We start from the raw sequence: 72089 nt of genomic DNA, 5'->3' as shown, positions 1-72089 counted from the left end.
CTCCCCGGGCCAGATGGAGCTTGTTAGCCCTTAAAGGCAACCCATCTACATCCTGAGGACCTCACTGCCACTGTCCAAGCTCTCTTGGCCCCGGCAGATGAACCTTAGGATTAAAGGGTGGGCTCAGTTCCGCGCACACTGTGTCTCACCTAAAAAATCCAATGCGCAGGCTGGAAGGTGTAAAGACCTTCCCGGGATCTTCGCTCGCGAAGACTGGCCATTATAAAGGAAAAAAATACAAAGTTGGCCTCATTTCTTAATTTGAGGTATCATGAAGCAATAAAACATAGTGTTAGATTTGATCGTGAGTAATTACAATAGGAAGAAAAATATTTTTCAAGTTAAAGTTTTGGAGAAGATATACTTTGACAGTTTTATAGCTTAGACACTTAAAAGGTCCTCTGTGAAAATCAGTGTGAAGGACTTCTGAGTGTGACTCACCGAGGTGTAAATGATCTATATTATATTTTCATGATCATGTGTTTATGTTGAATGAGGTACTTGAATACTTCTCCAAATCATAAGGAAAATAAAGACTGTAAAGATTCGTTAGTTTTTGTTTTATAATACATGATCTCATACAATTTCAAGATCAACCATGAAATTAAAAAGCCTGTTAGCTTGCAGTGATTTTGCTTTGCTAGAGAGAATACTTCAATAGCCTCTTTTTTTTTTTTTTTTAGAAATATGTATTAATCATATGAAATCTAATTTAAACAGGAGAATAATTAATTACTTGAAAACCAACAACTGTAAAAAATTAGTTATAAAAGTTATGGTAAAACCCATAGTAATTTCTTTAAAGGAGACTGCCAAAAAGTCATGAACACATATGAATGGTTAAACAATGATAATGCCAAATGAAAACTTAAAACAAAAATTGTTTAGATACCCAAAGCGTGATTTAGAGCCTACATTGAGAACTCTAATTCACTAAAACCAATTAAAATATGATTAAGAGTCCAGGAAACTCAGATATCTGTCCCAAAACCTATTGTTTCTCACATAATGAATTCTGCAACAGGAATTCTGAGCATCTCTGTCTTTAAAGAACTGAATATAAAAATATACATCCTGGTTAAGGCTACTTGGGATCCAGACACTTAAATTTGTCTAGATTATTTAGTAGAGGTCACATCAACTGGAAGCATAAAGGATGAACTAAAAATTTAAAAGCTTCTTTTGAAAAAGTGAGTTTCAGGTTCACTTATGAAAAATTGAAACTACCTTTCCCAGAAAAAAAATATCTAAATGCCAGGGAACATGTGTTCTTTCTTTATTTTGAATTGGATCAATATATAACATATTCCTAGGCAAGGTAAAGCCCAGTTGTCACCTAATTAGAAAGGTAGTAATTCCCTTAAGAGTTGTGATCCATGACTATAACCCCAGTTTGCCTTGTTTCTTATTTCCCATTTCTGTTTTTATCCAGTATAACATGAAATTCAGAAAAAGTCCTGGAAGAAAAAAATGAAGAGTAGATTACCTAGTGCTTACAAAAATACTAATCTATAGGCTCAGCTTTCCCATGTGCACTTTATCCCTATCCCTGCTCGTTGCTGCTGCTCCAGTGTAGGGCTACCAGTGGTGACCAGCTGTAGAGGGTTGACCCTGACCAGATGCCAGGTAGCCACCAAAACCACTCTCTCACTCTCCTTCTGCAACTGGACAAAAAAGAGAAAAAAACCAGGTAAGGATTCATGAGTTAAGAGCTAGGAGAGGTCAGTTACTGATTACCTTCACAGGCAAAACAGACTCAAAGTGGGGATATTACCTAAATTTATTACTAACAGAATCAGAACAAAAGAGTGAGAAACAAAATAATCTTAAAAACACCTTCCTTCCATGTTCTTCCTCCTTCCCTTCAGTGGTGGAGGGGAACGAGGAAGGGGGGTTGTGGTCACTTGTTGTTTCTACTGCTGCTCAAGCAGAGAGGTCCTTCCCCGGCTCCCGTGGGGTCCCTCCCATGGGAGGCAGTCTTTGATGGACCTCTCCAGCGTGAGTCCATCCCTCGGGCAGCAGTTCTTCACAAACTGCTGTCCCGTGGGTCACTCCTCCATGGGGTGCAGTCCTTCATGAATGAGCTGTACCGACCTGGATCCCCCACAGGGCCACGAGTACTACCCCAGAAAAACCTGCTCCAGCATTGAGTTCTCTCTCAATGGGCTGCAGGACTCTGCTCCATCTTGGACCTCCCATGGGGTCACAGCCTCTTTTGGATATCCACCTGCTTCAGCATGGGCTTCTCCATGGTCTGCAGGTGAGTCTCTGCACCCCAGTGGTCCTCCATGGGCTGCAGGGGCACAGCTGCCCCACCATGGTCTGCACCACGGGCTGCAGGGCCTCAGCTCCAGCACCTGGAGCACCTCCTGCCCCTCCTTCTGCACTGACCTTGGTGTCTACACTGTTGTTCACATGTTCTCACTCTGCTCTTCCCTGGCTGGAATTCTTTCTGTGCCACAACCTTCTGTTCTTAAATACGTTATCACAGAGGCATTACTATTACTGCTGGTTGGCTTGGCCTTGGCCAGCAGCAGGAAGTCCATCCTGGAGCAGGTTATCATTGGCTCCGTGGGAGAGGGGAAGCTTCTAGCAGCTTCTAACAGAAGCCACCCCTGTAGTTCCCCCCTATGCCCACCCCACTAACAAAACTCAGCCACAGAAACCCACTACACCAGCCCTGTCACCAGTGCAAGACCTCAGGATGGAGGAGGCAACGACTGTCTAATGCTGCATGTCACATACTTAGCAACGTGCTGGCAGATGAGAACTCAAAGTCATGCAAAATACTATATTTTGGGTGGATTGAATGTACTATGTGATCCCCAACCTAGATACCTTTAAGATATAGGATATGTCAATGCTTTACTCAGTACTGGGGATTCAATTTATGGAGATGGTTACCTGACTTCAGTTTTCTGTAAAGTTAAATGTTCAGAAGTCAACCAGATTAATTTTGAAAGATATTGAATGTATAATGCACAGAGTTCTAAGAAAAGAAACAGCAGAAATTTGAAACTCATTAGTGCTTTCTTACATATAGTAATGGACATAGCTGCAAAAATGCTATGGTAATTTCCTGGGTGACCAGCAACATTAAGTCTAGACTATTCAATCCCAAACTGATTTCATAATTTACTTACATAACAGTAGGCAAATATATAAGATAATCTTGAAATGACAACATGGGTAAAAGACATTTTGAAGTGCTTCTGATCTGTCTATATGTCTTTTTTCATTAAAAAAAGTGATTGTGAGAGTTTTAACACAAATATACATGATAGGTCTGAAATTCTTCTGGAGTGTTTTTTTGTTTACATTTGTTCCATCTCTAGTTTTTATTTTATATTACCTTAAATAAAAGGTATTTTCTCTCTTCTTATTTGCTATTTTACCAACTAATCTGTACCTTTCCATAGGAATAAGAGCAGTTAATCAAGCAAACAAAACTATTGAAATGATTGAGTTCTGAACAATCAAGGTTAAATTAACTTCAAAGGAAAGTAATTAGCTATAATACTGAAGTGAAAAACACAGAAAACAAATAAAACCACTGCAAACCTTAATTTCAGGGATTAATCCAGAAATAACACAAAGTGCACTTCAGAGTTAAGTGTCAAGAATATAAATTATGAAGTTTGATTAAAAACTATTAGAAACTGTCTGGTTATAAACCAATATCCCATAAATAGTTTCCTGTCCCAGGAAAATTAAAAGAAAATTAAATGACTGATATATTTGGTATCTCATTTTTTGTTTGTTGTTCATTCAGTTTTGCGTTTCATTTATTTAGTACAAAACATTGAGAGAAAAGTATAGACAGAAGAAAAAAAAAGTCCTTCTCCTTGGTGAACAGTTCAACAAATGAGATGAAAATTGATGATGAAGTAATGGCATAGGTGGAAATACACAGTTGAAATTGTTTTATCAAAAGAAAACAGAATTTGTAACGTGAGTAGCAATTTCAAATGGTTCTCAGCCCTTGTGTGTTAACAGTTGAAATGCATAGATGTTTGTTTACTTTTTTAACCTTCATAATTTAGTCTTAAATATAAATTTCACTTGGCCAAAGAGTGGAGGCTGTAGTAGGTATGTGTATAAGCAGGAGTAGGCTACGGTGGTGATATGTGTGGGAAAGACCACATGCTGCAGTGTTATGACCTTACATTAAATATAGAAATATCTTAAAAGATTATTTGGAGATAAAAGTACAGAAATATACCCTTGTCATGGTTTAACTGGTTCTTGGAAACCAGGTAAAGAATTTTTTCGCTTCCCCCCTGCCCACTGCTGCAGAACTATCAGGTAAGCACTTAAGAGACACAAAAAGAACTAGCTCCCTCATTAATTGCCAGAACTTAGTCTCCTAGGAAAAGGGGCAGATGAAGGGCTACTGTTTATTTTTTCTCTCGTCTCCTGGAAAACGGGGGAGGAGGAGTTTGTAGGCTGGTGTGTGGCTGGAACACAGGTCGGAGTGGGAGCTGGGTGGCTCTTTCTGTTGTTCTGGACCTGTTTTGACAGCTGCAGGTCCTACCTGGATTCTTCATCGGAGAGGAGCTGTTTGGTTTTTTTCCTGGAGGGCTTTTTTTTTCCTTTCCCCGTTCCCATTTGTTTTGTTTTGTTTTTTTTTTTTCCTGGTGGTGGTCCTTGTGCACATCAGGGGAGAGAGAGGACAGTGTTGAGCAGTTTGACCACCCAGAGTAAGTGAGGATTGTCTTTTTGTTGTTGTTGTTGTTTCCCTTCCCTGCCTCCCTATCCCCTCTCCTAGTTTGTAGGAAGGGAAGAGGGACCCAGTTTTTTTCTGGTTTCTCCGACACACCCCGGAAGGTGTTCTTACCTCCCCACCTCCCCCTCTGCCCCTGGCTGCGACCAGTGATCCCACAGTGCCACCTGGTGACTGGCACAGGACATTACAAGTTCTGTGTCTCCAGTGACCCAACAGCACCCCCTATTGATGGTGGTTGGAATTGCACCAAAGGGGGCAAACTGAACTGTTTACTTTTTCCCTTTGCCTGTGTATTGGTTTGTTTCTGAAGGGGATTATTTTTGGGTATAGTATTGTTTGGTTGTTTTACTTGTTTCTTTTCATTGTTTCTGCTAATACACACATACCTATTAATAAAGGGCTGTTATTTTTTCCCTTTCCATAATTTGTTTTCTCTCAATCAAAGCCTCTTAATGTCAGATTTATAATTGCCTAGAGAGAGGAGTTTGGGTCTTTTCTCATTACTCATCCTCAGCAAAAGACCCATGTCTCATTTAAACTGGGATAACCCTTTATGTCTTTGTTTAAGGTAAACATTTAAATATATGAATAATAATAAGCTAGTATTAACAAACAGGTAAGAAATCTTTGATGTAGAATTTGTGCTTATACACTTGGTTACTAAAGTAATGGTCCTAGAGAGGGAACAGTTTTTGAGTACTCTTTCCAAAAAAACTACTTCACAAAACGAACAATATTATTTAAAATTTTTCTGTAATATAAATCACTAAAAAGGTTTTTACATTTAGTATGCTGCTTTATAAGCAGAGCCACTCATAAATTGTCAGTTCATTCATTAACCAAAACAATGAATTGATCATTAACAAGACATTACAAGACTTAACTCATTATGTAAAAGGCTTTTATAATATTCAATGATATACTATGTGTTATTTATAGATCATGTAACTTTATACATATTTAAATAGAGTTGCCATGTTTTAAGCTCAGCTGGTAACTAAGCACCATGCAGTTGCTTGCTCATTTTCTTCTGGTGGGATGAGGGAGTGAACCAGAGGAGTAAAAGTGTGAAAACTCATGGGTTAGGGTAAACACAGTTTAACAGGTAAAACAAAAGCCACAGATTCAAGCAAAGCAAAACAAGGCATTGCTTCACTACTTCCCATGAGCTGGCAGGTGTTCAACCATCTCCAGGAAAGCAGGGCTCCATCACATGTCAGGGTGACTTGGGAAGACAAACACTATCACTCCAAACATACACCCCTTTTTCCTTCTTACCCCAGCTTTTATTACTGAGCATGGTGCTCTATGGTATGGAATATACCTTTGATCAACTGGGATCAGCTTTCCTGGCTGTGTCCCCTCCCAACTTTTTTTACATCCTCAGCTTACTCACTGGTGGGGTGGGGTGAGAAGTAGACAAGGCCTTGACTCTGTGTATTAAACCAATTTTATTATACTATTTTTGTTGTGAGTTTTATTTGGTATAATTAGAGCCTTCAGTATGACTTCAGAACAAAGAATATTGGACATATTTTAATTATATAACATGGTGGATTTCTTGTGTTCTTTTGTGTATGAACAGCTTGACTTTATCTTCTTTTGAGTTGCACTTGATAGTATTGTTTGACAACAACAACTACAAAGTAACCTAAAGTACAGGTACAGCAGGAGGAGGCTATCTTTACTGTTCTTCCTGCAGGGTGAAATATTCTTTCTGCTGGTAGGCCTTGTTTTTAACTGATGGTAGAGTGGAGGAGAAGAATCCTGCAAGAGTATACTGATGTCAAGAACAAAATCCATTTTTATACAACATATTCCAGGAGTTGTTTTTGTTTTGCTGTGTAGTTCTTTTGTCAATGAAACTGCTAATATGTGTTTTAACCAAAGTTAAAGACAGGCAGTAACCTCTTTCAGCTAAGATCCTCCCCACATGCTGTTAAGAATGGAATGTTATTGAAGAGACAAGTTTGTTAACCACATTCATGAAAATCCAAAGCAGCTCTTAGTGAATTTTAAACAAAATTAGAAGGAATAGGGTCTGACCATTCATGGCTTTGGCTTTAGCGGTACTCTCTTGATTTCTGTATTTATCCTGTTTCTTTTATGAACTGAGTTTGCAGCTGACACTTAGGAACAAAGAACAGAAAAGAGTAATTTCAAGCTTCCTAATATATTCTTCTACTGAGTAGATGCTCTTTAAGCTAAAAGTGCATTAACAAATTTCAACATGATACAGGAGATGTACAAATGAGATGGCAGATGAGCCCAGAGATGAACATCTGCCTTTTCAAATCTTCTCACATTTTCAGGATTTATACAAGTTGCCACCTTTCCTTGATTAGTAAGGCAAGAATTATTTAGTGATTCTTAAAAAATCTTTACTAAAAATACATATTTTTTATTTTACAGGATTATTAGTGTACTGCCTCACACAGTTTTGTAAAAGGTTTTTAATCATAACATTAAATGCAAAGCAGGCAATAACTACCTAAATGCCTTAAAAATCTAGTTTTATAAGATGCTGCTGTTATATTAGAAAACAAAGATATGTTTATAAATACCTATGTATGGCAAGCTTCTCCTTGATGGAAGTGGTGACACTGAGTTACATTGTACTGTGTCAGTGCTGTATAGCCTAAAGTGATTTTAGCCGCTTTTCAGACTGTCACTAATCTAGTCATTTATTCGTATAAAACTTCTTTCCTTTTATTTTGAAAGTGTATGTATTGAAACTTCATATTCTGTCTAATGTTAAGGACAGCTTTCCTTTCTCTCAGAAAAGGAGCTGTCCATTTATTTAACCTGCACAGTGCTTTGTGTCTACATCCTGATTTTCATCCTTGGCATGTAAGGCTCTGCCTTTTGTCATGTCTGAACATGTAACAGTTAAGAGTAGATAGATGTTTGGAAATATATGTACATAATGGTAGATAAATGTATTTAATGATATTTGTGGATGCCAACTCCTGAACAGCAAAGAGAAACCAAAGAAAGCTCAAACTTTTCACCCTCCTTTTCTGAAAAAAAAAAATTCTTTCCTAAATATAAAATTCAATATTGCCTTCTACACACAATAGATCATCAAGAATCAGATCACTGATACAGATAATTAACTTTCTATATATAGGAAAGATATAAATTATCATACCTACTGTAGTAACTACTATGACTCTGACTATGTTAGGATTTCCCAGACAAGATTTAAAACATTTATTTCAGGCACAGGTAACAATATTGGATAATTCAGCAAAATATAAACATTATAATTGTGACTCCTAGGCAAGACATAAGTTCTGTGTGCAAGATTCATGGAAGTAGGGATTATGCATGCTACATTCAAATAAAAATGTGGTTTTTTGTGTCTAACAATGAAGACAACTCTGAATAAGACTCTCTAACATATTTCAGTATTTTATAGTTTATATTAAATTTAAATAAAACAGGAAATATTTCCTCCTCTGCCCTTCACTTGATAGCTTTCTCTAAATTTGAGATCCAGCAGGCCATGATTTTTTATGGATAGAAAATTAGGTCACAAAAATCATAACAGCTTTCCTTTATCCTCTTTTTCTACTTAGCTTCCCTACTGATGAAGGTATTTTCACAGAAAACACCTTATCTGTGTGTAATTATTACAGGAAAATATCACCAATGTCAGAGATTAAATATGGTTTACTACCTAACTGGTAATGCATTTCAATTGAAGGCTTGTAGATATTAATTGTGAGATTAGCACTATTCAGCTTTTTAATTGTTTGTTTACCTGACTGATAGAAATTGCACTTAGGAAAACTGTGTATGACACCAAACCTCTTTAAAATTACCACTTAAAAAGATGATGTCAGAAGTTCATCAAAATTTTGGACAACTACCCCCAGATCAATAGGATTGCATTCAATAAAGTATTTGAGAGGAGAAATCCAATATATAGGTATGAAATGAGGAAAAAATGGGTAAGCACAGTGTTGCAGAGAAAAATGTAAAGGTTATAATGGACTAAAAAGTAGTTTTGAAGAGAATGATAAATCTTATTCTGAGACAGACTAATAAGATTGTTCTATGTCAGTCAAAAATAGTAATAGTAAATTGCAATACTGAAAGAAAAATAGTTTTCTAGTATCTGATGTTGGTGAAACTGCAACTGTAATAAACTGTGTTTTATAAGACTGTAAAAAGAAGATTCTTAAGTTAGTAAAGAAGTCCTTTCCTCTCCTTTCCTTCTAGATTTCCCTAATCATGAATTTCCCTAATGTTCAGGGGGAAAGATACCTTATTATGTTGAATTTCATGTACCAACTCTTCAGGAAGGTATTATAGGTCTGGAGGAAAGGAACAAAATTAATTGGGTAGAAGCTGAAGAAAACAGATTTCCCAATTAAGAGAAGATCTAGAAAGAGAAACAAGACAAATTATGTTACAGTGAGACTGGTGAAATGATTATTTTTTTCAACAACTTGGGTAATTAAGACATTATGGGGCAAGGGGAAAAAAAACAAGTATTTTTTAAATACAAGGATCATGAAGTACTGTAGGTTTTTGAGGTCTCCCTCTCTGGAGATTTTTAAGAGTGGGTTAAACAAACAAAACCCAAATGTTCTTATACTTCCTCAACAAATGACGGAATAGAGGTTTCCTGAAAGTACTTTCAAGACTCATATATTTTTAGCTATATGATTATGATGGATCATATAATAGAGCAATTTGCATATGGTTTGTATATTAGATATAAAAATACATTTGAATACTATTAAACTGCTTTATGTGTAACTTCCTTGTGACTTGTAAGAAGTGAAAAGATGCAGTTAAATCTCATCTGATTTCAGAAGGGCTAGGGCCCTTTCACTGTTGTTTGGGTAACTTTATTTTTCATTTACAGGTAAAGAAATAATAAACTCTCTTAACAGATACCAAATTTGTCTATAGATTGATATTGACCTAGGATATGTTAGTTGTAGGACTGAGTTTCTGAAAATCACCTACAGGTTTTAGCATTGCAAGTTCCAGCGAAAATTAATATTCACTCAAGTTATCCAAGACAAGATTTGCGTAAAATAATCGTATGCCTTTACTACATCTACCAAGAGCTCTTTCACTAAAGGTATGGTTTTAGGCTCTTAGGGATACAGAACAGGCAAGGAGAAGGGGTAGTGCTTCAAGTAAAGGAGGAATTGGACTATAGAGTGCTTGCAGTTAGAGGCGATATGATTGAGAGCCTCTGGGTTTAGATTAGGGGAAAAGCTAATAAAGTAGATGTAGTTGTAGTATTCTACTGTAGATCACCTATCCAGTATGATGACATCAATGTTTTACTATATAAGGCATTAAGGGAAGTCTCTGGATCTTGGCCTTATGGATGACTTCAACTTCGTAGAAATTAACAGGGACTCACACAGGAGGCACAAACAGGTCCAGGGAATTTCTGAAGCATGTTGAAAATAACTTTTTGATGCAGGTACTAAGACAGACAAATAGGAAGGGGGTAACACCTGTTTGGCATCCAGTCACTAGTGATGTTCTTCAGAGCTCAATTTTAGGGCCAGTTCTCTTCAATGTTTTTATCAGTCACCTGGACAAAGGAGTTGAGTGCACACAAAATAAGTTTGCTGACAATACTAAACTAGGAGGAGCTGTTGATTCACTGAAAGGTAGAAAGGCCTTACAGAGAGATTGTGATAGATCAGAGTGTTGGGCAATTACCAATCATATGAAATTTAGCGAGAATAAATACTGGATTTTGCACCTCAGAATGTAGTACTGGATGAAGGCATAGATAGGGGACAAGAGACTGCAATGCAGACCTGTAGAAAGGGATGTGGGGGGTTTAGCTGATGGCAAGTTTAATGCAAGCCAACAGTATGCCCTGGTGACCAAAAGGGCCAACTGTATCCTGGGGGTCATTAGGCACAGTGGAACTAACTAGCTGGAAAGGATTGTCCAGATCGACTTGACACTGGTGCATCCTCACTTCAAGTACTGCATGCAGTTTTGTCTTTCTGAATGTAAAAAGGATATAAAAATATTAGAATATGTCCAAAGGATGAAGGATGACAACAAGGACAGAGAAAGGACTAGAGGGCATGACTTAACAGAGAGTGACTGGGCATACGAAGTTAGTTGAGTTTAGAGGAGGTTGAAGGGTGATCTCATTGCTGTCTACAACTTCCTCATGAGAGAGAGCAGAGAAGGAGGTGATAACCTCCTCACTCTGGTGTTCAGGGCACAAGGGAATGGCTTACAGCTGCATCACTAACAATTGCATATTGTAACAGATTAGATATTAGGGAAGAGCTCATTGAGAGGGTGATGAAGCGCTGGAAAAAGCTTCCCAGGAAAGAAGTCATGGCTACAAGCCTGTCACTGCTTAAGAAGCATCTGGGGAACGCTCTTAGATATATGATTTGGCTTTCATCTTGCCCTGTATGGAGTCAAGAGTTGAATGTGGTGATCCTTGTTGGTGCCTTCCAGCCCAGGATATTTTATAATTCTCTGAGTCTAAATAAGATATCTCAGAACAATTTTATAGAAAAAGAGGATGAGCTCTTCGAGGGCTTGACTTGCCTCATTCTAAATGAGATTTGAACATATGGTGATCCAAATTGTTTCTTAAAATGACCTGCACTTCCCCATTCACTATTATAGTATTTTAGAATTCCAGACAGCTCCTTTACAGATGTCTCAAGTTATGCTATTTGAATTGTATCCTTAGTCACTTTAGTATGTCAGTATTGCTAAAAAACCTTCCATGAGGAAATGCAATACATCTGAAGTTGTAATCTCCATTATTAAAGTCAAGGAGTCTTGGGAATAGGATTTGAAAATACTCTATGTTATGACAATATTTTTTTCTTATAAAGAGGAAACTCAATCATCCATTCATTGCACTTAAAAGTTGTTAGAAGGTTTTTTCATAAATTATAATTGTTTACATGGAAAAGCTCATTTTGTTATTAGTTCACAATAAATGAGACAAAGGTAATATTCTAAATTTAGGCTGTAATTAGTGCAATGACTTTCATAAACATGTTTTCCAGAAATCGTTTAATAAACAGAGTAGACTAGAAATAAGCTAAAACAAACAAAACACCCTCCAACCTCTATCTTTTTTTTTCCTTTGCATGCAAATAAATAAACACAGATGCTTTGAGCATATCCTTCGTTTCTTTTCCCTGTGTAAAGAAATCCTCCTAATTGTCTTTATCATCAGCTATGTATACTTTTATAATTTGAAATGTACATCAAATATTTGTGAGCAAAATCACATTTCATGAAAATAAACAGATCTAATGTGAAATGAAGATTCTGAATGAAATATAATGAAGCAGAAAAAAAACCAAGAATGTTTCCTTTATCTCTCAGCTCTGAAAACATTCCTTTGTCCTTTAAAAGGGAACAGTTTCCATCAATTGTACCAAAAAAAGGCAGCATATTCTTACTATTAATATAAGTAAAAGAAGAAAAATAGAGCCCAGTGAGGGCCCTCCACTGAATGGAGGAGAGGGTCTAGTGACAAAAACACATGGAAAAGACGAAAGTATATAGCGCTTCATGCTTTCCTCTTCTTGATCTTTATTGTTAAGACTGGCTTTCAGGAGTCTCAGACCTCTGGAACATGAGGGAAATTGTGAAACAAAGATTTGCACTCAGTAGAAGATGACTAAGGTAGGGAACATTTAAACTAATTGGATACATTTAAACAAATTGGATGCACCCACAAATGCTTAGCAAGTTGCTCAACATCCCTGTGAGAACATTCTTTATTGTCTTTGAAAGGTCATGGCAACTGGGAGGGTTTCCTAAGGGACGGAAGAAAGTAAATTTCACTTCTTTCTTCCAGAAAGGAAGAAAGGTATGAAAGAAGATCCAGGGAATGACAGGAAAGTCAGTGTTGGAAAGGTAATAGAGTTAATCGTCCTTAAAACCATTTTTGATCCATGAAGCACAAAAGGGTGATGGAGACCTGTCCGTACAGATTTATGGAGGGTGAGTCATGCTTAACCAGCCTGATGGCTCCTATCATGAGGTGACTGGCTTAGTCTGTGAGCAGAGTGGAATGGATCTTCTTAATTTCAACTTCAACAAGACTTTCAACAGTATCCATGCAACATCTTCATTTGTAAACCGATGAAGCACAGGACAGATAAATTAACAATGAAATAGACTGAAAATTGTCTGAATTACAGGCTCAGTAGGTGATCAGCAGCACCAAATCCAGGCCTTTAGCTAAGTGGCATATCCTAGAGGTTGATAATCCAACAAATGGTGTTCAACACCTTCATTAATGGAGCTGGATGATAGGACAGATGGTACCCTCAGCAACTTAACAGGCATCACAAAACTGGGAAGAGTGGTTGATACTATAAGTGTGCTGCCTTTACAGGTTGGAGAAATCAACCACCAGAAATCTCATTAAATTCAACCAACAAAAATCTCATGAAACTTCATTACAAATGAAAGAGTTCAAATGCAGAGTTCTGCCCCTGGAGAAGAACAACCCTATACACCCTAACAGGTTGAAGGCCTACATGCTGGAAAGTAGCCTAGCAGGGGAGGGCCTAGCAGTTCTGGTGCACAGCAAGTTCAGTGTAAGCCAGCCAGTCAGTAAAGGCGGCACAGGGCCCAGTCAGACAAACAAACTGACCTGGTCCTTTTTACATTTGACCAACCCCTTTTGTATTCCCATCTGTCTATTCCCACTGCCTGTTTCTCTCTGTTTACCTTTCCCCTGCGCATTGCCTTGTCAGCTGGCACAGTCCCACCACTCTCCTTCCAACATCCTGGACCCTGAGGTTTGCTTCCTTATCAATTACAAAGTCTGGTTTGCTGCAATTTCTTGGTAGCCCTTCAGTTAGTTTGAATGTTGATGTTTGTCTCTTGTCACCTTTGTGTCTCTTTATGTTTTGTTTATAGCTTACCCCTTTTTCTTAGTATGCCACTTGACAAAGCCTTCCATCAGGTAATCTTATTGAAATAAACATTCCCACATTCCACATACCTTATCAATTAATGTGACTGACCAGGTTTTGTTCTCCTTTTATTACCTCCCGTTACTGTCTGTAGATCAACTTTGTGTTCTTCTGTGTTGATGCTTATGGCATCCTCCTTTACTTTTTATCATCTTCTGCACTGAAAAGGACCAGATTAAGGGAACATGTGCTCTCTCCTTCCATTATACCCTTATGGGATTTTTTAAGGTCCATTTAAGTACAAGCCATATTATGAAAACATTTTCTGTTTGTGCCTTAATTCCCATAGGAAAGAAGATATTGAAAGGGACTGAAGTGTTCATGAGCCAGGTCCCTACTCTTGGTGACTGACAAAGGTTAAACACACCCTCCCAGCCTATCCCTAGGCTATAGGACCTTCATACCAATGGAATGTTTCCAGTAGCCTTCACTAGTCTGTGCAAATGCCAGAAGGGATATTGAAAAAGTCTCTTCAGATTTATTATCTACAGAATCATTGATTTCTGGAACAGACTGAGACCAGAAGCAGATCTTGAATGTACAAAACATGGTTAAGAATATAAATAATATAATGCCACTTTTTTACACAATATCATTGTGTTATTAGATTAAACATATTTGTGAAAGATAGAAAGATGAAGAAAATAAAAAGTGTCACTATTATTTACTAATTTTTGGTAAGGTTTTTTTGGCTAACTTTTTTTGTTTATAATTTGAAATAATCACAGTTCAAAAATTTTCATTTCAATGTAAAATTGGAGTACATGGTCATTTATTCATGCCATATTAGACCAGATTAATTGATGCTCATGGCAGCAAAGATTTTGATTTAGAGGCATGCAGTTATGATAACCTTTAAGTAAGCTATTGATGTTCTGCATTTTAAAAATTCTTTTGTGCATGAATAAAAGAGCTTTGAAGGCCACAGGACACCTGAACACTGCACTGTAACAACTGGAGAACTATACAATTGTATTAAAGGGAAAAATAAAAAAAAAAACCTTTTAAAACCAGTCAGAATTCTAATAAAATCACTCTTCTGAGATTCCCAAAATGCTCCTAAACATTAAATCAGCTGAAAGAGGTTGAGACCATTTTTGAAGACCCCATCCTGTTTACAATCAGTGCAGCCCTTCAGTTAGGTTTTGAGATGTAAAATATTCAATGAAACAAGAAGTGGAAGATGGATCTCTTGCTGTGTAAGTGCTGCCAACTTCACCCAGAATTCTTCTGACATTTCTTTTTGCTCAGTTAAGATTTAATTAATGCAAAGATGAAGAGCTTTTAACAAATAAATAAAAAGGAGAAGACTATCTTACACTTACATGACTAATGAAGAATCTATATTCTTGAAAATTCCCTCTTTTGCAATATTCATGGAATTGTAGAATGGTTTGGATTGGAAGGGACTTTAATAATCATCTAGATCCAATCACCTGCCATTGGCAGGGACACCTTCCACTAGACCAGGCTGATGAAAGCCCAAGTCAACACTTCTAGTGGTAGGACATCCACAGCTTCTCTGGGCAACCTGTTCTAGTGTTTCAGCACACTCACAGTAAAGAATTTATTCCTCATATCTAATATAAACCTTCCATCTTTTAGTTTAAAGCCATTACCCTTGTCCTGTCACTACAAGCCCTTGCAAAAAGTCCCTCTCCAGCTTTCTTGCAGGCCCCCTTGTCATAGTTCAGCTTTTAGCAAGGAATTTTTTCTTTCCCTTCCCCCCTGGTCCTGTGTATAGGCCATCAGGTAGCTATCAGGTGAACAAAACAATCGGTTCCTCCACTAATTGCCCAGAGATTAGTCTCCTAGGAAATGGGGCAGATGAAGGAGCTAATGTTCACCTTTTTTTTCCTCTTGTCTCCTGAGCAACAGGGGAGGAGGAGTTTTTTGGGGGCTGTGGCTGGAACTCAGGTCAGGAGGAGAGGCTAGTGTGCCTGTGGGCTGGGGCTGGGGACGTGATACACGTCATCAGAGGGGAAGCTTGCTGCTCTCTCTCTCTGCCCTGAGCCATTGCTAGCTGCAGCTTTTTGCCTGAAGCAATTTCTGACCAGCTGAAGATCGTAAGTTTTTCTTCCATTGGGAGAACTTTCTGTTTTTGTTGCTGTTTTCCCTTTCCCCCCCCAACCCCTACACCTCCACGTGGCGGCAACCAGGAATCTCACAGCGCCACCCGGTGGATGGTACAGGACATTACAAGTTCTGCATCTCCAGTGATCCAACATTACCACCTGGTGGCTGCTATAGGACATTACAAGCTCTGCATCTCCAAAGACCCAACGGCGCCCCCTATTGACTGAGGTTGGAATTGCACCAAAAGGTGCAAAATTGAACTGTTTACTTTTCTTTTTGCCGGTTTATTGGTTTGTTTTTGAAGGGGATTATTTGTGCGTATAGGAGTATTGTTTAGTTGTTTTAATTGTGTTTTTTTTTGTGTTTCTGTTAATACACACATACCTTTTAATAAAGGGCTGTTATTTTTCCTTTTCCATAATTTGTTCTTTTCCTTCAATTGGAGCCTTTTAATTTCGGATTTATAATTGCTTAGAGAGAGAAGTTTGGGTCTTTTCTCCCAACTCATCCTCAGCAAAAGACCCTTTGTTTCATTTAAACTGGGACACTCCTTTAGGTACTAAAAGGCCACAATAAAGTCTCCCCGGAGCCTTCTGCTCTTCAAGCTGATCAACCCCAACTTTCTCTGCCTCTCCTCTTGGGGGTTCTTTGGCCCCCTGAGCATCTTGGTGGCCCTGCTCTGGGTTATCTCCAATAATTCTGTGCCCTTTGTATGTTAAGGACCCCAGAGCTGGATACAGTCTTCCAAGTGGGGTCTCTCAAGAGTAGAGTAGAGGGAGAGAGTCTCCTTGCTCAACCTTCTGGTTTCACTGCTTTTGATGCAGTTTAAGTCTATTCTGGCACCTGCTTGCAAAATCAGGACTTGGGCATTTGTTTTTCTAGTAGCATACTGGTTAAAAGATGACACTATCCTGTTGTTTTCTTTTGCAACACAGTTAGTTTACTTATATAAACTGAAGATCAGAGCTCTTGTTTTGGAATTCAAATAAAATCCTAGACACACTAAAAGTTATAGTGGTGGTTTCCTAAAGCCACAGCCATTCCCAGGTATTTTTATGTAGTAGCTTAAGTTTCTCCTCTCATTTAATACATTGTGGATTTGTCTTGTGGTCTGGGTTTTGATAGTATGGTATTTTGGCTGTTGTTTGTTTTGTTTTGAAGAAACTACTTACAGTTGTTAAATCCTCTCTTGTACTGCATAAATGCCCTGAATTCCTGACTTGAAATTCTTCAGTCCCTGAGTCAGCAAGGTGTATACCACCCAAATCTGAACAAGAGACATAAGCTTTACAAAAGGTATAATTATGGATGAATTACACCCCCCAGTTTATATGTCACACATGCACGATTGGTAGATAAATTGTCATTGATTGAAGGAGGAATAAGTACACATGGAATTTCTCAAAATCTAATATATTAGGACATCTACACTGAGCCAATCAAAATAATGAAGACATGGGTAAATGCAGAATTCTTCTTTTCACCCATGTTTGATGCTTTATCTCAGGGGCAACATTTTTTTACCTTTAAAAGTAAAGGTATCTAGGTCAAAAGAACTTTACCATGGCTCTATTAGAAGACTCCTTAACTTGACAGACATAATCCTTCTCCAGTATGTAGTTCAATCCTCTTGGAATAGTGTGAGACTAGATACCAATATACTACTATTCTATGTTGTTATTCTAGACTACTATTTCCTACTAGTTGCAGGGCATACTCTTACCTTGAACTGCCAATAGTGTTGACACAGTGGCTGTAGCTTTCCAAAATATCACCTACCTCTCATGTCCAAAATGCTCAGACAGACTTTGTGAAACTTCTTTTTCTCACTTTTATTAACTCAAGTATTTTTGTTGTATGACAGCAATTTTTGGAAAGCTTCTTTTCAGTCTTAGTCTTTCTCTCAGTAGTCCTCAAAGGTCTCTGAAGTGCTCACATGTCTTTTTGAAGTGGATTTAATCTTTGAAATTTCATAATAGATACATAAAGAGCTGCTTTAGGACACAAAGTTAGTTGGGATTAGAACACACAGAAAGTATGTCCACTCAGAATCTATATAGTCCTCTGTCAAACCCAGAGCTAACAACATTTTTACCCTAAGAGTTTCTCATTCAAAGATGTCTTGTAGGTTCCTTCTAACATGTAAAGGATCATTTACCTGCATATCTTAATTTAGTAGGAATCCTCTGACTGCAAATTTCTTCAGCACCCTGTTTAAGGTCAACTACATCAAGAAGGTATCTTCCAAGTATAACTATTGTGAAAAACAAACAAACAAACAAACAAACAAACAAACAAACAAACCAACCTTAATCCACAAATTTCAAGCCATTCTCATTTAAGAATATGATGGTAGGACTGGTAAACTCCATCTGGTATCACAGTATGCTGGCTAGGACACTTTCTTAGCAATCAGTATACCTGAATTTGAGCTTTTCTGTACTTTGAAAGAAGTTAAGTAATATATTGATTTCTTTCAAAAAACCCCAAACAATGTTAAGATGAACATTTCTGGTATATGCCCAGAGGTATGTAACTGAATGTCAGTGGTAAGGAGTGTTGTGCTTTCCTTTTTGTTACTGGTGTTTTTGCAGCAGCAGAGGAAGTTATTTCCAAATCTGAAGAAAAATAATTTCTGTTTTCCTTATTTGATTGTGAAAATATCCCACTCTTGCTGAAAATATAGGGGAAAAATATAAAATATTAGAATCAAGTAAAGCAGCATTCTTCTACTCTTGTTAGTTTTACTGTATTTCAACTTTTCATTCCTTGTCTCAGTTTTATCAGCAATGAATAGTTAAGAAACAGGTGCAAAATGTTCTTTGCTTTGTTCAGAAATATCAATAATTTTACAAGTGATTATTTTAATGACCTCTGGCACATTCTCTTTAATAGGCCTTGATCTATACAGTTTCTGAATATAGACATATCAAGATAATTTAAAGTGTACCATTACTTCTTCCCCACAGACAGGAAAACATTTGGACAGTCTTATCCAATGCAGCTCCTTCCAGTTTATATACTGAGCATAACTTTTTATGGTATGGAGTATCCCTTTGGCCACTTCAGGTCAACTGTCCTGACCATGCTCCCTCCCAGCTTTTTGTGCACCTGCTCACTGACAGAGCATGGGAAACTGAGAGGTCCTTGATTTTGAGTAAACACTTCTTAGCAACAACATCAGTGTGTTTTCAATATTATCCTTATGTTGAACCCAAAACACAGCACTGTACCAGCTACTAGGAAGAAAATAAGTTCCATCCCAGACAAAATGAGAACACTAGTGCTCTTTCTGATTGGGTTGTGGTAAGAAAAACGGCATGTGTTGCACAAAAAAGTATGGTCGCAAAAAATGTCTCATCCCCTGAGACACTGAAATGGTTTATGGCTAAAACGTTTTTAAAATCACTGAAGAACTTTTGTTCCCTGTAGCAAACTGCAGAGAAGCAGCTGCTCACTGAAACCCATCTCTACCCAAATATGCCTACAAATTTGGACAGTGAAGGGAATTTAGAATAAGAGAAAGAGAATAATATTATCCCAAGGAGAAGAACCTATCCCCAAGTGTGAAAGGCTGGAATGCTAATGGCTCAGACAATTAAGGTGCAAGCTGATGATGCATAAAGCAACTGCCCAGGTGCTGAGGGTGAGTCCACCAGACACCTCGGGCTACAAGTTAGGTGTTGAACAAGATAAGGAAAGAGACAAATCCTGGGAGGTAGGGTAGTGTTTCTTTGTCATTACAGAGATGACTCATCTGTGATAACTCACCTCTGGGGAAGCATCCGGAGAATTCACACAAAGCCTGAAGATATTCATCTCTGCTAATGGGCCATAATGGACCATAACTGATGCAACTGTGCTGATATATCAGGCAGCTGTAATATCTTAGGAGATATTCATTCATTCATCATCCACTGTAAAACTCCCCTGCCCAGGGGAGGTACCAGGGGCATTCCCACCTAGCCTAAGCCAAATAAAAGACCACACTAGAACTTCACTCAACACTTGTTTTTATTTCCTTTGCCATATGGGACTTCCTTTATCACTATAGACTTTTTCCCTCACCACCCTGGGCTCCTCTAGATTCAGACTGCAACAATCATTTTGACAAGACTGGAACTATTACCACTAGGAAGACCACAAGAAGAGAGTCAGTGGGATGCTGTTGGAATCCACAGAGTGGTGATATTTTTTTCTACTGAATTTATCTGCTTGTCACTCTCTTTCTTTAGCCCACTCTCTTTTTCGTTTTTTTTTTTTTTTTTTTTTTTTTTGTAGCTCTCTCTATCTTCCATTTACTCTTAAATAAAAATCTGTACTATTGCCTTGGTCTCACTTGCACCTTAACTTGGGCAGAGGCATCTGTCTAATAATTTTAAAGAATGTGATCATAAAATTCCCACAGCTGTTATCTGTTGCTAAGGGTAGGAGGAGTAACAAAGTCCTCAACTCTGGGTCTCAAAGGCATTCAGAGGCAAGTATTAAGTAGATCTAAGCTAGAACAGCTCCATGGGCTGCTTACATTTTTGCTCAAGGCCACATTAGCTTGAAAGAACTAAATAAAAAAAAAAAAAAAGTTTTAAGGATGTTTTACAAGGGCAGGTTTGCAGTAGTCTGGCTTGCAAGTCATATGTGTTGGTCATTTGAGGTGAGTGTGTAGGCCCAGGAATCTTTCCCATGTCAAGTCATACAACAAAAGTAAGCTAATGGTTAATGGATTCAGTCAACAAGTTTGTGTCTCTGATTTATCCTTGCTTCTTGCTCTCTTTGATGCAGCATTATCAGAATGTGCTTAATGTGACCAGGCAATTTCTCTGTGGAGCAGAGAAAATGCAGGTGGGATGCATCTGTGTGACTGAACAATAAGCTCCTACAGTGGAAGAAAGCATGCAGGAGAAAGGCATAGGTGATGTGCTCAGGAAGCTCAGGGTAGGATACAGAAAGTGACCACAGCTGTTGTAGAGAGAACTAAAGTTATCTGAACACAAAGGGGACCAGAGAGTGACCCTTGTGTTAAGTACATGGATGTATCAGTTGAATGAATTAGCTGTTTGTGTAAATGGCCTTCCCTGAGTTAATAAAAAAATGTACATGTCTTCCTGATTTAGTCAGACCAGCATGGGGGAAGTGGCTCCTAAAAACTGAGCAACTATCAAAATGCACTTGAAGAGAGCAGTAGTCTTGAGCTGACTTCAATATATGTAATCCTTCCTGGCAAATAGGCATGCCCAGCACTGTGGCAATGAGCATACTGAGACTGGTAGTGGTAATCATGTTCTCACTGTGATCCAATTGTATATTGCAATTGCTGTATTGTTTTTGTGTTGTGATATTAGTACAATGCATTATGCTAAATCAAAACCTGTGTAATATCAATTACCTTCAAATAAGTAAATTTTATATTAAAACAATAAACCTTCCCCATCTGAAAAACCTAAATGAACCTGGCCAGAGAGTACTGGACTGACAGTCAGGTACCAATGTCAAGGCATTGCACAAAGTGATATATGAAGAGAGATTAAATACTTCTCAGCCTCTCAGTTATCTTGAGATAAGTTCTAAGATCAATAATTTCAAAGCTGTAAGAAATTTCTGTAGATCAGATTGCCAACAGTCAGTGGGAGAACTGAGACTACAATATCCAATTTATTCCATATCTTTCATCTGTGTAAGGCCTGATTTAAAGAAGAAAGGAGGTGTCAAAACTAAAGAAAAGCTTTTACTTCTAATGGCTGAGATTTGATCAGAGTGGTTCATCACAGGACACCTTTCTGATTCCACTACCTCTGGCCAAATGGTGACATCAAAAAGAATGTTGGCATCCTAGAATTAAGAGATGCCATCCTATATGGCAAGAGAAAAAGTGTTCTGGAAGTGTTGAGTTCAAGAAACTAGAAGGGCGAGTTTATTTCTTCACATTTACAGATATTCTAGATCTAATGGGCTTATGTAGAAACTATAAAGGTGGAAACAATAAAAACCCCACAGAAAAAGCCTGCAGGGTTTTAAGGAAATTATTGAAGGAGATAAACAAGTGATCTAATCAGATTTTATAAAAATATGCAGGGGATATCTTTCACTATATCAGGTTACTCAAAGCCTCATCCAAACTGACTCTGAACACACCCAGTGATGGAGCACCCACAACTTCTCTGGGCAACCTGTTCCAGTGCCTCACCATCCTCATTTTAAAAAATTTCTTCCTTATGCCCAATGTTAATCTACCCCTTTTCATTTTTAAAGTGTTACCATTTGTCTTGTCACTACAGGCCTTGGTAAAAAGTCCTTTCTCTCTTTCTTATAAGCCTCTTTTAGGCATTGAAAAGCCACAACACATTCTATCTGGACCCTTCTCCAGGCTTAACCACCAAATTTTCTCAGTCTTTCCTCATAGGAGAAGTGTTCCAGTCCTCTGATGACTTTTGTGTCCATCCTCTGGACCTGTTCTAATAGCTCTAGGTCTTTCTTTTTCTGGGGCCTGTAAGGCCCCAAGTTCTTTTCATGACCTCATCGAAGAGAGTTTACATTAAAAAGACACAAGGTCACAAAAATCTACCCAATGAATTTTTTTTTTTAAGGGGCCTTCAATTCTTTCATACCTTGAGGCTGCACAAGAGAAAACCACTACAACATTTTTCAGGAGGCTGAAATAGCACACTTTAACTAGCAAACTTTCGAAAATAAGGGAACTTGACAAAAGTTTAAAACAAATGTTCAGTCAACATTAAGCATTGACTTAGCAAATTCCAACCCTCCAGCTTTAAGTTACCTAAACAACAAAAAGTAAATTAGAAGATGAAGAAGAAGTAAAGAAAGAATTATAACTACTGCCTTAGATCCAGTGTAGACCCAGCTACCACAAGTCCAGGAATTGCAGGGCCATGCACAATATAGAGGCAGTGTGATATTGGTTTTATTTGCTCTGAACTCCTGTGGTCACCCCTCCTAGGCGGGGTTTTTGGTGTGCCAGCCATTCTGGGGCTGGTTTAGGGGCTCCAGGGGGTGTGGTGTGGGGCAGTGCTCCTGGTGTGCCAGGGACTGACAGCTGCACTGAAGCCTCTCAAAGAGGTGGGGTTACGGGGGAGCCAGAGCACCGTTCCATCTTGGTAGAACCTGATCTGTCCACTCCCACACACACAGAGCTGTTCCGAGCCAGTAATAACTTTAAAAACTTTTTTCAGTCCCTCACAGGGCTCACAGAGGTGGGCACAGTACTCCAGGTGCAGTCTCTGTAGCAGGATGCTCTGTCTAAAAGGGGATACAGCAGCTCAAAGCCTGTCTTGTTTACAAGTTATCAGTGATGGCTTGAGCAGGGAGGTTCTGCTGCTTGGTGAAGCAAGGAAGGTCTTCACATCAGGGGTAAGATTAAACAAGAAGAGTCTGTTGTTTTTAGCATTGAAAAATACTGAGACCAGCTTGACTAAACTATCATAGTGACCATGAGGACGCACAAGACAGATGCTCCCTGACTGAGGCTGGGAACGGCAAGGATGTGCAGGCCCTGATACAGAACTGAAAGTCAGAAGTGTTGAGAAGAAGAAACCAAAGAGCTCATAACACCTTTTTCAGCACAAAGTGTATTTTACTGAGTAAGCCTGACAGCACATAACCTAAAAAACATATATGACTGACAGTCAATCACTTTATACACTAAAAGGTCAGTCTCACATTTGCAGAGTAAGGGTTTCTAGCATATCTCCCTAAGGTGTATGAATATTGCTCCCTTGAATGGGAACACCCCTCAAGGTTATTCCTTGAGGCTGAGTGAAAGAGATTTGTCCATGGTAATTCGTATTACTAATCTCTACTTAATAATTGTTTTGTTAGCTTTATATAGTTGCTTCAATATTGCTTTGAAAATAGAGCTCTATACTAGTAGTATAGCTAGCCATAGTTTGTAGCAAATAATTTTGAGTAAAATATTTTTGTCTAGTCATTATCTTTATTATAATCAATTTCAATAAAACAGTTAAATTATATAAATGTATTTGGTTTGTCATCCTTAATCCTGCAGAACAAAGTTCTGTACAGTTTCAGTTACACCTATAGAATCCTTTAGACATAAAACGTTGACAAAGTCGAGTTAGGCCTGGATCCAACCACACCTAGATTCATCTCTGAGAAAGTGTTTAGAAATAAAGGGGGTCTTTTCTGCACCTCGTGATGCAACAGGAGGGCTTCTCTAATAAACTTTGTCTGAAGATCCCATTTTGTCCACAGCAGTCTCACAGGAGCAGAGCAAAGGCAGAGAATCACCTCCCTTGACTTGCTGGCTACACTTCTTTTTATGCAGCCCAAGATACAATGGGGTTTATGGCTACAAGCACACGCTGCTGGATCATGTCCAAAAAGCCCAGTGGAAACACAGATTTGTATTTTCCTTGGGCAGCAGAAAAAAAAATGTATTACAGTTCTCAGTGTAATGGATTTTTCTTAAAAGAGTATTTTGGATGTGACAGGTTTCTTCTGGGTCATTTAGCCAATGCCTCTGCATTAGAGAGGGAAATATTTTATTGTTCCTCAGCCAGGTCTCATACAGTGGTGTAAACTGGCTTTGAATCTTTCACTGAGGCTGATTGTATACCTGTCCTTGGCAATCTTTTCCATCATTCATCTGCTATAACTGAAGGATTTTCTTTCCCACCATACTATTCCCTACTCAATGCTGATTTTCCAGGCTGAAGTTTCAGACAAGTGTTCTTTCTTTACAGCTCACTCTCTCATCAAAATGAAAATATGGCTTTTCTAGTATCTGAAATATGACTTTCCCTAGTATCTAGTGCTTCCTTTATAATAGGTGTTGCCTAGCTTTGTTTTTTGGTGGTTTTTTTTGCTGATATTGTTGTTTTTTAATGACAAACAATTTGTATTCTTAAAAAGAAGAGACCTATTATCAAACTCTGATTTAGTAAGCATGTACTTCAAGTTAATGCGGCTACTCCAAAATAGGTCATTTAGGGGAGAAATTCAGGCAACCAATAAAAGCTTTCAATTAAAGAGCATTGTTCTTTGCAAGAACCAGAATTAAATTCAACATTTTAATGCTGCTCTATAAAAATTAAAAATGCTACATTAGAAATATTACCTACTCTAAAACAGAGTTCTTCCCAAAACACTATTTTTAGCAGCAAGGTGATTCCCTTCTGCTTCCTCTCCTATTCCTCATCATTTCAGTTCTTTTCAATAACAGCCTTGTTCATTTCTTTTAAGAAAAAGAAAAGGTACCTTATAGCTAAATATTCTAGAAATGAAAGTGCTTTTTCTGCATGAGATATTATTATCATCTATAAAACACATTTGTTTTCTGTGGCTTCTCCATTGCTAGTACAGTACAAAGGCTGTCTTCTGAGTAATTGGCTTCAGTCATACTATTTCATCACTGCTCAAATTTTACACCTATGTTATTTTCTCTTCCATCAATCTCTAAATGTCAAAACTCAAATTGGTTACTGTCTCTCCTGCTTTCAGACAAGATAGCTCCATTTAATCATGTGTCCCTAGGAGGAGAGATGTTTCTAGAACAGAAAGACAAATAAACAGGAAAGAAATTAAGCAAAAAGGTATCAATCTTTCAAGGTAGAAACCACAGCATCTTAATATTTAGGCAGAACAATCAGCAAGAGCTTACTTCTCCATCGCTTTCCACAGTACTTTATGATCACAGGATATGCAGCACATTAATGAAAGACAGCTGATGAGCAAACTTCCTTGCAGCAGGCACTCTGGTATTTCCAAACTATTCTAACTTAAATCTGTGTGAAAGTAAAGGGGATACTTGCTTGATGTTTCAAAAATAAGAAAGCTTTGTGAGAAATAAGCATTTGAAACCTGACAGCTGCATATTATTTGCACCCCATGAATCTAAGCAGATTTTCTGTGATTATCACTGTTAGCTAGAAGATGTCATTAACTTACTTATTAGGATGACTCTGCATTGTAAGGGAACAAACAAATTGTCTTTTTTATAGTTTTATAGCAATATGAACTATTGCAGATGTATGCAGAATGACAAATGTCTAACTATAAAAATACTAGATATCTTTTAGAAGTTGTGTGGTGATATATATAAAGGCTCATAAAACACTGAAGGTGTAGGCAGAACCAATCTGAGAATAAATCCATATTACACAATTTGCATGTGAATAGAGTCACTGTCATGTGAAAAGGGGAGATTTTCTCAAACTGTTTGTGTTTGATTAGTGTGGCAGCTCCCTAGGAAAGCTGAGACCCATCACTGAGCAGTTAACAAGTTTGCAGGATGGCTCAACTGACTTGTTCAGGGTCACAGGCCAAAGAGAGAAACTCCCTCTTGGGCCTCCATAGCTTTACCCTCCGCCAGTGACTGCCAATGCCCTTGAAGCACTCACTCATTAGTAGTTTCAAGAATAAAACTCATTGTTAATAAAATTGTGACAGGTTAAGGTTTGAGAATTGCCAGTAGTAGTATCTGACTGCAAAAGTATATTCAAAGCAATATACTAACAGGCTCTAATCCCCAGTAAAAGCTAGCTCAAGATAATCATTCAGCCTGCAGAGTGTGGTTCTTATCCAATAGACACCCCTACTGAGGAGAAGACAGATTCATCCCATCAACAGAATCCCTCAAGTTACGATGGAGTCTTCTTCCCCTCTCTTCTCCCCATTCTTAACTCACTTTTGTACTGTATCTTTCGATTTAAGGTGGAACTTGAGTAACTTTAATCATGTCTTACTCAGTGAGTGATAGTTGTATCTGAGGGTAGTATCTGAGATAACCTTGGAGTGGAGACATGCATCAGTCCAAGGAGAGGGATTTCACCATGGTTGCTGATTCAACAGCAGGACATCGTCCTGTACCTCCCTTGGCTTTCAGCTGTTGTGTGGCTTATCAACTAAAAATTACCACTGAGTTCCCTCCTCTGCAAGGCTTTTGACAGAGTCTGTCTTCTTCACCCTCCTATTAGTACCCCATAGATTGTATTGTGGGGGGGAGCTCAGGTGTTCTGAGTGCATTCCATCCAGGGAGTAGCAACCCTATTTTCCCCTATAACTTCTGTATCATTATCATTTAACCCTCAGTCGTCTTCCCACAGTCACCCAGATGAGGTGCCAGATTTGAGATACAGACCTTCGGACCCTTTGTTTCTAGTTTCTCCAATGTTTCCTTCAGAAATCATAATCATAAAATGAGTTGAATTGGAAAAGACCTTAAGGATCATCTAGTTGCAATCCCCTGCTATGGGCAGGGACACCTTTCACCAGACCAGGTTGTTTAAAGTCCCCTCCGTCCTGGCCTTGAACACTGTAATGCACAGGGCAGCCACAACTTCTCTGGGTAACTTGTCCCAGCGTCTCACCACCCTCACAGTAAAGAATTTCTTCTTAACCTCTTAACACCCTAACCCTCTTTCAGTTTAAAACCATTACCCCTGGTTTTGTCACTGTAAGCTCCACTAAATAGTCTCTCTCCAGCTTTCTTACAGTCCCTTTTCAGGAACTAGAATGCTGCTATAAGGTCTCCCTTAAGCTTTCTTTACTCCAGGCTAACAGTTCCACCTCACTCAGTCTATCTTCATAGGAGAGTGGCTGCAGTCCCAGATGAAGCATCATCTTTGTGTCCCTCCTGTGAAATCCCTGCAGTAAGTCCACAGTTTTCCTACACTGAGGGTGCCGGAACCGAACGCAGTGCTCCAGATGGTGTCTCAAGACAGCAGAGTAGAGGGGGAGAACAGTCTCCCTCGATCTGCTGGCCACATTTCTTTTGATGCAGCAGGACATAGAGGATAGATTCTGGGCTGCAAAAGCACATTGCTAGGTCATGTTCAGCTTCTTGTTAACCCCCAAGTCCTTCTTCTCAGTGCTGCTTTCAAGCATTCTCTGCCCAGCCTCTGAATTCAGATGAGTTTGTATGGAGCATTGTTCAAACTTTAACATGAAAATTTCTTGATGCTTTTCATAGTATAATAGTGTTTAGTACTTCTGGATCTTTTTATGAATTAAATAAAGGTTTTTAGTGCTCAAAGTTAATTTTTACAGTGATGATTCAATTAAACAGTAAATATAGTTATTCATTTAATAAGTAAAATCATTCTGTATTTTTCTACTTTATATGAAATTACAAGTCAAAGAAGAATATTTAACAAAAATTAAGCATGCAAAATATATTTATGAAACAGGATGGAGGCAAGTACAGTTTGTGTTAGAAGCCTTTCATAAATAGTAGTGGAATGATCCTGACAGATTTCCATATTACTAGCTTGGGAATAACACATAGTGTAAGAAGAAGTAAAGAGTTCTCAGGGATGACCATTCATGACTGAAGGATTACATAAAGCATGTAACAGATGAGGAAATACACCAACAAACAAACAAAATCCAAACAAAAAGCTATTGAAATGAGTTCTTTGCAAGTGACTCCAAGTAATAAATGAATCACAGCTTCCTATATATGTAGAGTAAGAATCAAATAAATGTATTCAAATAAAAGGCACAGCCTTCTATAAAGAACAAGTACTATTCAGGACATCTCCATTTAGGTATTAAAGGAAAAATAAAAATATCCTTTTCTACATAGGTAAACTTTTATAGATTAAACACAGAGCAGAAAATGTGGCCTCTATAACTTTATCCATATTTACTGAAAGATAAAGCAACTCAAAATATGTAATTTAAAATGCATTATTTGATCTTACTTTGAAGAAAATTAGAAAAATTTAAGGTAAAGTGCTTGGACAATGAAGACATAGATAGAATCTGATTCATATGGTCAATATTTTATTAAATAGACAAATAGAGGACCAAATGAAGGTTTCCTCATTGAAATCAGAAAATTGGTTCTGGGTGGAAAAAAAAGTAGGCAGGTGAACAGAACTGAATACATCAGTTCTGAATCCTTTCTCAGACCTTTGACATTTTGAAGAATTTTTGACAACTCCATAAATTCACCCATCTTACTTGCTTTGTCATCTTCCATTGAACATACAGGAAATACGAATGCACTAATGGTTAAACCAGTGAAACATTATAAAAAAGATGGATACCAGTACCTTGTGCTTGTAAGTAAACTCTAAGTGATAAATATTCATCTAGCTAAGGGCTTATGGATGTGTGCTTATGTGTAAAGTTGGTCACATATGCTTTGGGTGGCAAAATCTAAATCAGGAAGGACTGTGATGAACTGGTCTTCCGTAGCTATGTGCCCAAAGACTCTAATATACATATATCTTGGAGGATATGGCGTTTGAACAGTAAGCTGCTTTTGACTTTTATTGAGACTTCTGAACAATCTGAGCCTTTTCCTGCATCTCCCCTTTTTAGCAAACCTCTCTTTAATATCCTCTTCCCTTTCTTTTTACTTTTGATAGCATAACCCCTAAAGCTGTATCGGAACTTGCTAGCTTTCTGTTTATAGCAAAGTGGGCTGACTGAAGATTTAAAATATTTCAGAAAGAGGTAAAATCTGGTATAAGGCTCTGATAGTTCAGGCTACTGACAATGAAGAGTGACTGTGAATATGAATAGCAATTCAAGGAGAAATTTGAATACAGTAAAAATATTTTTTTAAATATCTTAAGTGTATGGTTTGCCTAAAGGGTCATCATCTAATCCTCAGTATCACTCCTATCACCCTAAAATATTCAATGAACCATAGGGATTGTTATAGTAAGAGGTAAACTCAGGAGCTGTAAATTACTTCCCTTTCATTTTCTTGATGATGTCACTGTGATTATTCTGTTTCTTCAAGTCCTTAGAAAACATTATCTGCATTCAATGGAGAGGGGTCTACGTATTTTAGTGGTTTGTGGATCACACTGCACTACTTCCGTTACTACGGAGGTGAAAAACTAGGAAAATTGCAAACTTAAAACCCAGATTTGGAGGGGTTTTTTTGTTTCTTACTATTTTCTTCCTTATTTAATTGCCATGGTGTATGCCTGCACAGCGATTTTTTTAAAGCAATGTTATGCATTAATAACTGAAAGGTTAGAAAAAACAGAAGTTGTAATCTAAATGTAGAATTTGGTTTGAGGAAGGGAAAGGTGTTGTTTTAGGCTGACAGTGTGCCAAACAAAACCTTGAAATGTGTTTACTAAGTCATCAGATTTACACTGTGTGATGGATGACCTGTAGTTTAGACTTGCCAAGGAACATCAGGATATTGACAGACTGGGAAGTTTAATAGAGTCTTCATTTCCCCATGGATAACTAACTCTCAGCCTATTTCTGGGTGTTTTATTTTGATATTTTTGTTGGTTTTGTTGTTGTTGTTGTTCCATTATTTTGTGCAGCTTATAGATGAGTTTCAAATACTGCTCTCTACTGTTTCTCTCCAGCTCTCCCCAGCTGGAGGTAGAAGACATGAGAAGAAAACTAACTCCCTTGGGATATGTACATCACACAATATATATAACAGAAGTGATAGAATTTTTATAAGGATCTGGAATCTGTCTCCAGCTTCATTATTTTCTAAGGAATGATAATACACAGAAGTCAAATAATAATAATTAAACATTTTAGTATATATACTTTACATGAATACACAGATATTAAAACTCCAAGCTAATAGGATCCTTACATGACAAGAATAACATCCCGGAACTCATCAATATAGATTTCAGATACCTGTTGTGGCTGGTACACATAATTTTAAATTTTAATTTCATCTCACATATTGGTAGTGGTTTTTTTCTTTAACATAGTTCTTCACAATTAGTATCCAGAGACATAGCTATCAATTTATGTAATATTTTCAACTACTTTTTATTATTATTTTATACTAGTAAATATTAAAACAGTTGTCTTCCAGAGCATGAAAATGTTATAATTTCATATATAAAGTTTTCTTTAGTAGCTGCTATAGTAATTATATCCCTGTCTGGGGCAAAGCCATTCACATTAGATTAAGATGAAGCTTTACCCACAAGAGTGATATGCATCAATCCATTCTGTGATGTCTACTTTTGTGGTGACTACATGCTAGCATATCTTGCTGATGAAAGAGCTGTCTTTTGATCAATTACCTTTATTCGAGACAAACATTCCAAAAACCTAGTGAAAATGTCACATTTAGTTAGAAATAAGTTCATTTCACTGATTGACAACTCATCTTCCAAAGATGAAATTGGAAAGTAAAATTTAAAGCTCTGTTGAATCCTGAAACCCCAAACTCACTGAAACTCTACTATAAGTGGTATTTTATTATATGTCTTCTTCCTGCCAGTTATTTATTTCTGTATAGCAAAAGCGTCAAGAAAAAAATCATTATCTTTTTCTTAGGCTGCATAAATCGTCTCCTCCTCTCTTCTCTCTCTCCCTGTTCCTCAATTTTCTGTCTCTTTCTCTCTCCTCACTTCCAATTAAAATACCTCTCTTCTTATAGATGCCAGCTGCCACTCTTTTCAAGGAATGCCCAATTTATGCATATTAAACTAACCAGATATTTTTTCTTAATTTGTATTTAGACCAAAGTAAAGAATTCTGTACCTAAATCTAACCAAGTCTCAGAGAAGCATGCTAAAGTATGACAGTAACAGTGAACATTTACGGCAATTGTCTTATACAGGTATTCAAAATAAACAAAACTTTTCTGACTCTTGCAATTTTCAAAGAAAAAATTTGCTATCTGTAAAGATAGGTTTTCCTTCAGAACTTATTGGATGCTTTGATGAAAAGTGCCATAGAGATTTTCTGATTTCTAATTTTTGGAAGGGTCAATATACGTCCAACATTTAAAGATTAACTTTTGCAAATTAATGTTTGACTTAAACTACCAATAAAATCTATTTATTACATCAAAAGGTTAAACACAAAGGTTACCTCAGTACCATTTCTAATAAATGATGAATTTCTCAAGTTTAATAATACTTATTTTTTGATGAAGATGATAGATGACATAAATTAATAAACTTTCAACTTTGGTATTGGGTCATTAGTTAATATTTGCAAAGCACTTAGAAAAAGTCAAGCATGACACATGTACCGTGCACCTTGAAAGTTGAAATTTCACTCATAGCTTTTCTGACTGAACAATTCACAAATTCCTTAAAAACATTCCCCTTCATCTACTTCCTTACTTGTTCCTCAGTTCCAAATCTTACATGGAATACTATGGTTGTCTTGCTGCATTAAAGGCAAAGATTATTTAAGAAAGAAAACAATTGTTAAATCACAATAGTGTAGTGACCTGTATGCTCTGAAAACTTCATAAAGCAAGCTTAGGAAAAAAACCCAACTAAACATATTTGTTATTATTACCAATGTTGTAAAGAATAATTGAAAGGTAGAAACCTTTGCTTAGATGAAGAAGGAAAATTCTTGGGAGATGACAAGAACTGTGGTTTTCTTCAGCGCAGGCTTGTGTACGTACTCACTTGCAAAATGGACCGGATTTCACTGAAATTTCCAAAACCATATCGCTGTCCCATACAATCTCCAACCATCTCCGTCTACTCTTATACTGATGTAATTGAAATTCAGATTATGTCCAATATAGAGGTCTTCTTGAAAAGTCTTGCAGTCTGTTTACTACAAAAGCAAACTGAGGCAAACTACTCCTCTTAGGTACAGCAGTTATGGAGTGGGATATCAGTATCCATCATCCAACCATGAGCTGGTGAAACAGAGAATGTGTGGTTTCAGAAACTTTTCTTTTGTTCTTGCTTTTTGTAATAATTTATTAGTTAGTATACTGTTTTTTAAAAACATTTCTGAAGTGCGCAACACTTGAACCTATGAACATACTTCTGGTTTGTTCAGTCCATTCAGAAACCCAGGCACTGGTAAATTAAGAGACGCTATGGTGAGATCATTTTTTTTCAGTTAATCTCCTTTACTTTTTAGATCACCTTTACAATTATTATTACACAAAGTAAACCTCACAAACCAAAGAGAAATATAAAATATACAGATGCTAACTTAATATCTGTTCTCTTTCCTTTATGAAGTCCTAGAGAGAATTTTACATCTTCCAAATAATCGTAGTTATTTCAATTATTATGTAATATCAAGGTGTGTTTGACTGTTTATGAACCAAAACAATGCTGAAAGAAATATCTGTGTTGTTAAGAATTCTTTATCTAAGAATTTAAACAATAGAATTTTACAAATCATGGGGAATTATTTATGAACTATAGGGAATAATTTCTTATTTCTTTTTTTCTATTTCAAACCAGAAAGACAAATTATACAATTCAAACTATAATGTAACACTTATTGGAATAGAAGAAGTGGGAGAATAAACCTCTGAGGTTCCAGATGCTACTTGAATCTTACAGTTTTGGGAAACTGAAAAATGATATCAACCCAAAACCTTAAATTAATATTCTATTAATAATTGTCTAACCTCTAGCTTTAAGTAAGTCTGTTTATAAGGTTTTTACTGATGCCATGAGCTCATTCATTTTCCTCAGTAATTAACACAAACTATCCCTTTTATGTAGGTTTCTTAAAAGTTATTTCAAAGGAGCAGTTTAGTTTGAAGTGTACATACCTCCCGCTGTTACATAAAATTATTCTGTAGCATCAAAGCTAAAAAAACTTCCAATCATTCAAGCACAATAAATGCAGAGACATTTTTGCATCACTTTATTTATTCTGGATCTTGGCCAAATTAACTTGCAATTCTAAAAAAACCCACAGTTGCCAATGCAAAGTAATTTGAAGTGGCAATGTATCACTCTAAATTGCAATCACAGCACAAGGTGCTACAATTTGTAAACTCAAGCTTGGTCTAGCATTTATTTTTATAAATGCAACTACTTTTTATTTTTTAGAATGAAGAGAAATTTGACTATGGAAAATCAACTACATCCTAAGAATTCTAATTTAGAAGAGATTAAAAAAAAAAAAATTCCAGTTTACATTTCTGTGCATACTTTCAAACCTTTCTTTTTTCTGCTTTATTCTGTAAGAGAAAGGGAGACAAGGGAAAGAACTACAGCTACTGCTAGGTTATAGTGACTCTCAGAGGCTGCATATCTGCATATTAATACAATAACAGAAAATAGTAATGACAGTAAAAAAACTTGGTAAGTACAACTGGTATTTTCACTGAAATAATAAGTTGCAAAGAATATTAAATCATAGCACTATGCATTCTTTTATTGCAATTGTGAGTTAACAGAACTGTAAGTCTGTTGTTTATTTTATTCCTCTCAAAGTTATAGCTTGCAATTTGTTGGCATTCTGGTGCCAAAGTAGATAAGACATAGTTTTACATGTGTAAATGTTGAATCATATTTCTGACAATATTTTTAAGAGTTGCTTTATTGAATAGAATTTGTGGGGTTAAAGATGACATTTTGTAAAATTTTAGTTCTGAGAAAACCCTCATGATGAAACAAATTTGGAAAAAAACCCTCACATTTTTAATTTCTTTTCAAAAATTTCTTTTTAAATTTAACTACATGGATTTTTAAACAGTAAAAAAACTATACCCCGTTGAATGAGATATCAGTCACTAAAAAGGTAGTGATGGTCAGGCATTGGAATAGGCTACCAAGGGAAGTGGTGGAATCACTATCCCTGGAAATATTCAAAACGCGTGTGGTTGTGGCACTTGCTGATATTGTTTAGTAGTGAACATGCTGGTGCTGGGTTAGTGGTTAGACTCAATGATCTTAGACGTCTTTTCCAACCTTAACGATTCTATGATTCTTTCAATTTAAAATTTTCTAGGGGAACAGTCAAATTGATTAAAATATTTAGAAATTATCTTTACTACAAACATAAACCCAGAAAATTAGGACTTCATTTATTCTTCTTAGATCATGTATTTCCAGTGGAATTTGTTTGTCTATGGCAGCTGATCCTGAACAGAACTACCAGTGGCATGTTCCTGCCATGTGGCAACAGTCACCTGAGAATGGGTGTGATGGTGGTTTGGGAAAAGGGGGCTCCAGGACCTGGGTTTTTTAGCCCATTACCTGGAGGAGAAAATGCTCCCCCCCTCCTCCCACTACGTGGTCTGGAAAGAGCCACACAGAGACCACAAGAGAGGTGAGAGCGAGAGAGAGTTTTATTGTATGGTTAGGAGTTTATATAGGTTTTGGGGGGATTACAAAATAACCAATTAAAAGTTCAGGAGGTCTTGCAGAATCACCAATAGCAAGAAGGGGTTAACAACCAATAGAAAGGAGTAGATAAACGCCAATGAGAAAACTTCCTGATATCTCTGCAGAACATTCCTGAATAGAGATAACATTGTGAGGGGGATTTTGAGAAGAAGAAGGTGAGTTAGCAAAAAACCTACAAAAAGCCATTTTGAAACATACTCCTTTAAACAACATAAAAAACTTCTGTTTTTCTTATATACTGCAGATCCATTGCAACATATGGGATGTTGTGGGGACAGAAAGGTGTCCAGCTGCCTGGGCTTGCTGAGCTGTACCAGATGACCTTACTTCAGTTGGGACATGAAGTAAGAAATCCTTCTCTGTGGAGCAGAGAAGACCTCACTGTTTACTTGTTTAGAGAAGAAGTGAAAATAAAGAATGCTTCTATAGTCCAAGAGTACTCTCAAGAGCATATACTTACTCAAATTACTGATTAGTATGCTTCCATGGGTTATGCTCCCTGTCCCCACGTGGTTCTTATGTATTTTACATAACTAATTAAACAAATTAAAGAAAGCCCTAGCAACAAGGGTCAGAATCCTATTTCACCACTGTTATGTAAGTATCCCACACAGCAGGCTACAAAATAATTTTCCCATTGCATCCCTGTAATTACGATTGAATTCTTTTCTGAGTACTGGCAGTGGAAAGTGGAGACCATCTGAAGACTGGAATAGTTGGTGATTAGTCCTTAGCAATTTGAGTATTTGAGTGCCCTCTAGCTGAAGGTGACAAGTAGGTGATAGAGAAACTCATGTTTTGGGCTGTTATGTGTCACCTGGATCTTACAAAGACTGGGTAGCTCCCTTTACATGATCAGTAATGTCACGTTCAGGCAAATGAACTTCGGAGGCTCTATGCGGTTTTTATATTGTGTGTTCCTTAAACCTTTATCCTGCAAGAATCAACAGTGGTGAACGTAAATTTTCATCCTCAGCTACAGCAACAGAATTCCAGTATAAATCCAACAAATTCTGCAGATTATTCCACATATATCTTAGTGTCAGATTTAATTGAAGAAAAAAGATACTGATAATGCCAAAATGTATCTGTGTGGTCATGCAGGGTAAGGAAGTGATAGATAGTCTTTCGAACAGATGCAGAATTTTAAATATGCTTTTTTATTTTGCCCATTATCTATGTACTTGGCCAAACATAAATACATGCTGTTTTCCATAGCATGTTGGTAAGGTTTTTGCCCAAAATATTTTTGACATCTTATTCCTCTGTTTTTTCTTTCTCTTTGAATTACTAATTCAACTACCAAAAACTGAAGAGGATGAGGAAGGTGTATGGCAGAGGAACCAAGAATCCAAACTGTCAGAACTGTGCTAGGAGCATATGTTAATTAATCTGCTGTTAATCTGTTCCCACAACAGTCAACATATGTAGAGTGGGGTCCAGATGAAATGAGAATTAAACAGTCTACAGAAAATATACTCACACCATCTCAGTCTAGTCTTGTATGTAATTTTATGGAAAAACTATGTCCTGACTGGATTTAAAAGAAGAGAAGGCCATATGGATTAGTTCAACAAGGACATCTTGTGTTTGTAAACAATATGACTAAAAAGAAGGAAGGTACTGTAATTCACTTAGTTGTAAAAACTGATAAAATGCAGCTCATTTATTTATGCCTGACATTTAACATGGTTTATTTTGGCTTATTTTCTTTTTCTTATTAAAAAAGTATTAATATACTAGATTTGAAATGGCAAGTCATAGATTTTCAGAGCTTGTAACAATTATGTACAAAGAATACTAACACAAGTGCCATGAGATCAATCTCTATCCTTTTGTAAGTGATCAGCAAACTCCAACAATGGAAGAGGACTCAGAGAAGACAGGCAAGGATGATGTGTTCATGAAGCTCAGAAAAGAATGTAGGAATGGGATCACATGTATTGTAAAGGAAGCTGAACTTCTCTCAACAGCAGGGAGACCAGACAGTGGACTTTGTCCTAAATAAACATCTGCATCAGTTAAATGGGTCAGGTAGTTATGTAACTGGTCTTCCTAAATTAATCAGTTGAAAGTATTATATTCCTAGTCCAGACAGATCAACATGGGGAAGTGTATATGTGTCTCAGCCCAACATGGAATATAAAAAACAAGAAAGTAACAGAAATAACTTTGCAAAGAGCAAAGAGCTTGAGCTGGTTTTAATCCATGCAGTCCTTTTCAATGGCTTGGGATGCTCACTGGTGACAGAGAGCACGTAGAGACTGGTAATGGAAATCATGTTTGTATTGTGATACACTTCTGCATTGCAATTGCTGTTTTGTGCTTGTGTTTGGAATTCAGTATATTGATGAATCACTTTTCTAAATCAAAGCTCTGTGTAATGTCAATTATCTTCAAATAAATAAATTTAATATTAAAACATTAAATATTCCTAATGTGAAAAATCTAAAAGAATCAGAGAGAATTGAACTATAGCACCCAGAGGTTATATTTGTGAAATAAATCTAGTATTATGAAATTAATACATGTTATCATTTTATTAAAGCCAACATTCACTATGTTGACTTACTATGTTGACATAAATAAAATACTTACTTAAGAATAAATTTAAAGCAAGTGTTTAAAAGCCTCATCTAAACCCAGAAATGCTCATTTACTTTTGCAGGTCTTGTTTAAGCAAAGTAGTTACCACATGTCTGAACTGCAAACAGAAAGAACATTTTCAAGATGGATTTTAAATACAAAGTTGTCAACATTGAGGTTAGGTGCATTGCAAGATGAATTTTGATTTCTCTACATGGTAATTCTTGACTTCTGAAAAGGGCTTGCTGAACTCCTTCTATAATCAACAGGGATAAGTAAAGATTGTAAAGAAAATGTTATCCTTTAAGGTCATTGAGTTAAACGGGCCAATCAATTGAAATTTATATAATCTTTAACACATGTTGGTATGTCCAACTACCCAGAATGTTCCTGTATTTCTTCCCAGTGCTTGGAATTTTTAAGAACTGTGTTTCCTAAACTCCTCATCAATCTCATCTTTTCACTTATTATTTGTGTGATTCACTTATTATTTGATTAATGCCAGCCTACTAATGAATCAGGAGCTCTTATGGGAAGAGAAAATTATTAGCATATAGTTTGACCTCCTGTGAATTAGAATTTCACCATGCAGCTAATTCTATAACATTGAGGTAAAGTATTTTCATAATACTGACATTTAACAAATGATGCAGAATAATTTACAGTCCTAGACAAGTTGGTCCAAGTTATTCACTATTATAGAAGATATATTCAACAATATATTTTTATATATATTACATATACATCTATATTTAGTTATACATACATACATACATATTTCAGTAAATATAGATATATTTCCAGTGGAACACTTCAGCAGTTTGTACTTCTGTGAGGGCAAACACAGTGCAATAAATAGTGAAACAATTCAATCTAATTTCATGTTGATTGACAATAGGATTTCATAAATATCTGAGAGAAGAGAATAATCAGCATATTAAATGACAACTGTTAGGCAAAATATTCTTCAGTTTGACGTCTGACTAGGTAGTCAAAAAAAAGTACAGATATCATCTATACAACATCTATTCAGTTTGTTGAACTCTTCTTTACATTTCCATTTTTCTACAGTAAGCAAAGCTGTTATAAAGTACTGTAAAGATGTATGTTAAGTGAAATGTAATATTTGAAGAACTTTGGAACAGTCCTATGCTTTTCAAGTCAAGCATGCATGTAATTCTGCAAAATAATATCTGTAGAATTTAATTTTTGTATATATTTGTATTTACCTGAATAATTTCGAAAAGCATTTTTGGTTTGTATGTATTTATAGGATGCTTTTTTGCACAAATATAGACATTTAACAGGAAAAGGGATGTGGAATTTTCCAAAGGTTGATTAATAGTAAAAACAAAACTGAATTACTCAGGTTGCACTGTTGAAATAGTCATACTTGCTAATAATGCACAAACCATAGCCCTTGACAAGCACCTCCAGCACTGCATATTTTTAGTGTGAGTCTAGAAAATTGTGTTTTGGTACTCAGAGAAAGAACCCTAAATCCATATGTCTTTCGAGGGGAGCAAGTTGTAAGACAGGAAACGCTGTTTGTAGATGAAATATCATTTTTCAAAAATCCCTGAGGGTGGTTGATGATAAATCTCTTTTGTGAAGTCAAACTATCTACAAAATTATTCAGATCATTTTATTCACATGCATCCTCTTATTTGTGAGAGAAGAAACATAGTAAGGTATAGAAACTGGACTGACTTTTTAAATGTCTTCTCCTTCCTGTTCAGAAATTTTAGCAATTCAGCATGTGCACAGGCATACAGTGTAATAATATTCTAGTCTCTTTGGTCCTCTTTAAGACAGCATTCATCTTAAAAATAGTGGTATTGTTAGATCTTTATGCTTTTTTTCCTCTGATTTTTTCCCCTATTTAATAATATATTATTATCCCATTCCTCTTGATGACATCTGTTAATTTCATTTGGCTGTGCAATGTGATTAAATTTACCCAATTTCTTAATTATTACATTGTGAATAATTAATACTTTTATATTCAATCTTATTGCCAGGAAAACATTTATCTAAATTACACAGAAAACCTTTTCATATAATTAGCCTAACACATAACTATTTTCTCTTTTCAAATTAATTTTAACTGTTAATTTTAAAAGTTAATTTTGCAAGATTTTGTCGTTCCAGTAGTTCCTTTATTGAGCCCTGTTGTACCCAGAATTGTCCGTATAAGAACACATAGTCTCTGCCTTAAGTAATTTTCAGGCAGCAAGAAAAAAGAAGTTAGAAACTAAAATTACATGATTTGCAGGCTCAAGCCTTTTTTGTGTGGAACTGTGATTGCTCTTCTCAGTCTGTAGTTTCACTGCATGTCTTTTGTAACCTGTTGAATAATCTTTTCACCTGACTGTTTATTCTACAAGTCTTGAAGAATTTCTTTCCCAAACATATTGCGATTTTCAGTAGTTACTAATGATGTTATATCACCCTTTCACTTCTAGTATTTATAAGTTTGCCTTCAGAAAAGAGGAACTTCACTTAACAGTCGCAGTCACTGTTTTCTGAGAAGCAAACACATATAAAGGATTGAAGTTGATCCCAAGAGGCCAGGCACCAGTGATAAATCCATATTTCTGAGAATTATTAGTCTGATTCAACTGCCTTGAGGGCTTTGATAATGCTGCCCCAGTGGACAGAATGGTAGAAATACAAATTCTACTTGTATTACTTGTTGGAAGTCCAATTTAATCAGTTAAAATGCAAGATCTTGTTTTCCTTTCTGGACAGTGAAAGCCCTGGAAATTTACAAAATTGCACTGGCAATTTGGCAAGCTACTACTGTAATGAGATGAATTGTCCATGCAGGTAGAGAGAAAAAAATCACAGCCTGATGCATTCTGTAATTCCAAAGTGGCACTGAGGAAACAATGTAAATTGGTAAACTTATAGTCTTAGAATATATTTCTAGAATAGATGTTTGTGCTTACTATTCACGATCTGTCTCATCATTACTGAGGTAATATCTAAACTGGGACAATTATTAATGGAGATTCTATAAGTATGATCTGTGCTTATTTTCAGCAAATCTACCCTAAAATATCCACCCCTATCATGGAGTAGTCTTGCAATCAGCAGCACAATTGTTATCAGTGTGATACCTGCACTGTTTCCATTGCCCCAATTATGGAAAAAATATTTTCTTCTTGTGTTAATCCTGTTTCTGATTAAAAAAAAAAAAATTCTGAAATACATCAAAAAAATAACAATGAAATCTAAAATAAGACATGTTAATATTTTGGGGAGCACTGTTAAAAGACTGATAAAAATTAAATATAATGGAACAAATGAAGAAAAAAGAAAATATTTTTAGGGTCTGGGATTAAGAATGTTAGATATTGAATGAGTGGCATTTCTTAGCAGTCATGGTATTGGTATAAAAAAACCTAATTGGGATAGGGAAGTGGTAAATGCAATAGTTTTACTACAATTTTTCTAGTACTGAACCGTGACCACAGAACAACTGAAGAAGGCTCACTTTGTAGTTAGCAAAGAAAGAGAAGGGCATATAATGGAGGGAGGAGAAACAAAAGCTTTAAAGGTCCAGAACCAAGGAGTTTTAGAGTTATGGTTAGTCACCAATAGCCCAGGCTAGAATATCAGACAGCTTTCCCTTTTCTAAAATGATTCAGTGTTACAAAACTGGAATAAATTAGGATAGCAATGAGCCTTCATCTTATACAGATGCAAAAGGAAATAATTTTGAGAAAGCTGCACTGTAAATGTAATAGGGAATAGAACCTGCTCCTGGTGTCTTCAAGTGCTTCTCTAAAACATTTGAAGTAGAGACACAAATGCAACACCCAAGTGCAAGGCAAATTTATTAAAAAAAAAAAAAAAAAAGGGCAACAAATTATTTTCTCCTCTATACTGACACAATTCAAACTGTTCATGCTTCCAGTCTTCCCCAAGACAGTATGACTCCTGGAACCACCTTTCCTTTGATTCTTCCTATGTGGCACGATAAAGCGTTAATTCTCCAAACATATGGTGGAATACTAAATGATAAACACATACTGAAGGCCCCAGGCCACTTAGAAAAGTTTCAGATAAATTGCTTATCTCAGTTGTACTTCCAAGCCTTTAGAGGTTTGTCCATTTCTAATTTACCATGAGAGTTTGGGGAAAATAATCCTTGCTGCTGGTAAAACTCATGAAAGTCATGTTTTGCCAGGAAAAACAAAGCCTTTTTGGGGAAGGGGAGGGTGGTGGTGGTAATGGGAACTGGAAAAATTTAACACAGAATATCAAAAATTAGCAGAATGTGGAATTAGTATTAAGACCTACAGTTTTATGGGATGAACACAGGTTAGCTATTTTCATGGAACACATCTGTTAAATTCTGCTATTATCTTAATGTTTTTGAGTGTGTATATAATGCTATGATTTAAATATAAACATATTACAATTTTAACTGTTTTTAGTAGTGATAAGGTTTTTTTCCTTCTGCTCTGAAATAAGAGTATGGTATAATGCATCTTATACTAATACAGTGCAGTTAACTTTTGTTATTTTTGAGTCTTTAGGTCAGCTTTCAGGTTATTCTTATCCTGTACAGATAAAATAGATACAGAAATAGTCACTTTGATGACTTTTCATTTTCTTCTTTATAAATCACTGTCATAGAGTAATATTCTTCCTGTATTTAGAAAGACTTAAGAAGAAAAACTGAATATTCCTACTTAAAAACTCTGTAACATTTTGTGTTAAATTTGCAACCATGCCAAAACAGTATTCAGGCTTCAAAGTAGAAAACATCCATATTTTGGAATTTTGGAATTAGGACTGTTAAGTCACGTTGGGAGTGTTTACCTTCTCCAGGGATTTTAGCCAAAGGCTCTCATCTCCCTGGTTAGTGGAGCCCAGCCTGGCACCTGGAGTACCTGACTAGGCTGAGAGATACAATTAATTGTTTTCCTATTTGCGGAGAGATAGAGAGTAAAATTAAACAGGCAAAAAGTAGTTAAGAAAAAAAGCATTTATATAATGAAAAGAGAGTATAGACTGGGATTATACTGACTGGTCCTTTTTACATGCAAACATCCCAGTTTATGCCCTCTTCTCTATGTCTTCCCACACTTGTTCCTCTCTGATCTCATGTGATGCCTCCTTTTCATCATCTTTGACCCTTATCCTAAACGTTTCATGGTAATAATGGCCAGTCTTCGTGAGCGAAGATCCGGGGAAGGTCTTTCCACCTTCCAGCCTGCGCATTGGATTTTTTAGGTGAGACACAGTGTGCACAGAACTGAGCCCACCCTTTAATCCTAAGGTTCATCTGCCGGGGCCAAGCGAGCTTGGACAGTGGCAGCGAGGTCCTTAGGACGTAGATGGGTTGCCTTTTTAAGGCTTAACGAGCTCCATCTGGCCCGGGGAGTGTCCCTGACCGGGAATCGAACCGGGCCTCGGCGGTGACAGCGCCGTGCCCTTACCACTAGACCACCAGGGGCTCCCCCGTCTCATGGTAAGTTTCACACATACCACAGGTCCCACTCAAGTAATCTCTAATACTCTTATTATTTTTGTTTCCTCATGGCAGTTACAATGTTCAAAGTAACCATCTTCAAGGCTATTTCGGGTTAGTTCCTTTATGTCCCATCCACCAGCGGCCAAAGAGAGATCTTCATTATTATCACTGTTGTTAACTTCTTTTAGGTTTGTGTATAGATGTGTTGAACTACAAATTTCTTTGCTCCTTATTACTCTTGTAGTCCTAAATCAATTAATTTAAACAAGACCACACCCTCAGTTTCCATGTTCTGTTACACAGAATGTAAGCTTGGTTTTAAAACTAATATAGTACTACCAAATTCTTGATCAAATATGCTGCTCAGGTTTTCCATCTCCAAGCTCATGAACAGGTCACTCAGTTAACAATTTCCGTGATTAAAGGAGTTTCCTTTACCTTATTTCTTCTAGTTATTTAAAGTTGATTATTTAAAGAGTTTTTTAATAAGGATAATAAAAATCAGAGCTTTTGATTCATGTGATTTTTCTTCTTTTACCTTCTAAATTTAGATAGGTCAGTGTAGTAAAGCTACTAGTTACAAGGACCTTGAGATTGCTGTTCATCCATGTACAGTTTTCAATCTACTCTCTAGTAAAGCTAGAATGTTATGAGCTCCAGGGAAACTATGAAACTGTGACAAGCTGAATACTGAACTTGGAGATGGAAAACCTGCACAGCAGATTTTATCAAGTATTCAGTCTTATTTTATTAATTTATAAAACAATACTTACAACTGCTCACACATTCAGGGTGTTTTTTCCATTTTTCTCTTTCTCTATCTTTTTTTTTTTTTTTTAAATATTAATTCACTCTAATCATTGGCAATATTATTTTGTTCTTTCCAATATCATGTGCTACTTTCTTTGACTGCCCTCTGATTAAGTAATTTTAATGATACTCTTTTATGTGTTTGTTGAAATGTTGAATGATCTAATGTTAGTCTATTGTTATCCTATTATGACAGAGCAATCCTCATTATCAGTTAGATTGAGAAAGTGCCAAATAATCTCTGTTATTAGTGATGAGAAAGGCTGTGACACGATGTTCTCAAGAGTGTAATAAATTCTTGTGGATTTAAGATATTTACATTAGCCTTCTTGTCCTTCTTGAATAAAAATATTTTTAAAAACTTTCAGATTAGCTGAAGCATCTAGGGAATTTTAGTCCCTGCATTCTGTCTCATATATATATTATAAATATATTCTACCATGGTATGAAATTAAGTAGTTTTGGAGTGTAAAATATAACAGCCAAAGTGATAAAAATATCTGCAGTGGATATAAGTGAAAATATTAATGCCCTGTAGAGTTACTTACTTAGGAAGGCAAAAGTGTTCAAAGAAGCCAGCTGTCGGTTTCAACTTTTCCATAATTAATTCTTGATTTGCTAAAAATTTGTTACAGATATAAATCACATATTAACACATTTCCATGACATAATTTCTGAATTAATTTTTTTAATAATTGAAATGCTAATATTACTAGTTACTTTTTTTTTTTTTTTTTTACTTTTCAATTCCATTTTGGGACAGAGATTCTTTTAGAATGCAAAAACCTTCTTTTAATTTACAAACCTAATTTTCTATTAATTTAGTTTGTAATTAATTTAGCCAATTTAGTTAGTAAGTAACACCATGGCAAGATTAGGTGTAAGCTCTAGAGGCAGTTGCATAAAATATAAGGATGATGGTCAATGGGAATAGCATAAGCTATGGAAAAGTGAAAGACACAGTCAGACTCTGCAGCTGTTGCAGTAGTGATGTGTATTAGATGAGAGGTGATAGTGGATTGCTCAACTGTCAGGGCATTTTCTTCAGGGAGTATATATCTGAGTCCAGCAACAGGTGACTCCATGTCTTACTACTTGCCCATCTTTTCTTCTTGTCTCAGAAGCTACTCTCTGACATTCAGGGGACCATGAATCTGCCAGCAACCAGAAGTGGACAGAAGGCAGACAAGAAGGATGTAGACAGAGAAGAGGGACGTAGACTAGGACTTGAGCATGACTTTTTTCACCTACCTTTCTTCCCACTATCAGTTCTATATGCAGCATGCTTGCATAAATATTGCTTAAGTCTCATCTTTATTCCCAGCAGATACTTCCATCCTTACTCTGGGCAAGGCCTCTAGCAAGCTAAAACAGCTAAACAAAACAATGCAATGGACCAGCAGAAGTAACAGTAAAATTCTGACAAAGATTTGTTTATCATGTCTGGATTCCAGTCTAATTAACAATATAAAAGCTGTTCTCTTATCCCAAGCAAATACAGGCCTGTGCTCCTTACCTGCATATGCATTATGTAAATTAAAACAGTATTTTGCATCTGTACTAGACTTTGGGTCTACTAAAACCTACCAAATCTTTGCAAGTGCAAAGTAAGGATGGGATGTTTTGATCTGTGGTAAGTTAGAACTGATATAAATTTTCTGGTTGCCTTTGTCTTACAGATATAAAAAAAGTTGGTGGAAAAAAGATAGCCACCCCATGCTCCATAGCTTTTGTTAGTGTATCAGAAGTGTCTGATGCGCTTCAGCTGAAGCCATCATGTCCATTTTTAGTAAAACACTTCTTGGTTTTTTTCCTAACAGAAACTCAGGAGGTTCCCTGTAAACATCAGGAAAGAGATTTTTACTGAAACCTCTTCTGAGAAATCAGATACCATGAAAGGAATTTCTCACCTTTTTAGAACAATGAAGAAACTCCAGCTGGCTTAACAAGGTTACAAATTTCACTCCTCTACCTGTCATATTTTCTCTTAGGATATTTCTGTTTCAGTGTTAGTAAAATATAGAGGAAAGTTTGAATCCAATAATATAACTCAGGATATTTTTTTTTTTTTTTTTTAAGAAGAAAAAGCCAAAGAAAACAGAATATTATATAAATGTGAAAATGCTTTTTTACTGAGACCAAGCACTGCCATGGGATGCCCAGAGAAGTTGTGGAGTCTCCCTTTTTGGAGGTATTCAAAAGCTATCTGAACACGGATCTGGGAAACCAGCTGTAGGTGGTCCTGAGTGAGCAGGGGAGACTGGACCAGTTTACCTCCAGAGGTCCCTTTCAACCTTAACTATTCCATGATTCTCTGAATTCAGAATCTCTAGGTGAGCAGTGCACTTCTGTTAACTCTGCAAAAGAGTATTTTCCTGTTTATTAGGAGTTAATATTAAAAATAGCTGGCATTCAGAATAGAATTTTGAGTTATAAAGGAGTATATAGAGGACTTGCTTCAATACAAAAAATAATTTCATGTTTGGTCTTGAAATGCAAAAAATTAGCAATCCTTTATTCAGAAAATGTTGAAATTATGCAAAATAATTCAGTAGAATAATCCTCTAAACAAAATGATTGTTATTTTAATCACAATTTTATTTACTTAGTATCACATTTATGTCATAATATGTATACTGCTTTTAGTATGGAGGTATGGATACTCTACCTTTAGACAAGGACATTAAAATGCTATAGAAGTACAAACTAAAAAACATCTCCAGTTTCATAGAGATACAGGAGTTTAAGGGAATAGATAATATTTGAGGGGAGGCAGGAAACTACCGTGAAGCAAATGGACAATATCAATTAGTATAATAAATAAAAATTTGCAGTGAATATATGGAACTTCTGAACAAGCATAGCACAACATAGCCACACGTAACTGTTGTTTCTATTCCAAGCGATTCTGATGTAGTATCTAGTCTGGGATCTATGGGAAGCACAGCAACATGTTATAAGAAGTTTACATACTCTGATACGCTTCCACAGACTGTATTTTTTGTTTGTTTTGTAGTAAAAAAATTAAGATTTCTGGTTTTATAGAAATAAATAATGGGTTTAGGTTATGGAAAATAAATTCAAAGCGTTGATGTATCTTTCTTAGATTCTAAAAGTGAGAACTCCTTTTAAAAAGAAAATATTTTTTAATCATATACTTAATATTAATCTTCATTTTAATAATTAAATTGTTTATTCTCTCTGGAAAAACTGTAATAGAACACTAAGATATGTTTTTCTGTATTATCAAGTTTGTGCCTGTATAGAAGGTTTTGTTTGGTGTTACAAAGTTTACTTGTAAAAAAGGCTATTCATAGCTTGTACTATTTATCCCTGGATGTGAAATATGTTGTTTCCAACAATCTTAGTTGCAGTAGAATCTTTAAAACATGATGCCTGATCTGATTTGTGAAGCAGTACAGTTGCATTTATCCAATTTTTCCTTTGCCTTAGAAGGTGGCAGTATAGAAACTCAGCTCCAGTACATGCTTCTATTACAGAGCTAATCCATAATCCAGGGTTACCACCAATAGAACATTTAGTTGACTAATACATTTCCATAAAAGTCTAAATCAGAAGAAAAAAATCCACAGAAAACATAGATTATTTTCTCCATAATCTTCAGCTATTACTTGCTACTTTCCAATGGTCTTTTTTAGACAGAGGCAAGTAGGAGCATCTAAAGAGTAATTTTTATTTCATTTAGAAGTTAGTTTTGGAACAGATCACTATGTTGTCCTCAGCATTCACTTTGAATGGAAATTACTTAAAAGACAAATCCAAGTGTTTGCCTGGCACCTGAACAGCTGATGGATGTACAGTTCAAAGTGAAGTTGCTTTGAAATGCTTATTGTGTGTATATCACATTCTCACTACCAGCTGTTTCACTTTGCAAGCTCAGTCCTATTTAACTGCATTACTTGCTACTGTAGACATATTCACTGAATCCAATTTAGTTTGGGCACACAGAGTACCTCTACATGTGCAACACAGATGGCAAATGAATATGAACAAATTACTCCAAACTGTAAGCATGTCAGACTTATTATGGATACCTGCAGCCTGTTCAGTTGGGCTGATCTGTCCAAGCATAATGGATACTTCTATGGATATTGAGCAACTGTTCAAACTGACAGAGCCTTTACTCCAGCTGGGATGGGTGGACTTCTAGCTAAGCAGTCAAAGTTTTAGCTTTTAGCAAGAGACTTTCTTCTCAGACAAATGGAATTATATAAATAAAATGGTCTCAACTGTTGTAGTGGTTTAACCCCAGATGACAACTAAGCACCGTGCAGTTGATTGCTCACTTTCCCCCACAGTGGGATGGGGGAGAGAAACAGAAGAGTAAAAGTGAAAAAACTTGTGGGTTTAGGTAAAGACAGTTTCATAGGTAAAGCAAAAGCTCGTGGATGCAAGGAAAAGAAAGCAAGGAATTAATTCACTCCTTCCCGTTGGCAGACAGGTTCATCCATCTCCAGGAGAGCAGGGCCATGTCATGCATAATGGTGACTTGGAAAGACAAACCCCATCACTCCAAACACCTCCTCCTGCCTTGTCCTTTACCCAGCTTTATATGCAGAGTGTGACACCATATGGTAAGGAATATACCTTGGGTCAGTGTCCTGGCTGTGTCACCTCTCAAATTTTGCGCCCTCCAAGCCTTCTCACTGGTGGGGTGGTGTGAGAGACAGAAAAGACCTTGATGCTGTATAACCACTGCTCAGCAGTAAGCAAAACACTCCTGTGTTATTAACACTGTCTTCAGCACAAATTCAAAACATAGCCCCACAGCAGCTACAAAATTAACTCTATCCCAGCCAAACCCAGATGAACTGTTCCTGGAAAATTTTGATGCAGCCTTAAACAGAGGCTGCAAAATAGCATGTCTCTGTTTCTTTGAGGTATTTACTCTTTCCTGCACATGAGAATAGAAAGTAAATCTTGTAATAACATTAATGATATCACCTTTCTAGCAGACTCTGCATACTCTAAATTATAATAAATATTTATAGTAATTGAAATTATTAAATCTAACCCTAATACAATATTTAACTGTGTTTTTTGTCAGCAGTCATGTATCAATACACAAAAAATCATGTCCAACACAAAGAGTTTTCACACTCAGCCTTATTTCTGTAAACTTTTACAGATAAGACCACTTAATTCACTACCCTGTATCAATAATTTTTGGTATAATTTGTGAAAGGGAAAAGATAGTTTAGTTGCTGCTAATCTAACTTTCCAGAAATTTGAAAAGATTTGATGTAAGTAAGAAAAGTATAATTTGACAATGATAAAAGCTGAAGAGTATATGTGTTAGAAAACAAAGTTATTCAGCATAGTGTCTATGTTCAAGCATACTATATTGTGTTTTGAACACATACCTGATTAACAAATGACACATAGTGAGGTAGCAGTATTTCTCTGGCTACCTATGCTTTTGTAGATATATCTAGTAGGAGGACAGTTGCCCTCTGCACTTATTAAATAGAAAAAAAAGTACTTTTAGTGTGCAAATCTGTTGAACTTGCTATTTGAAATAGACCATATTCATTGTTGCCTTGAAGGAACTATTTCTCTTCATTATGCAAAACAGAATCCACGTGTAATTGAAGCAATCTCTTCCCTAAAACTTATTATAACTTATAAAGTGAAACAACTTGTGTTTTATACCCAAAGTCATTGTTTACCATGTTGCTTATTATACTTTTAAGAAATTCCAAGATCATATGTTGCTAACTAACGTATCAGAATCTGAGTAAAGTGAACTAAAGAGAAGCAAGGATAAGATATGTTTCGATATAGTTGTGAGGATTTGTTGTTTGGTTTTGGGTTTGTTTTTTTCTTTTCAAATTACAGATTTTCTAATCTAAGCTCTTAGCTTTCTTTAGAGAAGACAGCTCATCCCATTCTAAGGTAGGTAAAGTAAAAGGAATGAAACAAAGTACATAAATGATTCTTCACCTTTAATAAAGGGAGACTAAGCAAGTAGTTGACACTAGATACTTGCGTTTTAAAGCAGCTAAAATTAGACAGGTTGAATCTGCTCCTGCAGGGGCTAAATCCACAGAATTAAGTCAGTGACATTCCATGTATGAAGATGAAAGTTTAGAAAATACAGGAATTATTTCCCAAATCTTGTATTATGAGGTGCTTAAGTGGATTCTTTTGTCATTTTAAGAAATATTATACATATATATATGTATATTATACTTACATACACACACAGACACAGACATATTATATATGTATATATGTATAATTTTTATATATATTTTTATATATAATATATATGTGTATCTATTATGCACATATATATGTATAATATATATGTTTTTATATATATATATACAAAATTCCCAAGAAATAGTAATACATTCTCAACCAATCCCTGGACTTTTATTGAACATGACTATTTTCTGATTTGAGTAGTTTCCTCTGATTTTATCAAGCAAGATAATTCATGAACTATGTTCTTCAAATAATTAATGCTAAAGATGCTACAGGAATGCGTAGGATATTTTTTTGCCTTGGCTATATGGAAAACTAGGACATCTTTTTTGAATTTCACCAGAATATTTTCAGTGCAGGACCCCAGAGAATGGGAAATGTTCTTGCATAACGGAGGACAGACTTCGTTGAAGCACAAAGCAGTCTTTCTCCTTAGGATAGCTCTCCCTGGAGACATTCCCCAGGTGAGTCTAGAGTTTCCTTAAACCCTGTCCTTACATTTCTCTAACTCTCACAAATGCAGAATAAACATAATTTGTAAAATTCTAATCTATCACTAGTATGGTTAATGATCTGGTTTGTTTAATGGGATGGGATGGTTCAAGATTGTTAGTTTCAATTGTTATATCAAATAAAATTGACATAGAATTATACTTTATCTCATTTTGTTAGTTTTTGTTTCTTTTTATTGTAAAAACTCTAATATTTGACTAGATAGTTAAATTGTGGAAAACCTCAGCATTTTGGTAGAGGTAATAAAGACTTTTACCTAAGCCTTTTTTTTTTGTAATGTAAAGAAAAAATTCATTTTTCTTATCCTTAAATATAGTTGAAAAAAAAGTTGTGATTTTCGTATGAAAATTAGGCATATATAACATTAAATAGTTATATCCAGGAGACATTCTTGAGTTTTGGGTAAAGTATTTTTTTCAATACTTTGCATGTAGCATGAAAAAATCCATCATAGTATTAACAAAGGAGGATGAGAGGTCTGTAAACACTGTGAACCTGGTTCCAGGTGCTGTAAGAACTAAAATGCTCTTAATGCAAAAATTAGAGTTCAGCAAACAGAGAAAACCCTTATCTGACTGTCCTAGAGGTAAAGACTAAAATGGTCAACTTGCCAAAGTTTTCAGGCAGAAAAACACCTACACATTTTCAGTTGGGCTACTGAGCAAAATTTGTAGATGCCATGGGTTTACTGAGCTGCCTGTGTATCTTATGTCTAACTCTACTTGGATGTAAATGCACTTATTTTTGAATTGTTTGTGATTTCTTAAAATCCTAGACTGGCAGATGTACACCTCTCCACACACACGAGTGTGCACTCAGTCTGTTTGAAACTGATAATCAGCCAGGTCATTTAGTCATCAAAATTTAGGAATGGAAAAATAATTCTATGTATGCTGCCACAGACACAACTATTGAGGATTCAGGAAATGGATGTCCTAGAACTTCTGTCCCATGAAAACTCATAAACACTGGATAGCCTGTGCAGCCATATGTTGTTTGTACTTTGAAACCCATGAAGGATTCCTAGCACTGTAAAAACCCTTATAGAAAAACCAGAGGGAAATGTAGGTGCTAAGTTAAACCTCTTGGCCCCAGGTGTAACCAGCAGCTCACTAATTCATAAACCACTGGGCTACACAGCTTCTTACGCAGGGGTTTTGCCTGCATCTCCTTTTAATTCAGAACCACTGTGAAGGCAAGAGGCAAGGCTCACAGATTTGGCAAAACAGTAGGCAAGGAGGAAAATAGTGAAATTTAATTTCCTAATTACTGTAATTGAACAATTAAACAAAGAAATATAAGTCTAAGCACACTTTTAGAGTTTTGAAGCCTAGGCCAGGGACAAAATCAAATCAGGAGCCTAAATGCCCTGAAAAAGGAGATAATGGATTGCAAGACTCTTGGACTAGAGCACACAGAAGGCATTATATTGCTTAAACCAGCCAAAGAACTGTACTAGAGCTTGGAACATCATCTTCTGTAAAAGTTCAGAAACATGTCTCAAGACTGTACTAGTCCATGCAGAAGAAAGGCCTTTAGTCAACCTTTCGGTCTGAAGTGTATATAGTATTTTCCTTTGGATGTTTTAGACAAGTTCATTTAAAAAAAGAAATCCAAAACTTTTGCCTTGTCTTGCCTTATAATTGTTCGCCACTAGACAACTTCTCATAAAACTACTAAGCAGCAACCAGAAAAGTAATTTTGTGTTATTAAAAAGTGCTCTTGACATAATCAAAAGCTCAAATGTGGCTTGCAAATATGGATAACTATTTTTGAAAGAAATTGAACAGTAAATTTTAGCCTTTGTTTATTCTGAAAACAATGTCTATGGAATGCAACAGTTCTTTCTCAAAGATATTTTTCCTCAGATAAAGAATAAAGAATGAAAAATGTAATCGATCCTGTAATAATCTTCTTCTCAAATTCTATTTAGCTTCTGATTATATGTAAGCTACAAAGACTGAGTAATCACATACTCAAATACTTCACAAACATCTGTGTCACAACTGTAAAAAAAAAAAAAAGTACTTGAAAACTTTGATCTTCATTAGGGTGATAAAAAACAATGCAACAAATAATCCCTAAAATTCCAGAAATTTCAACATCCTTAAATAACATATAAATTATAGTAACTGATAATACCTGCAAGTGAACCAGTCATAGTCTACGTCATGATTGATGGGACTTAATTCCGCCAGTCCTTCCAGGTGTTGAATGGAGAATTAAAGCTTCAGAATTCCAGTTGGCGTAAAAGAAACCAAGTGAAACATCTGTTTTATACGGTCCCAGCAAAGCATGGCACAGCATATTTTCTGTTCAGCGCAGCAACTTATTCATAGTACTAAGCATCTTCTAAAGTCAAAACATAGCTGAAATTTTAAAATTTAACAAAGTAATGTTCTAGTGATATCACTGAATCATGGAAATGCTATGAATCTTTTATAAAAGGTAATAAAAAAAGCCCCATTACTCTGTCATTTCAAACCTTTTAAATTAAGATGGCTAGGTATGCAAGGTAATGGATTATTTCTATTTTCTGTTTGTTAAGTGAAGATTCAAATCCCAGACATGTTGATATTTACTGGTCAGGGAATAGTTGAGAACTATGGAAAGAACTTCCATAGCAACTGAACACTTATCTCTTCCACTCCAAGTGCTGTTAGGTTTATCTTATCTAGTTGTGAAAACATGTAATAGTAAGCACCTCATAAACAGTTGCAGCAGAACTTGTCTTCTTGGTAATACAAAATAGAAGCCATGTAACGTGTATGAGACATCACTTAACCATCTCCTGAAATACACCTGAAAACCTACAGTTAAGAGACTTAAATAAGAACTTTGATAATATGAAATAGGCTTGACAAAATTCAGTCTCGTCTTCCATTCTTGCCTCCAAGAAAAGGCTGACATTGTGACACATCTTGAAATTTAGAAAATCCAAGATTTGAATGAGTAAAATCTGGGAAATAACCCCCAAATTTCACTGTATATAATGAAGAAAATACAGGATGATAATGCATTTTCTGATCCCCGTACGAAATCTACAGAAAACTGCAAAGAAAGCTCTACTCAGGATACTACTTTATTCAAAATATGGCCAATACATGTAGCAGGCTCAGAGAGATAACATACATATATTTCTGCTGATCATTTTTTGACCTGGAATTGCTCTGGAATTATGTATTCTGATTTATGTATTTTATGCTTCCACAAAGGTATTAGTAAGATGGTGAAGAAACAAACACTAAACCTACCCATAAGGCTGAAGAAACCTCAGGACCAAATTAAACAAAAGCTTATTCTCAAACTTAGTGAATTCAGTAGGGGTCCTTCTTCCTCAGAGGGGAATAGATTGAGCTTTCACATGCATGCTAGTTAGCTCTGTTAAAGGTACCTGCATTTGCAACAACTTGTCAGCAAGAAACCTCTGATGTAAAAAACTAAGTTTGCTTACAGAAATTGTTAATATATATGAAAAATGTGGAATTCATAACATTTTTGAAAGACCAATGAGCAGAAGAGTGAATGACGTAGTCTGCAAGTGAATAAACTCAGGAAATATTGACACAGGAGAAAAAGACTGGGCTATTACCTACAGAAAACCTTGTATTTTTAATTGATACAAATGTAGAAAAATTAAGTAAGATGTCATGGTATTTAATATAAAATAATTTTATTTCAGCAATAAAAATGGCTATTATTTTAAAATAAAGATCTAGCAATATACCTGATCTTAGAGAATCAAGAGTGTGTTACATTTACTGTCATGAAAAGCAAAAGCAATACTGAAGTTCATCAGAAAATACATTAGAATAGCTTTAGGGAAGTCCTAATGCCACTAATAGGGCTTCAAAAAGAAATATCATGCTCAGTTCTTGAAACTGGTGCTCAAGAAAAAAACATATTTATGCTCTGTAAGAAAGTATACACTGAAAGACCTTCCACATACAAAGTAAGACTGGGGATAAAGAAGAGGGTTGGCACAAGAAGTACCATCTATAAGCAAGTAAATTAATAGATTTAGAATGTTTTTCTATCCATCAGTTAAAATCTGGAACAGCCTTTTCTGTAAGGATATGGGGCAAAAAAATCAACTTTTTTAAGTTATGATTTTGATTATTTGATGAAACAGTAGAATATAACTGACTGATATAAGCCATCAATCAGTGTGGAGTCCACAAATAATACAGTAAATGAACTTTGTATGAAAATAGTATTGACCTTTATATTTAATTATGAACATTTAGACTTTTTAAATAAGGATGTAGATCTTTTTAGACAAAGAAGACCATTTCATTAATTATGGGTCTTTACTGTCTTCAGTAAACCTCTGCTTATAAAGAAATGGATCAATTCTGTACCTATAATATTCAGAGATCAAATTCCAAGGATTAATAAAGTAAACACATAAAAACTCTGTAATTAAAAACGTGCATCTTTATGAAATTTAGATATTTTGGAAAAGACCAATGTTTGCTTATCTTAATTTAAGGCAATTTAAAAATATACATTTGTTCTTTTCCTGCAGCAGTTGTAGAGGGACAATGCATCTGCTGTCTTTTTTTTTAAGAAAAACTCTCCAAACCCTAATCATTAAAAGAGATAATGAGATTCATATTTACAATGAGCAGAATCTCTTTGGAGAGCTGAAATCTTTCATTCATATGTATGAAAACATAAATTGATTACCAGTTCAAATGAAGACAGCACCTCCCTTTCTTTATTAGCTTCTGCTGGACTGTTCATCTATTAATCTTTTTGGCTTCACCTGTAAAGACTTTCTCTTCAGCCTGGAGAAGAGAAGCCTCAGGCTGATCCTAGCAATGTGTATAAATGCTTGATAGAAGGGAAAACGATGAGGGACCCAGACTCCTCTCAGAAGTGTGTTGTGACAGGACAAGAGGAAATGGGCAGAAATGAAAACATACAAAAGTCTGTCAGAACATAGGAAAATTTTCTTACTGTGAGAGTGGTCAAACAGAAGAACAGGTTGCCCAGTGAGGCAGTGGAGCCTCAGTTCTTGGAGATAATTACTACACAACAGGACACAGTCCTGCGTAACATTCTGTAGGTGACCCTGCTTGAGCAGGGGATTGGAACAGGTAATGTGAGGAATTCCCTTCCACACTCAACCATCTTGTGGACTTACTGTTTAAAGTACATAAAAGTACAACATCTTTGATAGGAGTAGTGGGGAGGATGGTGAAAACTGACTAAGCATTCTCAAGTAAAACACTCTTTGAAACATAACAGAAATATTCTTGGAGTCTATCAATCAGATGACATCCACATACTCTGGCTGATGAGACCTCAAATTAAAATATGGCAACTGATTCTTTTTTCATTTTGTAAGGACTCCTGCCAAATATGCCCTGAGATATAATTATTTTCTTTGTTATATTTATTGACTACTCTGCATTTGAGACTCACTGTCACACTCAAAATTCTGTTACAGGCAAAAAAGGAAGATGTCATATACATAAAGGTAAAAATTACTGTCAATTTAATGGAAAAATTATTAATTGAATACAAACACTCTATACAGTCATCATTAGTCTTTTTGTAACAGTATTCAACTTTTGTAGTCCAAACTACTGAGTCATTATACTGCAGTCTCACTGAAAATGCTACTACTTTTATTGAAAGATCTCCTGGTATCCACGCTTGTACTCCGGAGTTACTCTCATCTTTCCTATGCTTGGCTGATCTTCCCCAATGAGAATGCAGATTTTATCGAGGTCACCACTGCCCCAGGTCTTTCACTGAGTGATGGTGTTTTTCTTCCTAAGCAAGCATTATAGGTGATAGAGCCCTGCTCTCCTGGAGATGGCTGAATACCTGCCTACCCTCAGGAAGAAGTGAATGAATTCCTTGTTTTACTTTCCTTATATGTACAGTTTTGTCTTACCTATTAAACTGCCTTTATCTCAACCCATGAGTTTTCTCACTTTTCTGTTTCTCTCTGGCATTTTAATGTGGGAGTAGTGAGAGATCAGCTGCAAGGTGCTACGTTGCCAGCTGGGGTTAAAAACATGACAAGGAATTAACATATTTTCAACTACCATAAAGTATTAAATCAAAAGGATTTTTATTTATTATTATACACCATTAAACTGTGAAAAATTCTTTATCTTCACACACAGGCAGAAGTGTTAACAGAAGTATTACCATTCATGTCTATGTCAGAGATATTGCTATAAAAACTCTCAGAAGTTTTAGTGTCTGTCTGCTATCATAAGACCTTTCTCTGATTTTCCAAATGAAGAAAGAGATAGTAACATTCTTACAGTCTTGAAAAGAGCAAAATAAAACCATGCATAACCCAAATTATAGTTCTAATCTGGGAAATGAGAGTGGGTCTTCAGTGATTCCTATACATTTTAATTTGAGAACTTCTACAGAAAAATTAAAGACATTCTTAGTTGGGAAACTCCATCCCATTGAGAAAGAAAACACAAAATATTTCTTTCTAATGAATGCATATTTAATAACGACTGAATGAACATATAATTTGTATAGAATGGTTTAAAGAACTATATAGAATCATAGAATCATAGAATTGACTGGGTTGGAAGAGACCTCCGAGATCATCAAGTCCAACCCTTGATCCAACCCCACTGTGATTATTAGATCATGGCACTCAGTGCCACATCCAGCCTTGTCTTAAAAACCTCCAGGGACGGTGAATCCACCACCTCCCTGGGCAGGCCATTCCAATGCCTGATCACTCTCTCTGTAAAGAACTTTTCTAATATCCAACCTAAACCTCCCCTGACAGAGCTTAAGCCTGTGCCCTCTTGTCCTATGGCTGATTGCCTGGGAGAAGAGACCGACCTCCACCTGGCTACAACCTCCTCTCAGTTAGTTGTAGAGAGTGATGAGGTCTCCCCTGAGCCTCCTCTTCTCCAGACTAAACAACCCCAGTTCCCTCAGCCTCTCCTCATAGGACTTGTGTTCAAGTCCCTTCACCAGCCTGGTTGCTCTTCTCTGGACCTGCTCCAGCACCTCAACATCCTTCCTGAACTGAGGGGCCCAGAGCTGAACACAGCACTCCAGGGGTGGCCTCACCAGCACTGAGTACAGGGGAAGGATCACTTCCCTGCTCCTGCTGGCCACACTGTTCCTGATCCAGGCCAGGATGCCATTGGCCTTCTTGGCTACCTGTGCACACTGCTGGCTCATGTTCAACTCCCTGTCAATCAGCACCCCCAGATCCCTTTCCACCTGGCTACTTTGCAGCCACTCTGTGCCCAGCCTGTAGCGCTGCATGGGGTTGTTGTGGCCAAAGTGCAGGACCCGGCACTTGGCCTTGTTGAACTTCATCCTGTTGGAATCAGCCCAACTCTCCAGCCTATCCAGGTCCCTCTGCAGAGCCCTCCCAACTTCCAGCAGTGTCATTTGCAAATTTGCTAATGAGCCTATGAGCCTAGAGCATTAATAATGTGTTAAAGCAGTAAACACAGTCTTTCATAATAATATCTCAAACCCCTTCTAGCATTCTATTTGGTGAAATACAGTATTATCTTAAAATAGTAAGTGGTGGTGCACTGTTGAATTTGTCAACAATGTTGAAAATAAAGGAAGGGTTCATTGTGTGCATCATCCTTCCACTAAACCTTTAAGTTGCCTGTTATAGATTCTTTTGTAAGATGTTATAACTTCAAGGTTAAAAGTAGGTTTACATGGCAAAGATTTTAATTTTTAAAGAAAAAAAACCCGATTTATAAGGTAAGAAACACTGTTTTAATTCTGAATCCTAAGTACACATTTACAGAAGACTCAAATATGAAGTTAAAAGAAATGAAAAAATTTCAGGTTTGTTATTGTCTATTATCAATTTTTCTCATTAAACTAATTTTTAAACATTTTTTCTAATGAGTATAAAAGACAAACATATTGCTTCTGAAGGATTTCATCAGTTGCCTGAAATATTAATCAGACATTGATAGTCCCATTAACATTGTTACCTTGAGATAGTTATTTTTTAAATTTACTAAGCCTGAGATTAAAAATTATTTGTTTTGTCTTTTTAATTTTATTTGTTGGCATGAAAATCATAGGATTGTTGATGAAAAGACCCTTGAATTAAGAAGTTTAAATGCACAGATTATTCTAGTGTTAATGCAAGAATACAGGCTATAAAATTTGCAAATTGTTAGCTTCCTTGTAGAATGGTCTAAGTAGAATGGTCTAACCCATTTAGTCTTGTCACAAATAAAAGGGTTAAGATTTAAAGAGGAGATTTCTTCATTAATTTTTACTCAGTCCACACAGAGATTAACCAGTAGTGTAAGCTCTAAAAGAAGAGGTCTTTGACTACCTTATTATTATAACTCTTTAATTAAACATTATTATCATCTTCATAAATTTCAGAGATATTGCTTATACTGTAGAACTAAACACAACCTCAACATCACCCCCCCCCACCCCCCCCCTCAGTCTCTTATGCAGCAATCTTTGCTATAAGAAAGTTAATTTTAATGCCATCTCTGCTGGAATCATCTCCCTGCTCTATAGCATGGCTTTAATTTAACATCCCCTTTAAATCAGTGGAGTATTGGGGTATTTGAGGGAAATCTGGTAGCAAAAATTGTGTTCATCCTGTTCAAGAGATCAGTTCTTTCATCTGAGTTAACCAGGCCTATTTCAATACCTCTCTGATAAAGTCCCCTGCTGTCAGAACATGTATAGTGTGCTGGGGGAGGTTTTTCAACATTACATGGCTGGTATTTCAAAATAGACCTTTTTATCCTCTAGCATCAAAATGCATCAGCAGTGTCTGACCATTAAAATATAATTGATGAAAAAGTGCCAGTATTTAAACTATCTATAGCTTAATCTTGATGTGACCCAAAAGGTGCTATTGACCTACAGTGATCTCAGACTTGTGCTGGTTTTCAAGAGGTTCACAATATTTTTTTCAACACCACAGTCTGAGGCTTTTCAAAGACAAACATAAATTGATTCTTTATTTAAACCAGCAACTCATAGGTGTAGTCTTTCTCATTTTTTTCCCCTGAAATATATTAAAGCAGAAACTAGATTTTCAGGAAACCCAACTTCTATTTATAAACTTAGAAGAAGAAACCAATATAACTAATTTTACAGTAACTTTCTTAAAACAATTTAATGGATATTGAAACTATAAATAGAAAATTGTAAACTGAAAGGAGAATGGTTAAATTTGTGTCAGGGGAAATATAGAGCAATATACTGATTTGCACCTAAGCTGTAAACTAAGCATAATTCATCTATAGTACTTCAGGAGACTAACTTGCTTCCTGAAATGTTAGATTTAGTGATTACCTTTCATATTAGTTCAGAAAAAAATCACAACACGTTTGTAATGGATGATGTAATGAGTTGTTAGAGAAAAACAGACAGTCAAGTAGAGTGTGAAAAGAGTTAATTCAGCAACACAATCTTTTAATCTATCCATACTAACTAAACAAATGCATCACATATAAAGATCTGTAAGCAGACCTAAGAAAATACTTTTATTTTCAGCATTCACTTTCAGTGCAATCTCTAACTCAACTAGCTCTCATGTTATTTAATAACTTATTAATATTAACATTAATTTACTTTTCATGATGGTACAAATCAACAAATGCAAAAGAAATATCTTACTATTTTTAAAGACTAGTGATATTATATCCCCCCATGGTTTTGCAGCTGTTACAATACACTATACTTAAACAAAGATTTTTTTATTATTAAAATTGTTTCAAATATCAGGTTTTTTTAATATACCCATAGGAGAGACAGTACTTCATATAATAGGTAAAAAGCTATTTTATTCTTGCAATACAGAGGACTGTATTGTTTCTGAAGTTGTTATAAATTTAATTATCTCTGAATAACTGCTCCTTCAAAGGCGTTTTTACTTAAGCTTCTTGAATAGCCTTTTGCATAGTCTTTCTCCAACATGTGACAGGGAAATAACTACCAACAAATACAGATAAATAATTTTCAGATTTCAAGAAATCTGACTTTGTACAACTGTGCTTGCATTTACTTTACTTAAAAAAAAAAGTAACTGCTCTGTGTCAATGGCACATGATGAGTATTTACATTATCCTGGAAGCCATGCTTATGTAAGGAAATTAAAACTGGTCCTCAATTATTCATTTCTTCTCCATGTTTCCCATTGTCCTGATTTAAGTAATTTATATTCTTTTTTTTTTTTTTCTTTTTTTTCTGACTGTGGCCAGATGCTTTTCTTAGACACTTAATTCTGTTCAGACATCACATGGAGAACCTAGAAAGTATATTCACACAACTTATGGGCATATAAAATGTTAGGTGTCTAGATTTATTAAAATGTTGTTCAGCCCTAGTTAAAGCTTCTGCAATCTACAGATAACTGAATGCTTAAAGTAATTCTAGAGTCAGGAGGTACCCACAACATGTTTTGTACTCTTCTACTGCCTTTCAAATCTGTCTTTCTGTAATTCATCTCTTTTTTTTTTCTCCTTTTTTTTTTCTCTGTGTTCAATACTCAGGAATGGGAGCTTGTTTCTTGGGAAAGACCTCAAAATATGAAGGTCTTACAACTCAGTATTCAATTGTCAGTGTGATTCTACAGATAAGTGCAAATAAAAACTTGTACCATAGAAATAACCTCAAACATAGAAGGAGCAGTCAGGAGCAGATGTAAAATGGTCATTTATAAATCTGACAATAGAAAGAATAACTTCAGTAAGTTGCATATGCAAACTAACTTCACAAGATGACCTGTTCTTACTTCAAATATCACATATCACATAACTACCTAATTTGTAGTTATGCCATGCTTTCTGTTCTCAAATACATTGGTTGCATAAAAGCAAAACATCTGAATACAAAGAAAACTGGAACAACCTTTCTTTGACTTTAAAAAAAGCCCTGGGTTTCCAGGGAATTGTGGAGAAACTATCCAACCTCTAATTTAGATTTCCTTCTTTGGCTTCTCTTTCATAGACAGAAATCCATTAGGGACTTCACCACATGCAGAAGAAGCTTTATTTTAAAAAGGCGTAGTTCACCCATGATGCTGATATTTTGAATTTTATTTCTGTAAGAACTCTCAGATGGGTACCCTCTGGTCCCAGTAATTCACATTACTTGAATTTTTCATGCTACTCATCAGTTTTCTCTTACTGCACTTCAGCTTCCTTTGTTGCTGTGCTCTCATTGTCTATGGAAAGTATCTGCAAAAGGAACTCAGAACTAAACTGAACAGAAGGATGTAGCTAGGTGCCATATGCCTGTCTTAAACTTCCTATACAGCATGTTTAAATGTCTAGACTTCTTATAACAGTACTAATAGAAGACTGACAAGGCAAATGCCTGGTACTTATTCACAGGGAGATGTTGATGGCCAGTCTGTACACAGCTGGCATATCTGAGCTTTGTGTAAAAGCTGAAGCACCATGGACAAAACGTAACACAATGCATATACAAAGCCAGTGACTGTTAGTGCATTTGATGTTTTATTGGTTAAATAGTCAAAATTATCTAATTCTGAAAAAAAGGTTAAATTTATTATATTTATAAAAATCTATCCTTTTAATCTGTTTACTACATTCACCTTCCAATATTCCTTTAAGTCCTAAGACTGACAACACCATCTTCATCGAGAAGAACCTATCTCTGAAAATTACAGCAAGCTTCTAGCGTCCTGTGGCCCTCACTGCAAGGCAGAAGATGACAGTGGTGGAAATTTCTTGTCTTATCTGCTGTGGCTGCACTTGAAAATCAGTGAGTGTGTTTGTCTGCTGCCCTGGAGGCTCCTTCTGGCAGCTGCTGCCTGGATGGCAGCACTGCCCAAACCAGTAGCAGATCCCACCAGTCAGTGAAATCATGTAAGTGTGGAGAGGTTCTCCAATTTATAACAGGAGATACAGTGAAAGATGATTCAGGTCTTGGTCATTTTTCCTCATCCCTCAATCTGGCTTAATAAATAACTAATTAAACTCGTGTTTCAAGCTGCAGTGCTCTTTGAAGTTCTCTTTATATTCCCTGGATCTTGATTCTATAGGGCATAGATAGCTTCAACGTGATGAATGTTTTACAGCCTGTTTCAAAGATACTCAAAAAAACTAACATGTCTAATGCACAGAAGTTCCCAGAAGATTCAGAAGGAACAGGTTCTAATTTCTGAATGTGTCTGGAATTTATGTGTGCCTTAAGAGATGCACAGGACTTGCTCGAACTTAAGTTCTTCCTCAACCAGATGAATGTTACAATCAAATGGGAAAGAAACAGAAAGATAGGGAAGTCAATGGTTAAGCTGACAGAGTGCTTCTTTTGTGTGTTTTGTTTCCTGAAACTGGGTATTTTGAGAGATATAGACAAAAGTTAATTCCAGACATGCTTATAGTCATGTTTGCATATCGACTACAGATATTAGTTTACTCCATACTTGGCTTGAATCAAACCTTGACCAGCACTCTGGTTAGGTGGGTGAATTACTTAGATTAGCCCTTGGTTATTGTGTTATTATCTGTCTCTCACAAATCTACTTGGAGTCTTATGCAACCCTTATGACGACATGCATCCTTTACAACTGCTGCTGGTGGTTATCACTTGAAGAGTGTTATGGGAAATAAAGGTCAGGCTGGGGGATGCACACCATCAGCCACATAAGAAAAAAAAGGTCACATTTTTATATCTCACTAAATCTTCTCTTCAACTAATTTGTGGAGAGCATAGTGCTCTCAGTGTTGCAATACAATGAAGATGGGTCAAAATGGCACAGAGTATTTCAGGATGAATTTCTTTCCTTCTCTAATTAATATGTGACCCATCAAAGATCTCTGCCATAAAATAATACTTTTCTAAACTTGTTACTGCTCTATAATTGAAGAGGTGAACATGGCTGAAATAATAACCAGCATACAATAATTTTAACTAATGAGGGCTTATGCAAGGACTGTGAATTAATAAAATCGTGAAAGCCAAAGGTTACTTTGCTTATCTATTATATTATTAGACATTCACATAATGTTGATGGATGAGGTGTTCTTCCATGTCTTTTTGTTTTTTTAATCTACAGGTAACAAATCTGAAGAAATAATTTGAAGATAATTTGTTGGACAGGTATTCAGTAGGTTTCAAATATAATATATCTAGAATAGATCCAATCTGTATAGTGGTATTTAGAGTTATGTAAACAGATAGTGAAATAAAATAGCATTTTGCAAATTGCAAATACGTTTGGAAAAAAAAAAAAAAGGAAACTATTTGATTTTTATATTTAAAGTGTCTCCATTAGATACAGTAAAACTATGAAGTAAATAATAAGGCATGTGTAAAAGAGTTGTGCTAGAAATTATTATCGACATGTAAATATTTATTTGTGTTACTAAGTTTCTTCCAGAGCTACATGATTTTTTCATTATAATTGGTAATTAAAAGCATTAGTTTTCTAAAAATTCAGATCTCTTTCTATTGCAGCTTCACTCTAGACAAAAAACATTGGCATTATTTATCTGAGACATTAATGTTAGTATAGATTTTCAAATTAAATATCTTTCTTATTTAATGAAAAGTGATAATTCTATAGTTTTTTAGTTCTAGAAGTTCATCAAAGTCATCTACATAGAATCCAGATGCTCATTTTACATTGCACCACTGAGCAATACCTTTATTGCTTAATTTAAATACAAATTAATCTGTATCTATTTAATCACGATATTTCCAGTTATCTGTTAGTCCAAGACTGCAAGATTTTCTGAGAAATCAGGCTATCAGTAAATCTTTCACCTTTCTGAAGTCCATGGAAAAACTCCAGTCAAATTAATTAAATTAAAAATTTCACACTCTCTTTTTTTGAGATACTCAAAGCCTAAAGGTAAGACAGTGTGGAAAGAAAAATAGATTATAAATTACTCTCCATTTATCCAAGATGTCCTACTAAGTCAGAATTTTCCTCCAGTTTTGGTTTTATTAAATTCAATGATTGTATCATATCACAGTCTATTTTTATCCCTAGGAAACAATTTTTTATTCATCTGTGAGCCCTGACTGTGAATATTACCTAACTCTCTTTGTAACAACTTCTTTGGTTTCAGGTGCCTACTCTTGTCTGTGATCCTTTAACCTGCCATATCTTACAGTTAATGGAAACTGCCCTACTTAATGATGCCTAAGAGCTCTCCAGGAAATAAGCAATTTCCTGTTCTCTCAGGTGTTCATACCTTCTCAAAGAAAACAGCATTGGAAAAGAGAAGAAAGAAAAGAAGAAAGTAAGAAACCTCAAACCTAACCAGACAGTCCATCACAATTCTATTCCAGACATGTTTGTTATTCTTTCTCTCTGAAAATGGAAATGTACACTTTCATGCTCCGTGCTGATGTCCAATTTTATCCTTTTTTTTTTTTTCCATTAATTTTTTTTTTTATACACCAAGTTTAAGTAGTTTAAATTATACTATTTTTCTTATTTTATTTGGAATCTAAATATTTTAGCCCCATCTTGCTGACCACACCTGATTCTCTCTGTGTGCAAAACACAGTCCTTTCACTATCTGTATTGCTGATCAGTCAATACTAGTACTTTCTCACATCATTTCTGCCAGCTCTGTGACATTTCTTTATGCATTGATTTATTTTCTGATAAAAGAAGAGACAAAAAGTTACCTATTAAAGAAAATTTAAAGTATTGAAATTTATCCCAAGCACCTGTCTCATTTTAAATGTTTGATTTGTAATGCCTCTAATATTATTTTATTCGTATTGAAAGAGTGACACTAGAAATTCTATTGTTTTATTAGATTAATATTACATGGTGCTAAAAACATGTTCCTGAAACTTGTTCTGTTCAGCCAAAGGCTGAGTGACCTTTCACCATGGTATTCACCCCTCTAATTGTAATCGACAGAACAATTCCTTCATTTCCATTATGTCCCAGAAGACTAGATATGGGCAATTTGTTATTTGAAATATGATCGCAACACCTTTAATTGTAATTGTCAAGACCACCTTATTAAAATTTATCCCAGTGAAATAGTTCCAGCAAACACATTTGTTATGATAGTACAAAGCACTAACTATCATGCATAAGAACATGCAAATCAATTTTAAAAAGGTTCTTGAAGATCCCATACATCATAAAGTATCTGGGTATTCCTGTAGCTTCAGGTCAAAGAGTTGGTGGGTCAAGATTCATTCAATTAAGAGCACTTTGCACTAATGTGTGCCAACAGAGAGACAGAGTCCTTCTCTTTTGGATGTGTTCTCCAACTTCAGTAGTGTATTCTGACAAATGTAGACAATTTTTACTGCAACAAAATTTTTAAGAAGATTTTGAAGTAACCTTTATGTATTTAGCTCAAAACTATGGCAGCATGAATAAGCATGTTACTTTCAACAAAAAATTATAGAATTTTTTTTTTTTGGAAATGCAGTTGTCCCATTTATTAAAAATTTTCCAAAATTCTGGTCCCATTATTGTGGTCTTTTACCAGTATAAGATCTAACTGTCAGTGAGGAGACTAAATGTGCTCAATACCAAAACATATTTATATTTAATTTTGAGTGATATGCCCTTCCTCTTAGAAGAGGAAGAAAATATCAGGCAAGTCCTCACAGGAGCCCTAAATGTGTGGTACACGATCCTGTGTCTGGGCTGTAGGGTCCCCTATGTTAGGTCTTAGAGGCTCCCAAAGTCATTGTGGGACTGGTTCTGTATCAGAGCTGGTCTAGGGTCTCTCTTTGGGTCTCAAGCAATGGAAGACACAGTCAGTTATAGGACTTTATAGAGATCAGGTCATAAAGATTCCCATGGTGCTAAACAATTGGCTGCCACTTGTTGCAGCGACACCTGCCCCTCAGAGGTTCTCTGAGCAGCTCATTTACCCTTAAATTACTCCCCTATTCTAGTCTATTCCTTTTTAAATAATGTTTAATAAGTCCCAATTCATGGTAGGTGCTACAGGGCTTAACTTATTTAAATTGAAAAAAAAATTCATTCAGTCAGGTTTTTTTTTTTTCATTTCCCTGTAGGGCATCAGTGTGATTAAATATTGCTAAAAGCAACTTTTTCCTGCTATATCCCTATCAAAATAATACTACTTGTGACTTTCTTGTTTAAAAAAAACTCTTTTGTCTTCATGCTATAGTCATGACATGTCATTTTCTCTTCTGTTGACCTGACACCTTTGTTCCATAACTTGTACCTTAATGAATTCAATGAATACTGCACCTTTTAAGAAATAATCAAAATAATTTTAAATATCACAACTTTAAATTAAATACAATATTTTCTCTCTGTGTTCAAGAAACATAAAATATGTTCTCTTCGCTCACTTTCATAGAAAAAAAAACAAACCCAAATCAAAACAAACTAAACTAAAACAGCCCAAGCAACAAAAATATGGCTCCTTGATCCTATGATCATTCCTTGCCCTGATGCTGTTTTGAATTATTGCTATCTAACTCTAAATTGAGATGGTGCCATAATTTCTCATTAATATGGATATATTTTATAGTGTAGAACCTGAGCATGAAAAAAATGGTATGGAATAAAGGGTGAAGATTGTAATGAGCCTAGCTAGAAGGGCACAGTGGTTTTCTCTTTTTTTAATACCTCGCCTGCTTAGAGAGTAGGCACACAAGGTGGAGATGCACAAAATGCTGGGAGAGACAAAACTGGGACAGTTGACCCCAGTTGACCAAAAGGATATTCCACAGCATGATGTCATGACCAGAAATAAACAAATCAGGTGGGGTTTTGTTTAACAAGGTGGCCATTGTTCAGAGACTGCCTGAGTGTTGGTCTTCCCGTGGTAGATGGCAAATACTTGCCTTTGAGTCACTTTTTGTTTTGTTTTGTGTTTTATTTGTTCATGTATTTTCTCTTTTCTTCACATATTTTCTTCACTCTCTTTTCCTTGACACATGAATTTTCTTGCTTTTGCTGCTGTCTTCTGCACCTTGCTGGGGAAGAGAGAAGTCAGAAGCTGGCTGAGGTAATTCAAATACAGTAATATGAAGCATTTTAAAAAATATAAACAATTTTAAATTTCTGTGGGAAATGGTTCAATTCCAATTGTTTCAGGTCCTGCTTAATTAAATGTCTTATCAGAGGATTTTATTTTATACAACTACAGCTATGATAATTCATAAATTGAATGGGTTTGAAACATTGGTAACTTGAGGTATTAATGAACTTAAAAATATCAAATGCTCTAATTTCTAGGAGGAAAAAGTAGTAATCTGAATTTTTCTCTTAATCTGTTTTTGTCATTATATCCTCAGCTCTGTTGAGGGAGAGGAAAAAATAGAAATAATCTTGTGTAATCTTGTGTAAATTACCTTTGCTGCATAAATGTCACTGAAATAAAGTTCTGTTATAAAACAGCTTCCTCCTTTTGTCACCAATTAAAGAAAAAAAAATCAAAAAATTCCAGTTGAAATTATCAGGATAAAGCACTGCCAGCAGGTTGAGGGAGGTGATCCTTCCCCTCTATTCATCACTGCTGAGGCCACACCTGGAGGACCGTGTCCATGTCCAGCCTCCTCAGTACAGGAGGGAAATTGATATATTGGAGAGAGTCTAGAGAAGAGTCACAAAGATGATTAAGAGCCAGGCACATGAGGAAAGGATGAGATAGCAGAGATTCTTTCACCTTGAGCATGCCCATGGATAATGTAATGAATGTCTAATTACTGGAAAGGAGGGTGCAAAGATGATCAAACCATACTTTCAGTGGTGCCCAGTGACAGGACAAGAGGCAAGGGGCACAAACCGAAACACAGGAGCTCCCTCTAAACTTCAGGAAACATTTAGTTTACTGTGAGAGTGACTGAGCATAGGAACAGGTTGCCCAGAGAGACTGCAATCTCCCCACTGGAGATATTCAAAAGCCATCTGGATATGGTCTTGGGCAGCCTGCTCCAGGTCACCCTGCTTGAACAGGAAAAGTTAGGCCAGATGAACTTCAAAAGTTTCTTCCAGCCTCAACTGTTCTGTGATTCTGTGAAAGATATTGAAGGTACATAACATAAATTACATCGGTGACAATAATAATAATTTGACAGGAATGATACTTCTAGGTTCAGTTCCATCCTATTTGAATATCTAGGCTATAAAATAAAACACATATTCTCAACCTCAGTATTTAATGTTAGGATCACATGACATTATTTTCACATGATTTCCATTTCATTAATTCATAGGATGAATAATGCTCCTAGAGTGTATCACACTACACACTTAGTTACTCCCTTTCTGTAACACATATATTTCTTTTCTCACAGATTTTTGTGGTGAAAATTAAGAAAAAAGTATTAGCAAAAGAAAAACTATCTTTCTTTTTCATAAGACTGAATTAGATACTGAAGAATGTAATAAAAACTTGTTTAGATAAACAGAGTTCTTTTCTGAGGGTGCTGAATCAACTTCTTCATAAATACTCAATAATTGTATATTCTATAAATTGAAAATATTCAGTAAAAGACACCAAGACTCAAATTTACAAAGTGATGGCTTATAGCTGTCAATAAATTTAACTAGTGATATTCTTTGAACATGTGAATTTCTGTGTGAAAATTCTACATGACTAGGAAAAACATCAGAGCTTCTCTGCTTTCAATTTGGCACTGAGATTAGTGGGTGTCTAATAGCTTTTACTTCACACTCTCTAAATCTCTTATCTACACAGATGAAGACTGTAGTACTACTCAGCTCCACAAATATGTTGTTGAGATCAATTCAACATTCAGATGCTATGGTCAGAGCACCTTAGTAACATTCTCCAGGAGATATTAATTAATTACTTGACAAAAAATAATTTTACATTTAATGAATAAATTGGATCACATCTAAAGAATAATCCTTGGAGCCCTCTGAAAAGTAAAAAGAAAAAAAAAATACCAAAAAAACAAAGAAATTTTCATGCAATGAATGCAGCTTGGGTGTGTATAAAAACTAGTTTGGAGTCATTCAATTAAAAAAACCAAATGATAATATACATGTAAGAGGTCACCAAACTAATTTACTTGATTTTAATTCTGACATTACATGGACATCAAGGACAGTTCCAGTGAACAGTATCAACAAAATTTTAGGAACTATAATTCCTAAGCATCTGGAACTGCAAAATTTCACTGTTCAAAAATTACAATGATTTCAAACCCAAATTTTAAGGAAAAAAGATGTCCTATACTGATTTATGGATTTTTAAATTGTATTTGCCATTTCATAAAAAAAGTATACAATGCCTTATTTTATTTTGATTTTTAAAGTTATTCACTAAGACTATTTTATTAAAATAGGAGGACTGGATTATGTATTAATATAAATAATCAGCATACATTAATTGTACGGGTTGCCAGCTAGACACAAATATAGACAGTGATTCTTGAAGTTTTCAGTAGATTTTCTTTTGGGATTTTGGCGGAGAGGGTGTGTGTGTGTGTGATCTGCTTCTTGCGAAGGGCAATTTAAAGCTTTTATTTTTAAGATGGAATAAGGAAGACATAACTGTGGGATTATAAAGTGTCATGGTTTATAACAGTGTTTTCTGGAACACAAAGCAGTTTGGTTTTTATGCCATCCTGTATAACCTCAAATGTTTTACACTAGAATAGTTAAAATAAAGAAGAGGACCTTTTTGACCATTGCAATAATCTGTACGTCCTAAAAGTAAGTAGATTCCTTTCTCTGAAGGCTATTTCTGAAGACTATTTCTTCCATTATCTCAGTTGCCTGTGGATATTAAATATATAAACCAGATGGAGATTCAACAATAATTTTTCTAATTGATTCATAGATTAAATTTTTTCTATAACCAATTCAAAGGATGTCAATCATAAACAAACTGAAAGATGTTCCATAACATAAAAAGTATTTAGAATACTTGCTTTGATAGATAAGACAATAAGTGGAAAAACTGAACTAATAAAAATCAAGTTACAGTCCATATCTTTGCAGATTTTGAAAAGATGTCTTCTGACAAAATGTTAGTTCAAAGAACAACAATAAAGATTTCTGTGAATGCTTAATACTGCTGATTTGTCCCTAATGTCTTTAAAGTGCCTCTAGGGAGTCAAACAAAATATCAGGATCTATAATTAAATGAATGTAAGTCATGAGGAAGTAGAATTGGTAGATGCACCAAGAGGCATGTAACCAGTACCTCTTAATTATAATGATATTTCACAATTTACTCCCCCAAACTCTACAAGTGATTTGAAACATTCTAATTTTGTTCTGCCTTGAAGCAGTTTCATTTTAGTCAATAAATTCCATGAGATTCCTTAATGTAGGGTTCACATTGAAACTTAATTACCAGGCTGATCTGATAGATGACAAATTTTCAACTTTTCTGAAGTGTAATATAGTATGTGGAGCTCTGCTTTGAATTCTACATCGTGAAAAATCCCTTAAAACTCAGTTACAACTTGATTTTTGAGTTACTCACCCTTTTGCTCTGACACTACAGTCATAAGTTTAATGGTATATACTTACTCACTGAAAAAGAATATTAAAATGCTGGTTTACTCAGTTCTAGTGTATCTTTTTCTCTCTTCTGCTCTTCATTCTCTTGGTGACTGTATATAAACCTTAACAAGCATACTAATCAACTGTGCCATAAGTTTTTTCTCCAAAAATAGCAAAACGCTATATATAATATACAAAGAAGTATACACTAATTACTGAAGTTCATTTACCAGTAGAAAAGTACAAGGTAAGTAACAGCTTTCAAAGAGCATTATCTTTAATACAAAGTAACATAAATAAGGGTATAGTATTATTGAGATAATTTTTCTGTATATTAAGTTTAATTTATACAAGGTCCTGGTTCTTTTTCTTCAATATTTAGATCATCATTCCTTTTTCCATTATTTTTTCTGTTTTATTACTTAATGCCATACTAAAAATATTTTCTTGTATATTGTCAAGAACTTCATTGTAATCAGTAGACAGTCTACCCCTTACATTGCTTTTCACTTGTTTCACTGGTCTTCAGATTAATTTTTTTTTCATTCTAATTTATGTAATATTGAATTAGTTCAAGATGAGTAATGCATTTTTTGTTAAGATTTCAGATATTTAGGTTTTTTCCCTTAAAATATTACCTGGCAGAAGTATCTTGGGGACCATTAACATTTAAATAACAATGCTTACTGCTCATTCTTTTAAATATTTCTTATTTATGATTTGCTGATTAAGCTTTTAGGAATCTTCATCTACATCTGTAGCTATATTTGAGCTGTATAGAGAAGAATTATTGAAATATAAGTATTTAATAAAAGTCAATTGATGAAAGCAATAAAATAAAGCAGGCACTTTAGTATAATAAAAGAAAGCTACAGTAGAATAAATTTCTTCCCTTGGAGAGATGGTCTTTGCTTTACAGAAATTTAAAAATTTGCTGATTTTTAACTGTGACCAGTAGCATTTTGAGTTTATATCTGTTTAATATCTGCTGCTTCATTGGCATGAAATTTTGTTTGCTTTGTAACTTCATTATAATTATTGTCCAATATTATAAATCTCTTTTTTTTAATCCAAGTTAGCATTTTGTTCTTACAAATATCCTCAGCTTCTACAAATTAAGGATATGCTATGATTTCCATTGGCTAAATCTAGCCCTTAGCATTATACCCCTGAAGGCATCCCAGGGAACCACTATTCTTTCCATAAA

Source organism: Myiozetetes cayanensis, unplaced genomic scaffold (assembly GCF_022539395.1).
Source record: "Myiozetetes cayanensis isolate MyiCay16 unplaced genomic scaffold, myiCay2020 scf5-8, whole genome shotgun sequence".
Lineage (NCBI taxonomy): Eukaryota > Metazoa > Chordata > Aves > Passeriformes > Tyrannidae > Myiozetetes > Myiozetetes cayanensis.
Note: the sequence above shows the minus strand (reverse complement) of the source record.